A 63,589-nucleotide genomic window follows, 5' to 3' on the forward strand; every position below is an offset into this window, starting at 1 on the left:
GTGATTAAAATTTCAGTATAACAATGTAAGGTTGGTTTCTGTTACCATGTTTGGGACTAACAAAAGGACCCCTTCGAATTATCTTGGGCACTGCAAAAAGAAACTGACACACCAATGGAAATTATTTTAAAGGTCTCTGACATTATTATCCAAGATACAGTTATTACTAAACCTACAGGATGCACCCTTGTCCCAACTCAAAAAGTAATTTTCACCACTGCTGTGTGAGCTCCATTTTACGGTGATCCTAAGATAATGTCATAGTAGCGTATAACTGTAATGGTAATTATTTTGCCTCCTATTTTATAAGACAGAGATGGGACACGGAGAAGATCCTGGGATCCAGATTAGGTTTGGGTTTGGGTTGTTGTAGAATTAGATTTCTCTACAAACTTCCAAAAGCTTGAAAAATAAGAATAAACATGGTGAAAAAATACCTTGATGGTAACCTGTCAATCAAAGAGTGGACTATTAGAAATGGAAAATATGTTGCTTCTCATTATTGGAAGAACTTCCTTAAAATATATTTTTTCTAAACCTGATAGGTGGTAAAGAAATAGTTTCTTATGTTATTCCTATTCTACCTCAAAGCTTTACGGACAACAAGCAAATAGACCACAAGCACCTGCAAGGAATCCCCCCATAGGTCATCAGCACTGCATATTTCACCTTTCAGGAAGCAGGTTTCCTGCTCTACTAGGGTGAAGTTCCAATGAGTTCCTCTTTTAAAATGTCACTCCTTTGCTAGTGCTGCTTGTTCAGTACTTACAGGGACTGGTACAGCAATGGCCATACTCAGAACACAGGAGGAGAAATAGAAATCTCAGTCTGATGGAGAAACCTATGAAAATGGAGATTAGAAATAAACAAGTGTGACTCAGGAGTTTTGGAGAAAGGAGAAGAGAATGCTGTCCTGTGAGTAGGGCACCAGAGTATGGAATCAGGCAACGTGAGTTCTGCCATATTTCTGCCTGTGTCTTGCTGTGACACCTTTGGAAAGTCACTTAATCCCTGCCCCTTGGTTTCCCCATCTGTAAAGTGGGGCTAATATATGATGGTAAATGGTTTGCAATTTAAAAATGCAAAGAGCTATACGAGGGTTAAGCATTATTTTAAATTTGAGTAGAGTTGAGTAGTAGCCTCCCTATCCAGGCTACTACTTACAATGTTAAATTCCTTAGCACAGTTTATAAGCGCGAATAAGGTGGTGACAATTTTTAAGGCTTGCTTCTCTTGTGTAATTAAACTATATTCAGGCCCTGTCCCTGACTGACAATTTAATGCCTCCAGCAGGGCCCCTGGAAAATGTAGCATGAACACACAAACATCTGAAAAAGCACAGTGTGACTAGTAACACTTGGGAGTTCTCTGGGGATATTATTGCCACAGTAGTTGAGGGAAATTAATTGCAAGTCATTCACTGCAAGGCACTGAGTGCTGTCAACATTGCCTCAATTGAGACTTGAGCTCCCAGAGCCCCTTGTGTCTGGCACAAAGCATCTCACAGGACCAAGCCCTAAATTTAGACCTTTTAGATATTATTAATCATCACTAATTTAAGATCGGGTCCAGTGCTTTCTGAAAATTCACACATACACATCCCCTGAATTTCCCTCAGATATTGTGGACGTAATACCTTCAAAGAACTCCAGTGTGTAAGTTAATCAAACTGCGTTGTTGCAGATGTTCTCTAACTTTTCTCCACAAATGGCCCTGAATCTAGTTAAACTCTCTGACCTATGATTCCTTTGTTTATATTGGTTCCTATCCAGAATATTGGAGTTATGGATAATTGCCAGTTTCCAGCATTTTGGAATATCTCCCAAAAGGACTGGCTGCTTTTCTTGCTTACTTCCTTCATACTCCTAGATTAATGTTACATAGATCTTTCTTTCCCTACATTTAGAGTGACAGAGATGTGATGTGTATGGCTAATAATGCCACAGTTTTATCACTGCCCTGAACAATTGGAAACGAGCAAGAAACAGGAGCCAAAGTTTTCAAAAGTGACTAGTGATTTTGGATGCCCAGCTTGAGCCCCCGGTGAGTTCTTAGCACTTTTTGAAAATCAGGCCCCTTTAAGGCATCTCAACACATAAATTAATGTACTCAAAATTACTAGTCAGTTTTGAAAACATTGGCTGAGTTCATGAGGTAAAAGCTCCTGTTTGTAAGCTTGCTGACATGTCGGCTTCACTACAGGATACTTGTATTTAATTTGTGGGATGGCTGTCTCCCTTATGCTACTGTAAATGTGCTAAGGCCTCATCCAGAGATTCTGAACCTCCTCACCTTGTTCACCAGAAGCGGGTCATTCTTTCTCTATTGCATCATCTATATTTTGGAAAAAAATGCTTAATTTTCATTGAGATTTTCTGCAATTTGCTTCTCATTATTTCTGTTCCTTCTTTTTACTTCTGAAGCTTTTTCTAACATTACCATCCTTCCCTTCTCCCATCTAATGCCCAGTGAGATCCTATATATAAAATTAATGTCTAATGATTATTTAAACTCATCCCAAGTTATTTAAATGCTGTTTCTAATGCCTTGGCTTTAATCAAAAAACCACAGTCCACTATGAATCACAAATTCTTAATACCTGTTGGAGAATTAGCAGTTGACAAGAAATTAAACTAAGATTACAGTAATCCCAGAGACTCGTACTGGAGCATGTTAAAGGGCTAGCAAAGGGAATGAATGCAGAGGTTATTGCATACACAGCATGTTTTATGTTCTCAGTATTGGTGCTGTTCTGACCTGTGGAAAAAGACTTCAGAAGCTGGTCTCGTTAGATCCCCAGTCTCCTCGTTATTGGGGCAGGAATAATAAAGGGTTGCTGTCCTTGTGTGAACCAAGGGCAGCAGAACTTACCTGGCATACCCCAATGGAGGAACTCACCCTCAACTGAACAGCACTCGCGAGGCAGAGTATATGGATTCCAAAGCCCAATGAGTTGAGAGCGGGTAGGGACAGGTACTTGTACCTGGTGGTGTGGGCCCTGTTTAAGGGTCCTAGGCACCATTTGACTCTTCCTCTCTCCATGGTATAATAAAAAAGCTAATTTAGAATCAATTGAGAGTCTTGTTACATACTGCAGAGCTGAAATCACTGATACCTAGGTCTAAGTATTAGACCTACTTTGGGACAGTTGACAGTAGATCAACCTCTGAATTCTGGGGCTGCACTGGCCAAGGGCAGCAACTGTGAGTGGGGTGCAGAGGAGGGACGGGCATGTTAAATGGACTTTTGGGTTGCTGGACTTAAGACCTTGAGGGGAAAAGGACACTGCCCAACTTATTTGGCGGTGGGTCTTTTGCTCATGGTTTGTGTTTGAGTTCTGGTTGTGGTGTTTTCCCAAATTAATGCTGAGTAAATTCCCTCTTTTTATTCAAAGTTTTTGCTACACTCAGACTCTGTGCTTGCGAGAGGGGAAATATTGCCTCTTAGAGGCGCCCAGGAGGTGGTGTGTAATTGTCCCAGGTCACTGGGTGGGGGCTCGAGCCGGTTTTGTGTTGTATTGTTGAAAAGGAATCCCTTGTTGCTGTTGGCTTCATCTGGCAGAAGGGTTACATATGAATGAACATATACTAAAAACAAAACAAAACCTCACAACCTTAGCATTTGCTTCGACTTGTATCTTTCTTGATAGATGAAGAGAAATTGTGTATTGGTTGAATTCACTAGTTAAAAGTAAGTAAATAATAAATGAACCAACCAAAAACTATTCTGAGGGGGAGAACTATCACTTGGGGTGGGATTTTCAAAAGCATTCAGCATTAGCATAACTTTGCTTCCCCCTCAAGCTGACTCAGTGCTTAATTGTAATGAAAGAGGTGCTGGGGCTCAAGCAATTTTTTACTTTCATAACTGCTGCGGCAAGGCCAGAGGTGCTGGAGCGATGAACTGCCAAGCCCAGAGTTTCCAGGGCTTAGCCCTGGCACAAATTAAGCGCTGGCCAACACACATTGACTTCAGTTGGAGTGGAGTGAGGTGATTGACATCAATAGGAACAGAGTTAGACCAATACTGAACTATTTGAAAATCCCACTCTCTTTCCAGTTTTTGATTAACTGGAATAGAATTTATACCTAACTCTGATAGGACAGGAAGTGAAATATATGCCAGAATATATTAAAAATATTATAATGAAAATTAATTATTATTGTGATATTAGGCATAGTGTAAAGATTGTAACTCTCAGGAGTTACCATATTGAAGTCAGCAGGGTTACACTGGGGTAAAAGTGGAGTGGAAACAGAATCAGATCCCATCTATTTAAAAATGTACTTCTAGTTGTATTTATAATGACGAGACATGTCTGTGAAGGACATAGAGCTTAATGGACTGCAAGTGATTTTGAAGCTTGTAATTGAGTAGACAGTTGAGAGTGGGGAATGTGGTAATTATACAAAGCCATTTTAGCAAGTTTTTATTAAAGATGACTTGGTAGGCTCAGTACAGACCAAAACGTTGGATTTTTGACCTCACTGCTTGTTAAGAATTAATGTTAAAATTATTATAATCAATCTGAAAGTCAAGTGTGCTGTGGATAAGCCTCTTTAATCTGTCTGTCTGTCTATCTTTGAGTTTTAAACTGCTGCCTATTACCAAAATATCTGAGCGTTTTTATCTACTTCCATGTAAAGTAGATAACAATAGCGTAGTCCCTCGTAGACTTCCTGGGGTATCTGGCTCTTCTCCCCTGTGGGCTAAAATCTCTGCATAGGGTAGAATTTTGTTTTTGACTTTTTTTAATTTCATTAATTTACTTTATCCCCCTTTAGGCCGATTTATTTCAGTTTGTTTTGTTTTTAATATTTATTTATCAGTTGGTAGGGTGTTTTGGGTCAAAAAGGGTGTCAAGTGTTGTAGCACAATCTCATCCCACTCATTTGGGAATCATGGGACCAGATCCTCTCAAGACTGGTCCATCTGCTCCCAGTGCAGTTTGGTCAGGGGATGAGCCAAGGGAAATTGCAAAGGTGGCATAATCAGGTGCTGGGCTGGTCCCACTGAGAACTTAGAATAGCCTCAGGGCTGTTCTATCATACACTGGTTTCAGTAACCCCAAAGGGGTTTGTACTAAATGTTTGGGCAATCCAGTAAAGTTGGTTATGTCATGACCGGAACAAGGGTGTTCAGACCTAGTGGTTGGAGCAGGAGTTGGGAGTCAGGTACCGGGAGGTCAGAGTCTCAGTCAGGCCAGAGGGCAAAGTGAGAGTCAGGGTTAGGTTACCAGGAGATCAGGGCCAGGCGCCAGGTTACAGATAGCAATCGAAGAGCAAAGCTGAGGACAAACTAGGGTCAGAAGCCGAACTATAAGGTCTGGAGTGGAGACAGACAGGCACACACAGCTTCCTATCATGGTTTCCTGATTTAAGTATCGGTACCAGCCAATCAGTGGGCTGCGAGAGGGTGCCACTCAGGTCCTGCTGGGCCATACTTCCTGCCAAGCCCAGCCTCACAGGGTCCTCCCATGGGAGCCCAACCTAAGCCTGCAGCGGCAATGCAGCGCCATCAGCAGCACAGAACCTCCCAGTTTTTACAAGTTAATTACCTTCACTGTTAAAAACGTACACCTTATATCCAGTCTGAATTTGTCTAGCTTCAACTTCCAGCCATTGGCGCGTGTTATACCTTTCTCTGAGCCCATTGTCAAATATTTGTTTCCCATGTAGCTACTTATAGATGGTAATCAAGTCACCCCGTAATCTTCTCTTTGTTAAGCTAAACAGATGGAGCTACATGAGGCTATCACTATAACCCTTTAATCATTCTTGTGGCTCGTCTCTGAGCCCTTTCCAATTTTTCAACATTCTTCTTGAGTTGTGGATACTAGAACTGGACACAGTGTTCCAGCAGTGGTTGCACCAGTGCCAAATACAGAAGTAAAATAACATTTCTATTCTTACTCGGGATTCCTCTTTCTATGCATCCAAGGATTGCATTAGCCCTTTTGGCTACAGTGTCACACTGGAAGCCCATGTTCAGCTGATTATCCACCACAACCCCCAAATCTTTTTTCAGTTTCCTGGGATAGACTCCTCCCTCCTGTAAGGGTAAGTCTACACTTACCTCTGGGTCCGGCAGTAAGCAATCGATCTTCTGGGATCGATTTATCGCGTCTTGTCTAGACGCAATAAATCGATCCCGGAAGTGCTCGCCGTCGACGCCGGTACTCCAGCTCAGCGAGAGGAGTACGCGGCATTGACGGGGGAGCCTGCCTGCCACGTCTGGACCCGCAGTAAGTTGGAACTAAGGTACTTCGGATTCAGCTACGTTATTAACTGATTTAACCAATTTGCGTACCTTAGTTCAAAGTGGGGGGTTAGTGTGGACCAGGCCTAAGTATCACCTACATTCTGTTTCCCTAGATGTATACATTTAGCCATATTAAAACACATATTGTTTGCTTGCGCCCTGCTCACCAAGCGATCCAGCTCACTCTGTATCAGTGACCTGTTCTCTTCATTATTTACCACTCCCCCAATTTTTGTGTCACAATGCCCTCTTTCTGTTCTGCACCTTTGGGGCTATAGAGTGGCCATGAAGCTATTTGTGCTACCTCTCTGTGACCTGGAAGGTTACAGGAGGATTCCTTCCCCATAACCTCTATAAAACTCCCCCTTCCACCAGGTGTGGGTTATAGCGATTGGTGTGGGATGGAGTGGTGGTGGTAGGAGGATTTAGCTGCTATAGAGAGCAGGATAGATCCTTTATGTATAATTATTTCATAAAAGTGTCAACAAACTATGCCTCTAATTCATTGAAGCTGGTTAGGTGACTCATAGCAGTGGAAAGAGCAGACAAGTAATGGTGTACTGTGGTCAGACAGAAACAAAAATGCAGACAGAAAATTATATCCTCTATAAGAAATTTCAAGCTAAGAGTCCCATGGAAGGGATCCTTCTTCATGGGAATAGCATAGGCAAAGTGCTGTGTAAAAGTAATATACTTATAAGAAGCACACAGGATTTATTTTAGGGGAAAAGGGAATACGCCACATTTATTGAAGATACAACAATTAGCATATGTATTTAATTACACTCCGCCCACCCCCGCCCCCACACTGTTCCGCCAGTCGATGTTATAGTGACCAGTTTAGAGTCCAGATCAATCTAGTGGCCAGCTAGGTTGATCACGGGTAGGGAGGAGCCGGGTTCTGTTGGTTGTGACACGATGCTTTGAGGAAGTCTTGGCAGGACGAACCCAAAGTTTTATGGCAAGGCACCCTGTTTATATAGTGATTTTTTTTTTATTGGGACCAATGAGTTTTGCACCGTTATGCTGTAATTAATTGTTGTTTGACGTGTGCTTGTTTTTTTTAATTGTTTTTATTTTTTATTACAGATTTTTTTTTATTGATAGGTGCTTGTTTTATTTTTAGAGTTGTTAATTTGCCTTTTTTTGACATTTTAATAAGGGTGTGTTGCAGCCTTTTGGTGCCCTTGCATTTGTTTTTTTTGTATATTTGGCTTAGCAATAGCTTTTATACTTTTTTTTTTTACGCATATTTTTTTATGTATATAAAACAGAATTAATTTACACAGAACATTTTAAACAGGAACATTGTTGCATTGCACCAGAAAACAATTATGGCAGCTTTTTATTTATTTTAAAATGCTAAATCTACAATAAAATAGTGACCTTAAAACGTTTGTTACTGCCTTGAATCAGCCCAGACACAGATTCCGGCTGATGCATTTTTACCAAATGGCCCACTAGGCCATTCCTTTTTGCTATTTAAAAAGGGTGGCTGGCAGGATATGATTAAATTATACACCAATACATTTAATACAGGCTACATTATTATTTTATTATAAATTATACAAAATACAAATATAATTTTATTACTATATGTCCCACTTTTGACCCTCAATAACAATTTTTGAGTGGGTCATATTTTATACAATTATTTTATCGCAATGTATTGAGAGACAATTTGAGCTTGTGGTTGTAATTTAACAAACTTTTTTTGTTTAATAGCACATACAACACATTTTTAGCAAGCCAACACAGGACAATATTAACACAATTAGTAATGGATGGAACATAATAGACAATATGCTTTTAAAGGTTGGGGACCAGCCTGTAAAAACGTACAAGTGATAGGCTGTTAGTTTTTTTTAGAGTTAGCAATCTTAGCATGTTTTTATTTGCATGTAATATTTGAATGACACGCTTTTTAATATTTTTTTGTTTGTTGTAAAAATTGAGTTGTTTTTTTTTTTTTATAACAAGTGATTAGTTAGATTGTGCTAATTTAGGCTAAGGGTAACAGAGAAATTAACCAGGGCAGTGGTTATAGTGCTTTGTGCTTTTTTTATTTTTGGTAAATAGTACATGTGATTGCTAGTATATATAATACGTGGGCATTACATTTACATTTATTTATTGGGGGTTGGCTGATATTTGTATTTTTTTAAAATACTGTTTTTTAGGATGTAACACACATACATTGTTTGTATAAAACATGTGTTACATTTTTTAGTTTGTTTTACACGTGTTTTTAATGAGGTATTTTTGCTACATGGTTTTGTGGTGACAGATAGGGACAAGCACACCCATTTTTGAGGTCTTTATTTTGTACATTTTTGGGTATTTAATAATTTTTTTTTAGTTTATTAATTTATAACCATGGGTAGCCAAAAGGATTTTATGGCTAATTTTGGGAGCAGGCTTACTTTTTAATATTTTTCTTTTTATAGCATGTTGGTGAGTAATTATTATTAAAAATTTTACCTAATAATAAATAAGGCTTATTTATGCTGGAAACATACTGCATTTATTTATATTTGTAGGTGTTAAATAAGGATTGTTTTTATTGTTTTAAAAGATGCGTTAATACCGGAACATTTTTAGATATTACCCAAAACATTTTGTGTTTAAAGTGATGCTAAATTAAGAATTTGCATTTTAGTACATTTTATGGCTAAGGCAGTTTTATTTTTTAATTTAATTTTTTGTTTCTATAGCAGCTAGGAGGTGGTGTTTAGCCACTGCCACATATTTTATGTTGCTTTTAGGTTTTTTAGATTTATTTGTATTAAGTTTATAGTAGTATTTGCCTGCTTGTGCATGAGACTAGTTTGCAGTAGTGACAAGGAACTTAATTTATTTTTAATTACCTTTAGGTTTATAGTATTTATAATTTTTGCTTTAAAACCAATTTTTTTTAATATGGTGTTTGCTACATGAGGATTTTTTTTGTTAACAGATTGGCATGTTTGATTTTTGCCTTTTTGCAATATTGTAAATTTTTGTAAATATAGTTAAAATGCTTATTAATTTTTTTTTTGCTTAATGCAGTAGGATTTTTTTTGTAATATAATATATAACAATGCTAGCAATAAGACAAACACAAGACAAAACACAATTTTTGTTGCGATGTAGGTTTATGGTATTTTGGGTTGCTTTTTAGCTGGTACCAGCTTTTTTTGAATTTTTGAAAGACAAAGAACTTTTTTTTTTTTTTTACCCCTTTTTGGGTGGCAGATTATTTCTTAATTTATTTTTATAAATATTTTTGCTGGTTGCAGGCAAAACAGAGGAATTACCCCCATACTTTGTTGTGTTTTTGTTTTATAGGCAGGCCATGTTTTAATGGCTTTTATAGTTATTAAATTTATGAGGGAGGATAAAAAACCCTGTAAGGGTTGCTACTTTATTAACCTTGGTCAAAGAAAAATATATCATGAGTTAATGTACAGTACAGACACAAACTGGCAGGTCACCTATGGGGGTGCTGAACTTCTAAGGATGGAAGTTAAAGTGATGGTGACGACGTTTTTAAAGTGGTCACTTGAAACATCATGCATGCTATATTTTGTCTTCTCACCTTATGATTAGTTTAAAATAATACGTACATTAAACATTTGTGCTGATGCCTATTCTTTTAAACAAGGTTTTAAAAAAATAATGAATTCAAATACACTTTTATTTCATGCTTTCTTTATTAGAATATTAAGAAACTAGCAATACAGTACACAGACAATAAAATAAAATTGTCCTATTTCTAGTTTTCTGCAGTATACAACACAATCCACACTATGTGTCAACGTGAAGAACAGTATTCTGAACAATTCTATCATGTGCACAATTCTTTCTATTGTGTACAGAGAGATATTATGGATTGTTAAACTCCAGGCAGGAAACAAATGTTTAGATATGTCATGCGAGAAGTTCTTAGATTCTGCTACTGTTAATTGATTTAGAATTTTTATTTTTTTGTTTTCTTTTGGAGTAACCCTGTCAATCTTCAAAAATCTTTATGTAAACTCTCTGTTCAAAAGTGTTAATCGATCACTGTCTTGGAAATACAATGGCTTCACAGATTTGACTGGTATGCAGACAGGATGCTGGAACTCTATCCTGCTAGGTTTAGAACAGGAGGTTTTCATCTGTGTCTTCTGTGAAATAGAAAAGAAGGGAAAAAATGTTACCATCATGATTGAACCTTTAATATGAAAGACCCATGACTGTATCATGAATGGTTTATGAGCTAGTCAGCACTTTAGAAAGAAAGTTTTAGAGGGCTCAGATGCTGGCCTATTTTATTCACACCTCTATGCAAACACAGATGCTCATATCAAATTGAGGTGCCACCCATCCTATATCTTCTCTAGTCAAGCGGCTTTCTCATTATGTAATATATTCCCAATGTGTTTGTTGTTCAGTAATCATCTCCTGCCTTTTCAAAATCACTAAGAACACCCCAACCCACAAAGGACAAACAGAACCATTAGTAACAGCACATGCCATTGACTATTACTCCTTTTAGTAATAGTACCTTCATCCCCACCCTTCTCCCTCAGTCCTAGGGCTGATGTGGGACCGAAATGGTCCCTGCATAACTTACAGCACTCTCAGGGCTACAGTAAATTACACCTGCAGGACTGAGACCATTCCACCATTTGGGGATTGCCAGAGTACAAGGCACCCAGTCGTTCCCCTCACCATTCCAGGATATAGACAGGAATGTCCCTTGCATAGAAAGGGGGATAGTATAGAACCATCTACGGTGGCTTTATTTCACATGGGGAGTCCCCTATGTCAGAGGAACCTCCAGCTTTCTAGAGCAGCACGAAGTACATTGAACAGGAACTGAGAACCTGGCCCAAAGAGTTTGGGGACCTGTCTGTGACAAGTTTTAAAAGATGACTATGATTCTCCTATGCAAAATCAAGTTCTATTGCTGAAAAGAGGTTTGGGGTTTTTTTTACATCTGCATCTCTCTGCTACTTTTAGTATTTTTTTAAAAAATGACCCTCCATATTTTGAGGGGGAGGCAGGAGGTGGCAAAGTTTCCAGTTTCTTTTTATTTCTTATCTTTGCATCCTGCTGCCTATCTCTGTCTAATGTGGAATCTGGCCAAAAAGATCTTTGAGTTTCATCTGCTGTCGGTATTTTAATACTGACGCTTAGGTGGCTCAGTCTCTGAACACTTCTAAATGGAAAACACATTTATTCATAACTCAGCTGAACCCCTTATTCTTATTTAGAAAGAAACAACACCATAGTGTTTTGGAAAACTCTTCTATAAAAAAAGATGAGTGAGACCAAACTGTAGGTAAGGGACATGAAACAGTAACCATACTGTCAATGGTTTCAAAAGGATGGGGTGCAATACCATTGCAGGAGGAAATAGGCAGGGTCCAAAAAAAGGAGGTTTTTTGATTGAACACTGATAGATTTCCTAGAGAGTTATACGGGGATGAAGAAGATACCAACAAGACATTATATGCAAAGTGAGCTGTGCTGTAAATGTGGGTGTTATAAATAGGATATCTCCATTTATTTATTTTATCTCCTAGAACTGGAAGGGACCTTGAAAGGTCATCGAGTCCAGCCCCCTGCCTTCACTAGCAGGACCAAGTACTGATTTTTGCCCCAGATCCCTAAGTGGCCCCCTCAAGGATTGAACTCACAACCCTGGGTTTAGCAGGCCAGTTATGGAGCACCAGATTCTGATTCTAGGTCTGATTCTCCTCTCACTTAAATCAGTGTGAATCAGGAGGTTAATGGACCAGTGTAAAACAGGAGAGGAATTACGATTGGAGAATCAGGCCATGAGCATCCAATATTTAGCCTGACTGCGACCAACTGCAGATACCCAAAATACAGATGCCAAAGCAAGAGTTCCTCCGCAGGTCTCTGCTATTGGACTGGAATCTAAAGAGTGGGGCACGGGGTTGAACAGCACCATTAAAGGCCAAATTCTCTTGTTTATATAGTTACAAACTGGAAATCAATAAGATTTTGACCTATAGTCTATATATAGACCTATAGAGCTCCTGCTCTGATCTTGCATGCATGGCTCAAGCTAGGTTGCTGTGTATATGATTAGATATTTCACCCACTGCAAAATAAATTGGAAATTATTCCTAATGTAAAACTTAAGCATGATTTTGGAACCAACCCAGAATGCTGCACCTTCTGAGGTTCTGTCATCCCTACAGCCATTTAATTCACCTCAGAACACTGCTAACTTGATGTTCAGGCCAGAGTGTCTTACCTTCTGTGTATGAACGGAGATACTCTCTGCCTAGTCTGGAAGGAAGCAATTCTCCCTACCCACCTGCCTCTCAACCTTATGACTTTACCTTCTTTAATTCCAAAACAGTGGCACCACTCCTTCAAAGAGACATGCTTATTCCTGTCAGCATCACACTCCTGGAAAAAACGAGTTATGCAGTGTTCCATGGGAACTAGAGAAGCTCGCAAAGGAGCAAGCTCTGAGTGCGTCAATAACCTGAAATGAAATAAAGGTAGCATATGATCTCTGTTTCTGGGGGTAAGACATCGGGGTCAGTGAAGAATGTCAAGGTTACAAGGAGATAATAAGAAACATGTCCAATATTAACGCTCTTAAGGATTTTGTATATCTTTAATATTGTGAAAATTCAGTTCATATAAGCTTTAAAACTACAAATAAGCCAATAATACATCACTGGTGACTAACCACTATGGATTACTCCCTTGTTCTCATGGTCTCACTAACACCCAACCCAGGTGAGTTTGGTGCTTTTTTTCCAGGATTAGGCCCTTAATATTTTCTGTGAAATCCTATAATTAAAGGTGCTATATATATATAGTATGAAATTTGTGCAGGTAGTTGCAGCTAAATCCCATGTCCTTGTAAAACCAGATAAGTATCATACAGAGGAAGTCTGTGAGGTGAAGGATCCCATTTACAAGTTCCACAGAAGTTACTATAGAGTGGCCAATTTACATTAGCAGAGGATCTGGCCCAGTATTTATGCCATTGAGAATAGTTGCACTTTTTGAAAGACATAGTAAAGTAGAACAATCATGATCTAAAAAATGAATCAGAACTGAGCAGAGAAACAGTTTCTACCTGTCGCCAGGGTGCCGATCAAGCTGGCTAAACTGCCAGTGCACTGGGTACACATACATATGATAGTTCTTCTCAAAGTCATGTAACAGAAGCTCAACTGGATGATCTCCAGCCATCAGACGTTTTTCATTCTGGTAGATTTTCTTGACCTACACCAATAAAGGAGTGGATTGTTGTTTCGTGACAGAAGGACTAGTCTAAATACCGTTCACGCATCCTCATTCACACACACACCACACCCCCTCTATCTTCACTGAAATATCACCAGAAAGTTGTCTTTTGCAGTATTTGTGGCTGGAAGTTGAGCTGCTGGAAATTGCACTAAACAGTCTGTCCTTATATGTTTACCAGCACATATCTTCAGACCTAAGCAATATGGGTATTTCAGATAAGCTTTGGATACTTATCTGAGCTGCACCTGAAATCCTAGCACCTGATCTTCAGGTCTAGCTATGATGTGTACTCAATGCAGGATACAGGTGTTTGTGGGAAGTAAAGTGGCTGTATGTCACTTTACTGTCACCCTGATGCTGGGACTGCTGGGTGTTGGTTCAGTCTCTGGCATAAGATTCCCCTGTACTAGAACATCTTTGACCACTCATTTATGGCAGCTTTACAGTCTGTCTGTTTGTGATAGGTGGGTGGAGAGGGAAAAGAGAGAAAGGACCAGGTTGTGCCTCCTCAATCCTGCACTAGTCTGCCCCAACTGGGGGCTTGATCTAACTTCTCTCCTGTATAAAATCTGTAACTTAGTGGTGAATAGGCATAGCAGAGCTCGGCAATGCTAAAACCCGACTACTCACTTTCCTCTCATGACAAATCCACTATGCTGGGGAAAGGGGCAGCTGGCACAGGAGAGGGCTCTGCCAGTCTTGTCAGTTGTATGCCAATTAAGTTGTATCCCCTATGCAACAGGAATCCTCCATTGACTAGCTAAGGCCAGAGTCTGTCCACTTTGCACCTTCTGAGCAACACCAAGTGGCAGTAGCGCGTTTGAGAATCTGGCCACCGTCTCCATGGTTTTAGAGCTGAATCCTACAAGGTGCGGAGTATCTCCCATTTGCTCAGCAGCACCTTGCAAGAGATGTTCAGCATCTTGCAGGAGCAAACACTTAGAAAGTAGCTCAGTGTTCACGCCAGCTCAGTCCTTGGCTTCTCTGTTCAGCCTGCCAGCAAGATTGCCAATTATGGTGGCACTTCTAATGATGATCACCCCTATTCATGAGGAACTAGACTCTGGCCACCAACTCTTGTCGCATAAATCGCTGACCTGCCAGAAGATGGTGCAAAGATATTATTAATAGAACTGGAATAGACCCACTGGGATAACATCCTTACCCCATACTAATCCTCTGTAACCTCCAGTGATATGAGAATGCCACAATAATAGTAATACAATTATACAGGATAGTTGAAATCGCTCTCTCCCTCTCTAACGAACAATGAATATCAACCACACCTTGCAGTTTCAGAGCTCTCAAACATATCATTAATGAGTACTGGTTTTGTTTAATTGTAGATTATTAGTGTATAGATCTGGATGAGTTCCGCAAACAATTTCCCATGATTATTCAATCCAATTTTAAATTAACTTTTGCATTGATTGTGTTTGCCCACTCTTTTGTGTTCACTTTCTCTGAGTATCATGGCAGGCATTTCTTTGGAAAGAGCAAATTGAGGCAAATATTGGGGATTATTCATGGAAAGCAGATTTTGAACTTGTAAAAGTGAGAATTTGCACCAAAAATCAGTTTAGAAGAGTTACAGTTATTTAGGTGGGGAAGAGAAATGTATCATGTAACCTGGGTATCTAATGAAAACATACAGCTCACATTCTAAATTTCATATACTAAATAGTCACAAAGAACTTCGCACAACCAATCCACAGACTAAGAATTATTCACAAAAAATCCCAAACTGTTCGCGGACATTTCACTAACAGAAAAAAGGGGCAATGTTTATTAAGTAAATTACGTGTCACACATGATTTGCCCAGCTCAAGTGACATGGCTGCAGCTGTGTTTTATTTGATAAGAACAGATACTCACTTTACTCCTCTGTTTGTCAGACAGAAATCCAGACCTGTCCAGATCACGCTCATAGAGCTGCATGAGGATGTTCTTGAGCCAGTCTCTCATCCGGAGAGGGAACTGATCCACTTCATAGTCCGTGCAAGGAGGAATGTCTGTTTCAAACCACAAAGGATTCTAGTCGCATTATCAAGAGGTGCATTAAGTCCCCAGATTCAAGCATCTCCAAGCAAAATCTGAGTCTTACAAACCAAATGTTCAGCTCAGCCTTAAATTGGCATCTGCTTTTGTGATGTAAAATTGGGAATGCCATTGTAATTTTGTGCTGCAGCTATTTACAATCACACTTTAGGTTACTTGGATGCCCAGTTCCCTGATTATCTATGTAAGACAGTTGCTTAGTTGTCTGTGTGAATTAAACTCCCATCAGAAATAATTATGAGCACAGAATTGCACCAAAAAGTATTTTTACTTGCAAAAATGTGCCCCTTACCGTCTTTGGCCCTAATTCTGCAAATGCTTAAACATAATGCTTAATTTTAAGCATATGAGAAGTCCCATTGACTTCATAGGACCTATTCAGAGGACTACTCCTATGTCTAAAATTGAGCATATACATAGTGTTTACATGATTGGGGTCATAGGGTATGTCTACACTGCAGTTGAAGGTGTGATTGCAGCTTGGGTAGGCACACCAGCACTAGTTTTAATCTAGCTAAATTAGCAATGGCTAAAAATAGCAATGGGAATGACTGTGTACCTGGTGGTTAGAGCCCTCACATGGTAGATCCAGGATCCAGTCCCCCTGCTCCAAACTGGAACAGCTTCCACAGGAGAGATGAGGGTGCCCCCCATCAGAGTATCCCAGAGCCCAGTGGCTGGGGCACTCACCTGAGCGGTGGCAGATCCCAGATAAAATTCCTTCTCCCCCTCTGATGGATGGGGAGCATACACCAGTAGTTGCCCACCCCTTGGTGAGTATCCTAACCCCAGGCTACAAGCTAAGAGGGGGGGCTTCCCCCTCACTAAAGCAGCATAGATGCCTTGCACCAAGAGACGGTTTACAGCTGAGAATCCCAAGCAGATGGAGGCACCTCCCTGAAGCCCAAATGTGGATGCCTATCTCTGAGAGAGGGGCGGAGCTTAGCAAACTTCCTTTGACTTGGCACCTCCCATTGGCTAGCTTAGGCATGGAGTTGACTAGTGTTCTGGCTTTTATGAATCCCATTCTAAGGCACCAATCTCTCTCCTTTCATTGTATAGGTGCCTGATTTAGGCTTTGTGAATCCAGTGCTTTTCTAGGCACTTAGAAGATTGGCGGGGTGATGTTCAGCCTGCCCATGCCTGCGTTCCTTTGTGAATCTAGTCCTTAGTCTCTTTGTGCCTTAGGTTCCCATCTGTAAAATGGGAATGATAATTCTTCTCTACCACACAGGGGTAGTTGTGAGGATAAATACATTAATGACTGTGAGGTGCTCAGATATTATAGTAATGAAGGCCATGTAAGCACCTTAGATAGACAGAAAGAGAGCCAGAGATGGTAACTGGAATGGAGGAGGGCCCAAGGCATATTGCAGGTAGAAAAGTGCTTGAACCACAAAGGTAGCCAACAGGGCCGGTGCAAGGATGTTTTGCACCCTAGGCAAAACTTCCACCTTGCGCCCTCCCTCCTCCCCGAGCCCTGCGGCAGCTCCCCCCCCGCCCTGAAGTGCCCCTCCCGTGGCAGCTCCCCCCCCCTGGCCTGGGGAGCCGTGCGGCAGCTCGCCACCCCAACTCACCTCTGCTCTGCCCCCTCCCCGAGCCCTGCGGCAGCTCCCCATCCCCCCCCACCCTGAGGCGCTCCCCCCATGGCAACTCCCCTCCCCACCCCAGCTCCCCTCTGCTCCGCCTCCTCCCCGAGCATGCCGTTGCTGCTCCACTTCTCCCGTCTCCCAGGCTTGTGGCGCCAATCAGGTGTTTGGCGCTGCAAGCCTGGGAGGGAGAGAAGCAAAGCGGGGCGGCGTGCTCAGGGGAGGAGGCGGAGCAGAGGTGAGCCGGGGCGGGGAGTTCCCCTGCGTGCCCCCCCCTTACTTTCTGCAGACGGCCCTCCCTGCCCCAGCTCCCTCCGCCTAAATGCCGGCGATGACTAGGGTGGCCAAAGATCCGGCTGCCGCGGTCGCTGCCGAAGAAAATGCCACTCCCCAAATCCTAGTGCCCTAGGTCGCCTAATAGGTTGCACTGGCCCTGGTTGCCAGGGCTTTTGTGCAGCTTATTATAGAAAATGGACCTGTCTAGGGTTCTGAGCTTATTTCTAACTGGTCACTGATACAAAAGAAGGATGTAGGACAAGAGCCTATGTCCAATGTCTAGATACTAAGATGATGGGCCCTGTATATATAGGTAAATTATATACTTAAATAGAGCCTTACATTTGCAGTATCCCATATAGTCCAAATGCAGCTGGTGTCCCATTTTTGTCCCTTCAAGTTTACACTTAGTACCAAAGAGCTGACATGTGCCATCGTAGGTTTTATTATCAGTGCCACAAACCTAGATAGCAAAAAAAAATCTCGTCAATAACACTGTCAGATCATATGAATATTAATGACCAGCAAATAAAACACATGGCCATTGATGTGTGAGTGCTCAAAGGAAAAGGGTGCTGGGAACTTCTGAAAACCATCCCTTTTATTTAGGCATCAAAATATGGATTTGGGTGCCTAACTTTAGGCATCCATGTAGGAACCCCATAGCAACTCTGTTGGAAACATAACTAAATAGTGTCCAAAATACATAACCCTGTGTATGTGTTTGCACATGCTAAAACCTCACAGAGGCAAATGTAACTTTTAATTTTATTCTTGGAGTAGCTGTAGAGTTATTGCTGAGCAATTGTAATTTATTTTTTATTCAAGTAGTGTATTGATAGTTCTAAATCCCATCAAATAGCAATCAAGAATATTTTGGGTGAATTCTGCCCTTTGGATATATGATTATTAAAATAATTGGGAACTATTCACAAGCTCCCTAGAATTGCACTAATTAATGTCAGAGGAATGGGGTATCAGGCAAGTGCTGCAGTTAGTTCTTTCTGTGCTTGTGTACTCCATGGAATACTTACATGCTCATGATCATTAGTTGGAGGGCAAGCAGCCGGATCTTGGCAAACACAACTAAGTTTTTCTTGTTCATCTGCTTGGCAGACCTTGCCTCTTTTACAGTGGAAGTTCCTACAAGGATCTAGAAAAATATCAGACCAGCCTATTAGAAGAAAAGGACATTAGGGCTGAACTGAGTATTTGAGCCAAATGTAACTGACAACCGTATTTAAACCAAAGTTGAGCAAATTTCAAAATATACCAAAGCTCAGTTCCGATAAGCACCCAAATGTTTGAGTGTTTATCGAAAGTTTATCAAAACACAGTTGAATCTCTTTAATCAAGAAATCTCATTAGAACAAGATTTTTAGTACTTACTGGTTGCAGTTGGACTGGAAGTATCTCCTCCTGTCATTCCCGCCTCATCCACCCCCCCCCCCAAAAAAAAAACCCCAAACCCATTCTCAGTAGTTTTATATTTATACTTCCCAGCCCAGGTCAAGCAGTGGAAAAACGTGAAAAAGAACGAAACAAAAAAAGTTTAGACTCAGTTTCAGTATTTGTTTATGGTGAAATTTAATATCTGTTCTTGTTGAATCCAAATCATGTTGCCATTTCATGATTTAAATCAAACTAAGATCACATCCTCCCCCAAGGTGATATGTTTCAGTGGAAAATAACTCCAACTTTTATACAGATGTCGCAAAAAGCAAGGGTTCTGTCTGCGACTTTTTTTTTACCGTTTTTACAATTCTTTCAACATTTAAATAAATAAATCCAAGGGCATGCAGAACAGATTCTTCCTTGTACACAACTCAGTAATATACAGGATCAAGTGCAAACAAAATTCAGTCATGTGAAATCACATCATGAATACAGCAGAAAAAAATCCACACAGCAAATTCCACAGCTTGATAGTGTTAGTAGTATTCTAATTGCTTTGCAGATAGATTACTCACTGAGAAGAACCTTCAAACGGCTATCACTGGAACTTCCATCCTCATTATATGAACTGCCTGTCATCTTAACCTTTACAATCACAAAAACAAAAGTAGAAGTTATAATAGATCTCTTGAAGGGAAAACACATTCAGCCAACATTTGCCTCCAGCTACAAATGTGCGACTTCATTGACTTAATTTAAGGTAAAATCTGTTCCAGTGCTGAAAAAAATACAATCAATATTTCCTTTTTCCTAAATACACCGCTACCTCGATATAACGCGACCCGATATAACACGAATTCGGATATAACGCGGTAAAGCAGTGCTCCAAGGGGGCAGGGCTGCGCACTCCGGTGGATCAAAGCAAGTTCAATATAACGCGGTTTCACCTATAATGCGGTAAGATTTTTTGGCTCCTGAGGACAACGTTATATCGAGGTAGAGGTGTATATGAAAGGACAATACCCCCATAGTAGGAGGTAGCCCTGTTTTCAGAAAAAGATACGGTATAAAAACACTAAAGCCCCAGTTCAGCAAAGTGTTTAGGCATGTGCTTAAGTCCAACCTATCTACAAAACACAAATACATACTTAACTGCTTTGCTTAGTAGAGATGAATGGCTGAATTGGGACCTAAGTCCCTATGCATGCACATTACTGAGGCCAAATTCTATTCTGATTTACACCTGGCATAAACACACAAAGTCAATGGTACTCCACTAGCTATAAGTCAGTGAAAAATCTGTCTCAAAGAGTCTATACCAGAGGTGCCCAACCTCTGTGACACCAAGGGCCCTAATGCAACTTGTCAGGAGCTGAGGGCTATATCTAATTTACATACAAGTATAATACTTAAAAATGAAAAGTAAACTTGTGCAACTATTGTATAATATTTGCTTGTGCTTAGACTGTATCTTCCTTTATAGATTAATACAAATGTATCAAGAATTAACCAATAATAAAAACTTGAAGTGGATCAGCTATGCTCTTATGCTGCAGACACCAGGGAAAATGAAGGATTGTTACCTATAATATGAGGACAGTCTAATCTTAAAATACATTGTAAACAACAAAAACTGCAAGGCATTCACAGAGCAATTAGAGAAGGACAGTAGATGCCTTTTAGAATCATTATCTCTCTGAGCCACATTTACATGTAGGAAACAGCAGTGGTTTATTTTTTAGGACATTGATTTAATCCTCACTCACAGAGCAGACATTTGTTAGATTGGTATCCTGGTTGAAATTCACTATCTGTGTTCACAATGAAGACCTGACTCTCAAAAAACACTGGAAATACACAAATGTATAGTGTTCTGGTACTACTAGTCCAATCAGATCATTGAAGTAAATAGTTACATTGAAGATTGCTTTGTGTGATGAATAAACTAGGATGAAATATATCCCATTGATGTGAAAAGGAAGATTTGGATAAAGAACCCTGTTTATATAATTTATGAACTCTCTTGGACTTAAGTTTGGCTACAGCTTTACTTTTTTATCACCCATATTTTTTAAGACACTTACATTATCTTCAGGTTCCATTGTGTTCACACTCCTTTGCACAAGGCTGGTTATTTTCTCATGTTCCTCATGGTCAGAAATGGTTGGCTCATGACTATAATAGTCTTGTTCAAAGTGAATGAGGTGTTTAATGTTGATATTTTGGTCATCCTCTGTCTCATTCATCACCATACTTTCATCTTCATCCTTTCCTTCCCCCTGCTCCTCAGAACTGATGCTTCTGTGATCATTACTTTGAATTTGTTCACCCTTGTGGTAGGCTGCTTCCTTTTGGCTTTTGTTGAAATCATCTTCTTCACTGTCAGCATCATTATTAGAATCATCATCATTGTTATCATGACTGTTGTCCTCAACATTGCTGGCCTCCATATATGCAGCAGCTTTTTTTAGATTCTGTCTTTTCACCACTTCCTCGTGGTCACTAATGATCTGGGTATTGTCTTGGAACCTATCTTCATCCTCCTGGCTTTGCCACTCAGCATTCTGATCTTGTTCAGTACTTTTTGGTGAGATAGTCACCTCTTCTCCTTTATGTGACTGTGTTGGGGTATTATTCTCCTCCTCCTCATCTTCTTCTTTTTGGTCAGCCTCTTCAAATTCCGCATCCTGCCTCTTAATTATCTGGAGAGGCTGATTGGCATCTCTCAGCATTTCATCCGATTGGCTGCTATCTTCATTCTGCTCACTCCTGTAGAGATCCTCTTGAATTTTCACATGGGCTTTTTGCCTCTTGTCTCTGTAGCCAGTTTCATCCCATTCCTCTGTCTTCTCCTCCTTCTCTTCCTCCTCCTCTTCTTCATCACCTTCACTGTTGTTTTCAAATAATACAACAGGATTTTTATTGTATTTCCATGTGTCCTGTTCCTGACTAACAGTGAGACCCTGCCCTGGGTTTTCCTGATCATCCTGATCGTCACTAGCCATATTGCTTTTCTTAATGTCATTCTTGAACTGATGCTCACGATTAGATTGATGGCTGCTGCTTCTCTCAAAGACACTCTCCTGCTTGTCAGAAGCCAGCATTACACCCATGTTCTGAGCAAGGAAGTTAATACGCCCTAAGCTTCTTTTCACTTGATGCTCACTACTGTTTCTTTCCTGACTGTTAGTGTTCCTATGCTCATCCTTGTCTTCATCATCCATCATCAATGCCTGCTCCTCCCTGTCACTGCTGCTCTGAACTGAGAGTAAATCATCATTGCTGTTCATATACTGCTCAGACTCTGTGTTTTTCTTCTTTGAAGATTCAGAAGAAGTATCTCGAACCTTCCAAAGAAAAATGAATGTTTATTGAACAGTATAATAGAGACTTCATTTTATAACTCTATTTCTAAGTCAATATTTAATATACTATTTTCACTTAATACATAGGATTAAATGTATCAGTGCATAGATTAGTGGGACTCCCTGTGACATCAGTGGATTTGTGGGTGCTCAGCAAGTTTGACAATCCATCCATTTTTTTTGGGGGGGAGGCTGTGATTTCCAATGGAGTTAGACACCTAAATCCTACTGAGACCTGATAGGAGTTGGATCTCTGACTTATTTAGGCTCCTTTGGAAATCTCAGCTTAGATGCCTAAATATTGACTAACATTAGATCCTGTATTTGCAAACATTGTCAGCAGTAATTATCAGTTATCCTAGAAGATAAATACTGTGCTAGCAGTAATAGCTTTGGACGAAATGCTCAACAGGCAGGTTGGGAGGAGAGGAGATTAAAATACTTGACTAGGTATCTTCCTGGGTAGTGAACTGTGCCTTATCATTTCAGGATCACCATATCTATCCTGTATGATGGTGATACAGCTCTGCTTCCTTGCTGAGTTAAGCAGGAGTCCCATTTGATTTGATGGCACCAGCAATACCTTCCCAAAACCAGCTGTGAGCATCAATGTGTGCATTGAGGGGATGATCCTACAACCAATGAAGATAATGGCAAAACTGGAGGATCAAGCCTAATGTAAGTGTGGGACCCAAGGGTGTAAAGTGGGAGTGGGAGGAATGATTGAATATCAGAACTGACCCAAAGCTTTTTACTCTACATTGACCTGAACCAACATTGGACCTTTTTAAGATGAAAAAAGTATGGTTTAAGGATCCCATCCATCTCCTTTCATTTACCTACCAGCCAGGGAAAGGAAGGAGCTGAGAGAAGGTCATGAGGGAAGTTTAAGATGTTGGTCACTCTCAATTATCTTCCCTACAGCCCTGCAATAGGGAAGTCTCTTCTGTTGGCAGGGTCTGCTAAAGAATTACAAGTAAAGGAGTTTGCAGACCATTCACATTAACATGTAGAACTCTTTATGTTTTTGTGAACCAAGTCTCCAGACCTTCAGAGGTTTGCTTATCACTAAGCAAAACCATAGAGCTTGACCCTGATCCTATTTAAAGCCCAGACTTCATTGCTCTCAATGGATTACTCATGTGCATGGGATTACTGTATTTACAAATGCCTAAGCTACTGGCAAAACACTCCCATTGACTTCTGTGGGTACAGGATTGGAACCATTTTATAATGAACACTTAATGCTATAGGACTTTGTGTGACTCAACTGCATTCTATTTTGTAAAGCCAAGCTGGTATCAAAAGTATTTCATTAGTATTTCATTTCCTCTAACCCAATGCACCTTCTGATACAGTTGGGACTGTATGAAATATTCAAAATGAAATTCACAATTCTATTTTTTAAATGGGGAATAAGTACATCTTTCCTCAAACATACTATTTTTGAGTCAAAATCTTTTGGCATTAAACTACAAAAATTTGCATATGCATTTTTGCATATTTTGACTGTAAACTGGTTATCTTGCAACAGTTGAATAAAAAGCAAAATTTCTATGTTGCAAAATGGTCAAGACAAAATTAGTGCAATGTTTCATGAATGTCATTGACATCTTTTCACCTTTTTCTACAACATTAGTTACAACACACTCTCTATATGTTTTGAGCTAGGCAATTTTTAAAGGAACCATATGGGAACTTTTCTGGTTATGTGAAAACAAATAGCTGATTTAGGAAATGTACCTGCAATTGACTACCATTATAGGGAAACTGGTCTGCTATAAATGTTGTGTATTTGCTTGCAACTAGTGAATCACCCAGTATTGGTACTGCAATAATTTGTCGTGCTGCAAATGTCTTCTCTGTATCTTGTTTCTCAGAGACAGTTGCAGCCTGGAAATTGTCTGGCATGAACCTGAAATTTATCTGAAAAAAAAAAAAATTAACTGTACTGTAAATTGTTCTGATGGATACATTATGAAATACTAAAAGTCATTTCCCCCCCCCCCCATAACCTGTAAAACAATCCAGAACACCACGTGTAATGGTAGGTAACTTACCTGGAAACACGTTAGGAGCAAGACATAACTCATGATAACAAAAGATAGGTGGAGGGAGGCTGGATTTTGCATTTGGTTCTACAAAAATTTGGTTGGGTTTTGTTTTTACAAAACATAACAGTTAGTTTGGCACCAGACTTCATTTTTTCTGAACCACCAAAGTTCAGAGGGTGGGGGAGTAAGAGACAGAGGTCTGGTTTGGGCCCATCTCTAAATATAAAAGCATGAGACAGAACTTCAATTGGTGTAAATTTACACCAGAGAATAGTCTAGCTCAACAGCAGCATTCTGCCCATCTTGGATGAGACTCACCTGTTTCAAATCTGAACAATCAGCAATAAAAGCTACGTTCGATCAAAATGACATTTTCATGTACAGTAACTGTTACGATACCTTTGAGAGTCTCCACTCTATGATTGTTCATATAATACTTTCTCAGTAGGGCCCAAATCCTGCTAGCTTTCCCAGGGGTGTGTGGGTAAGGCAACCAGGATTTGACCCTGGGTTTGATCCACTATTTCCTACAATAAATACACAGATATAATGTTTAAATGTATTAATGGGTTGTGGGAATTTCTCCAAATGCTATGAAAACAGCTCTTAGGATGCATAAGAGACCTTGTCAGGATCTTTGAGCATGCTTCTCTGCCATTGGCTAACTGACATGTGAAGGGTGAGGAGTTTCATAGTAATTCACATGAGAGAACAACTTTACCTAAATGAATCTGTGAACAAATACATATACAGAAATGTGTTTCATGTATTGGAACTCAGTATTATATTGTGGTCTGGTACTTAAAGAAGAAGAAACAAATACCTTTTCTGAATTTTTCTGCCCACGGATTCCAAGTTTGTACATTAAAGGATAGGTCTAGAATAGAAAATGGGATTAAAACCTGCATATAAACAAAATCTTCAACAGGTCACTGGGAGACACAATGATCTCAATACATGAAAATTCAAATGCATGGTAAATGATAGATTGAAGAGAACTTACCGGAATAGCAAAAGCTGATCCCATGAGGCAAATGAAGAAAGTCACAGTCTTCATGTTTTCCAGGTCTCTAAAAGGACAATAATAAACACTAGAATGGTGGAATTTGGAGGTTTTCTTTCAGAAAAAGTGTGTCAAGGTTCGGTTATAACTATTTGAAGCTGTCTGATGCAAACCATTTAGTGGACATTTGGGTGGGGGGGCAGTTGGGGGAGGGGAACACAAATCAAAAGTCACAAAGTTCCCCCACAGAGTCTAGTAGTGTGTGATTTCAATGGAGTTGTGCCTGCTTATGCCAGTAGTTACTTTGGCCCAGTTCTTTTACAGTACGGTGTGTGACGGAATACAGGGTTGGGTCCTGGGGGGGCTCATGCGCTGTATTGTGAGACCAGCTCTTCTGAGTGCCCAGATTTTTGCCAAGTGGCCCCTCTGTCCAGTTCCTGGACCCTGTTCTGTGTCTGACACACTAACTGACTATATTTCAGAGTATAGTAACTGACTATAGACTCTTTTACAGCCACTGCTTCCTCCATTCCACGGATCAGCTTCTGGAAGGCCCCAGCTCTGTCCCTGCTCTGCTTGATTCAGACCTTTCCGACCCGGGACTTGAACATCAGTCTCCTACATCCCAAGTGAGTGCCTGGAACATCACGTGACTGGTTATTTGGATTGGGGTCTCTCTCTTTCTCATATATATATAGTTCATGAAAAACTGTGAAAGATCTTGGTTTTGTCCAGGTGCAGAATATATATATTTTTTAAATCTCAAAAAGTTCTATGGGATGGGAGAACCATTTCCTGCCCGGCTCTCGTGCTGACATCATGGGAAGCTTTCCTTGCTTTATTTATGCTAATGTCAACCTGTAAGCGAAACAGCTCATTTATTTTGCTTGCTGAGGTAACCTGCACAACTAGAACTTAAATCTTATACCTGTGTAGTGTATCTGTAGTGGCAGTTTGTGTGTGTGTAGCTACATCTGTGCAAAAAACCCCACAACCCTCTGGGGACTCAGTATTTTCTATTTCTTTTCTATTATCTTATATTTATTTCCCTTCTCTTATTCTGGTTCTTTTATTTTTTTATATGCTCTTCTTAGGCTTTCTCTCCACTTTCTCACCTTTTTTCTTTCCTCTGCTGCTTTTCTTCATATCTCAGCTTTCACTTCACATTTCTCTGCCCTGTTTTTCTCCCCCGTCAATCTTTCTCCAGACCTCACTTCTTTGATCCTTCCCACACCTTTTCCCATTATCTGTATAAATGGAGCATGTATTGCCCTATTTTTAATTAAATGAAACAGCGTCTCAATTTGCTGGTTGAACTCACTGGCACATGAATAAATTGGCTGTACCCTCAGTCAGTAAGGTTGGGAATGTCAACTACAATAAGCTTCTGAGACTCAGTGCATGGTATAAGAATATTATTTATCCAGGCAGTTGTTTGCCAGTGCTTGGAAAAAAACATCAAAGACCATAAGGAAGAGTTCCAGGCAAGTCTCTGTTCTGGGAGCTAGTTCATACAGTGAGGAAACAATGGCTTACATTGATTATTGTATTTAGTTTGGTAGGAGAGCATCCTAGCCACTACACCCCCCACCCCCGCACAGAAGGAATATCTGTTGGAAGTTGCTTTTGTGTTGATGTTTTTAATTCCTTAATATCTACATTTTCCTCATAGTTTATACAGAACAAAACACTTCCTGAATATGTGCCACTAATGATGCAAACCTCCCCTCTCAAACCGCACAATTAGCCTCCGGTTGTAGTGCAGCATACTAAAGAGCTTCAATTGTCTGCCTAGTTTGCAGGGTTTCGCTTTTTCAGGTGCACTCAGTAGAGACAAATAGAATACAACAGACAGCACAAGGGAAAGCGTGTGAGATTCCTAACACATATCTGCATGGAAGCAAGTGATTCAGATCAGTGCTGTCCAAAGTCTTTTGTATTGAGGGTCACTTTGGCAGCATGCCAGAAACACAAGGGCAGAAACTAATTTACATGTGAATTTCCATACATTTTTTTTTTACATGACAGAGCCCTAGTATTTGTTTGCATTTCAGTATTTCTTGGTACAAGAATCAAGGAAGGATCAAGTGTTATCTAAATAACACTTCCTTCCTTGATTCTTGTACCAAGAAATACTGAAATGCTAACTAGCTGTTAGAGCACAGGACTGGGCTTCAAGCAATTTGAGTTCTATTCCCATCTGACCTGCAGTGTGGCTTTGTGTCTAAGTTTTCCCATTTCTAAAATGAAATTAATGACATGGACCTTCTTCTGTCAAGGGCTCTGAGATCTACAGAGGAACAGCACTAGATAAGAGATGTATTATTATGTCTAGCTCCACCATGGACTTTGACTTTTCTGGGGTTTGATTCTGCCACCTTTACTCAAATTAAGCCGTTGTTACTGGAATGAATGGGACACAGGGAAATTGTGACTCATTATCAGTAAAATGGGGATAATAGCACTTACCAACTCACAGAGGCCTTTGTGAGGCTTAAATCTTTATCATTTGAGGCATTTTGAGAGTCTTTGATGGAACATAGGAATTGCCAAGCTGAATCAGACCTGAGGTCCATCCAGTCCAGAAGCCTGTCTGTGACAGAGGCCAATGCCAGATGCTTCAGAGGAAATGTAAGAACCCTGCAGTAGGCAGATGTGGGATAATCTGACTCCCCCGCCCGATGTCAGGTCATCCTGATCTCTAATAGTTGGAGATTGGCTTAAACCCTGAAACATGAGGTTTAATATCCCTTCCAAAATAAAGATAGTGTAGAAGTGCAAGTATTATTATTATTTGCCTTTGCAAATTCATCAACAATAAAAATCTCCAGTTGATCAAGTTGTGTTTCCTCAATAGTTACAGAGAAAGATGGCCTGGGCTGAATTAGATCCCCACCCGTGCATTTTGAACCTCCCTGCTCACTGGGCACTCATATGCCTTGGGTCCCATCATTTATAGCTTTACCTTTTGGAAGCAGTTCTTATTTAGCGCCCAATTCAAAGTGCATTGAAATAAAGGGGAGCCATACCTCTTACTTTAGTGGGCCCTTAGTTTCTGCATCAATAGTAAACTTTTCAGAAGTGGCTCAGGCACTTAGGAGAATAAGGCCAGGTGTACACTAAGAGCGCTTTGGCTGTATAGCTAAATGGGTATACTGAGCCAGCAAAGCATTCTTAATGTGGACGCAACTTACATTTGCAAAACTGGGCTTTTGCTGGCATAGGTTATTCTGGCTTCCTACAAGTGAAATAAACTATACCAGCAAAAGTGCAGTTTTGCTGGTATAACCACGTTTCTGCTCTGGAGGGATCACACCTCATCACCCCCCCTGACTGACCTAGGTATGCCAGAAAAAGTTTGTAGCGCAGACCAGATCTTAAGTATCATAGAAAGTCAATGGGTGTTAGGAGCCTAAGTTCCTTGAGCTACTTTTGAAAATGGGAAAATTGGCTTCTAAGTGCTTCTGAATTTTTGCTCCAGGCTTTTTGGATCTCTAGCACCATGGTACAAATCAATATGGCTCTGTGGACAACAATGGAGCAACCCTGAGTTACGCCAGCTGAAAGGACTGGCCTTTTATGTGGACTTAGCGGAATGGGTTCCATAGTAATAACTACAATGTTACCTTTGTAGCTGAACAGAGTGTGATAGGCTCTATTTTTCCATTGGCATATTGGGATTATTTCTGTGGCGCAGCTGTAATTTTGACAGCTATTTTCATTGTAATGCAGCACTGACATCAGCCCTTTTTAGCACATACAGACATTCTAGGAGAGGTATACACACTACTGAATTCCAATATCTGATTGATATTTGTGGGACGGAAAAACTTGTTAATGAAAATCTACCTGGGCATGAAAAGAGGTAAGACAGTAAACAGAAACAGGCCAATAGGACTGGATTTTACCAACTGATAATTTATTGCATTGACTTTACTGCATACAGAAACAAGTTATACTTTCCTCTACTTGCTGTAATTATTTATTTTATATGAGATGTGTAACATACGTTCATGTTCCTACAAATTATAAGAACAATGGGAAAACAGATCCCTGTTGTGATATTTGGGGATTAACTGACTACATCAGAGACTGGTATATTACCCTTAACAGGCACAAAACAGACAGGCTTAAGAACATAGGGTGAGAAAATCAATGGGACTTGAGTGCGATCGGCGGCAGCTCTAGCGCTGCTTCATTCTATGGCGGCAATTCAGCGGGAGGTCCTTTGCTCCCAGAGGGAGTGATGGCCCCGTTGTCGAATTGCCGCCGAACTGCCGGACATGTCGCCCCCCTCTTCATTGGCTGCCCCAGGCACCTGCTTGCTATCCTAGAGTCTGGAGCCGGTCCTGCCACCTGCTTGTTGGTCAATATTTATCCTTACAGAGTTATTCCATTAAAATCCATTCAGAAAGCGTTAGGAATTTAGGACTAAATCCTCACTGCCTGCCTGTGAATATGACGCATGATTTTTTTTTCTTTTAAAGGAGATATCCTATCTCCTAGAACTGGAAGGGACCTTGAAAGGTCATTGAGTCCAGCCCGCTACCTTCACTAGCAGGACCAAGCACTGATTTTGTCTCAGATCCCCAAGTGCAGGGCTGGCTCCAGGAACCAGCCTGGCAAGCAGGTGCTTGGGGCGGCCGCTCCGGAGAGGGGCGGCACGTCCAGGTATTCGGCGGACGGTCCCTCACGCCTGCTGGGAGCAAGGGAGCAAAGGACCTCCTGCCAAATTGCCGCCGCAAATCGCGATCGCGGCTTTTTTTTGTTTTTTTTGGCTGCTTGGGGCGGCCAAAACCCTGGAGCCGGCCCTGCCTAAGTGGCCCCCTCAAGGATTGAGCTCACAACCCTGGGTTTAGCAGGCCAATGCTCAAACCACTGAGCTATCCCTCCCCCCATCTTTGGTGGCTATGTGTCCCGTGTATTAGCTTCAGCAGCCATTACATGGGAGACATAGCCAATGGACTTCTGCAGCTTGCAGATCTGTGGCCTGTCCTGTCCTATCCCAGAAGTCCTTTCTGCACTACCGCAGATAGAGCCCACAAGGAGCATGGCTCTGTGACATGTAGGTGGGTGAACATTACTATTCCGCTGATTCTCTGTGGTTTGGGACTCCTGTGCCGTGAATGCACATCATTCCTGCTGCTCTTCAGCCCCAAGAGGGAAAGAAGATTTGTGCCTTGAAAAAATATGTGGGAACTGGAATGCTCATCCTAGTGTAGGAAAAACAAATCATCAGCTGATTTAAAAAAAAATCAGGCTTCTCATTGCAGCAAACTCTTACACAATTTTGGTTACACTGAGATGAAGGTACCGTAGGGTTCAGTGGTATCTTCCTGCTCAAACAACTCCACTGAAACCATTGGGGCTGCAGAGTACGGTACTATGCACATGAGAATCTTGCCTGATATTAACTGTGCACTAAAGCTCCATCAGCCAAACTTTTAATTGTAAGCATGTGCATAAGTGCTTTGAATTGGGGACTATAATTCTCTGAATTACACCACATTGATTTTGTGATGACTTCAGTGTACATTAAATAAATAATTGACATGCATTTGCTGATCAATCTGTTGTTATAATGTTCTAAACGAAAGACTTCCAGATTCCTGCACGGTGTGAGAGCACTTCCAAATGACTTTCCCCTGATGAGAGAAAAGGGTCACTGTCATTTCAAATTTGGCCCGCGGTTTAGACTTTCTAAAAACAGGCCGATGTAAACCGTAAAACCAATATAAATATTTCCATCAAAAATATTCCAGGGGGAACAAGTTGAAAAACAAACATTCTCTTGCAGTCTTTGCAACCCAAATGTTGCAGCATTGCACTAGTGCAGGAGACTTTATAAGTGCAATTGACAAAAGGCTGCCTATAAATAAAAGGCATGGGGGCAACAAAAGGGGAAGCTGACATTTTCATTGTCCAAGCTGAGAGGAATACAATGAGCATAAACACTCAGAATTAAATTATATATTAAAAATTAATTCACAAGATCTTTCCTTCTCTCAGTGCAAATGGGTCAGCTTTATTTCTCCAGTTTATCTTTAGAGCCCTCTTAAAAAAATAGTACTTCTTAATTCTACTAAACTTTCCATTTTGCACGATAAATGATCTTTTAAATGCCGCTGAGATTTTACTGGGAATGATAATCAGGTAAGTATTTTTGTATCAACTTTTCTCCCTTAAGAATTAATTGTCTCATGCCCTTTGGTACTGTGCAGTGTGCACAGGGACTTGCACAATGGTAGAAAAATGGGCAAGGACAACACTGTAGGGTTTATCTCCTAAAGCAAGTTTTAATATAAGAGTCACTTTCCTAAGCTGTCATGGGACTCTCTTTCTCTACTCTTTCATTGCCATGACTACAGTGAGCCCCTGCTACGCACAGCAGAGTAAACAGCTAACATTTTTGGACTAGCAACATGAAATAGTAACAATACCTCCGCTTGTGGGGTAGAGAAAGAAACACCAATAAAAAATCCTTTTTTTTGTCTCTGAAAAGGGAAGACATTTGGGGCTTTCCTCCTTAAATCTAAAGCAGGCACTGCTTGTCTGGATTATATAACACTGGGCTCTTGTGGTATTCATACAGCTTTGTTTAAAATGGAAAAATCCTTTTTGGCTTCTTTTGACATTGCTATTATGGTGCTGCTAATTAATTAATCAATCCGTAATGGCCATTTCTCAGTAGTCTTCCACATAGAGGAGTTAAAGAGCTGAGATGAAGCCAAAGATGCTTTCATGCACTTAATCCAGTCAGAACCGGGTACATTGGGCAACATGAAACTATGCTGAAGCTGAATCCTGCAATCCTTCCCTAGCTGAGTAGTCCTGACTCTCATGAATACTCATAGTGAGGTCAGTGGGACTGCTTGCATGAATAAAGATGGCTGGTGTGAGTGAGGGATGCAGCATAAGGTGGGAGAGCACGTGATACCGAACCCTGAGTTAGTGTCCACCGTGGCCTGTGATCGGCCATTCGTCTTTATGTGGAGAAAGTGGGTGAAAGAATGTGTGAAATCACCCACTGATCAATAGTTTTTAAACCACTCGTTGGTTGGATGTTTACAGCCCATTTTGGTTGGCCAATGTGCAAGCAATAAAATTTTTTATCCTGTAATGCAGGGGAGGGCAAACTACGGCCTGCGGGCCAGATTCGGCCTGTCAGGGCTTTGGACCCGGCCCGCGGGATTGCTATCTCCGTGGTGCTGCGGGCCCAGCGCCACTCCCAGAAGCGGCTGGCACCACGTCCCTGCAGCCCCCTGGGGGGGGGGTAGGGTCAGAGGGCTCCGCACGCTGCCCTCACCTGCAGGCACTGCCCTCCGCCGCTGCCATTGGCTGGGAACAGGGAACCACAGCCAATGGGAGCTTCGGGGGAGGTACCTGCACGTGAAGGCAGCGCACAGAGCCCTCTGCCCCCTCCTCCCACAGAGGCTGCAGGAATGTGATGCCGGACACTTCTGGGAGCGGTGCGGGGCCAGGGCAGGCAGGGAGCCTGTCTTAGCCCTGCTGCGTGCCGCTGCCACCCTGGAGCCACTCCAGGTAAGCGGCACTGGGCTGGAGCCCAAACCCTGAACTCCTCCTGCACCCAGCACCCCAGCCCTGAGCCCCCTGCTGTACCCTGCACCCCAACCCCCTGCCTGAGCCCCCAACCCCCTGCCCTGAGCCCCCTCCTGCCCTCCGCACCCCCACCCGCGAGCCCCCTCGTACATCCCGCACCCCTCCTCCCCCAACCCCTTGCCCTGAGCCCCGTCCTGCACCCTGCACCCCCTCCTGCACTCCGCACCCCCTGCCCTGAGCCCCCTTGTACAGCCTGCATCCCTTCTCCCCCCTTGCCCTGAGCCCCTTCCTGCACACCGCACCCCCTCCCACACCTCGCACTCCCTCCCGCATCCCAACCCTTTGCCCCAGCCCTTACTACATTCATGGCCCTGCATGCAATTTCCCCACCAAGATGTGGCCCTCGGGCCAGAAAGTTTGCTCACCCCTGCTGTAATGCATATTAGCTAACTGGTTTGCCATCCAGGGGCCAGACCATGAATGGCTTTTCCTTGGCCTCTCAGTGCAGAGGCAGACAAGAAGACTCCTCTCCACTCTTGCACAGCTGTGCAAGAGTTTCCAACAATAGCAGATTCTGTGGAGCTGATTCTGGCCTTGCAACAGCTCCTATGGATTTTTCCCGTAGTGTATAGGGGCTGCGAGAAAATTACCCTGGCACAGAACAGGTTAGGTACTGTTGACATTAGCAACTCTGTTATTTCTTCTTGCAATCTTCAGTGTAGGAGGTATGCCTAGGCAGGGTTGGAGGGGACAGATCAGGGCAAGATGGGGCATATATGCACCACTTTGCATTACATGGGATTCTGGGATGCAGAGCAGCCATTAGGCAGCCCAGGCAAGACTGCCATAGGTTAGAGCAGCCAGTGGGGCTACTCTACATCACCCTGGGCGTGGTCACACAGCACAGAATCTGTCCCTATACTTTCTATATGCTTGGGGCACCATCTGCCTGCTTGAGGTCCAATCTACGTGGTTCTTTGTTCCTTGGTGATATAGAGCCAGAGCGTCCCCTACTGTGGGCTGTGGCATAAATGATACAGTCTCTCCTCAAGAGGTTGATAGAGACTCAAGATTGGCCAAAACCCTGAATTAACACACACGCACACACACACACACATTCATGCTCACACACCCTACACTTCAAATTCTGCATTTGTTCCCTATCCCTAAAATGGGCTGAACCAAAAGTGCTTTGGGATAGTTCATATCTCAACTATGTAGCTTGAGCTCTTTCCTAATGTGTACAAACCATGTATATGTCCAATGTAACTCTCACCTTGGCCATGATATCTACAAAATACACGTCAATGACTAGACAGCTGGTGTGCTGTGACCAGTGCTGATTACGGTAATAATTCTGACTGCACTGCTACCTTGTGCTACCCTATCTGTTTGCTATATCCCTCTGTTGTCTCTCTCATCAGACACTTAGTCCCACACCTGCATTAAAGTCAGTGGGTGCAGCGGTCTGCCTGCGCAGATGACATTGCAGGACTGGGGCCTTAGGAAGCTTTTTGGGGGTAGGGACAACGTTTCCATTATATACATGTCCAGTGCCTAGCAAAATGGGTTTCTGATCCTGACTGGGGCCTTCAGGTGCTACAACAATACAAACAATCATAATGCAATGTTAATGGGAACACCACCAACAAAGCGAAAGCAGGCCAGGAAAGCATAGCATGTAGGCATGAGTTCATATAAATATGTATATAAAAACAACCCCCCACGTGCCTACCAAACTGACTCATGGCGTGACCTTACTATCTGAATTCTTGTTCGACCTCACCTCTTTCCCATTTACCATCTGTCACCTCATCATTCCACCATTGCTAAAAATTAGGGCCTGATCCTGCAAACTATTATGCACACTAGTGACTTTACACATGTGAGTGGCCAATGGGATTATCCACATGAGTACATTCATGTGTGTAAGTGTTTTCAGGAGTGGGCCTTTAAGCCTTGATGCTGTAAAGTCTTACGCAGGGGCTTAATTTTACATACTGCGAGTAGTCTAATTGGGACTAATAATGCATATAAAGTTAAGCAAGTGCATAAGCCTTTGCAGGATCAGCACATTAAACTGTAAGGCCCATATCCTCATAGGTATTTTAGGTACCAAACAACCATCAATTTCAATGGGCTAAATACCTTTGAGGATTTTGGCCTATGGTCTTTGGGCAGGATTCTTGGCATTTAATATCTCTGTAAAGTGCCCACAACACTCTGGCAAATAAATATGGAAATAATAATAAAAATAATTAATAATAAGGTGCATCATATTCTGATACAGCATCACTCAGTTTGTACTTGACATTTCTGATGGTGTTTCAAGCCTCAAACTCTTTGCTGTGGCAGAACCCAAAAAACTGCCTTTTCCCCCCAGCTGAAAAAGTGTCTGAAGTTTGAGTCTGACCAACATGGTAGATTCTTCAGATTAGTGTCCTCCAAAATCAGTAAAGGAAAACAAAATATTCCTCAGCTCATGGGTCCTATCTTGAGGGAGGTAGTGCAGCTTGGGAGATCAAGATGAAATATCATTACACAGCCCTCTTATCTATGGTCAAAACTGAATCTTCAGGAGGGCCCCTGGAATGCTGTTGCTATTCAGCATAGTTTACAGAAGCAAGGGAAGGTGAATTACATAGTAACTTCATTCCATCTGCCCCCCACTGTAGGGCACTGTCACTGGCTGAATGGCCTTTTGAAACAACCTGGGTACAGCCTTGCCCATGATTTGGCAGCTGTCTCTCAGCCTAGCTGGTGAGCTGGCAACATGAGGCCAATTACACGCAGCTGAGTGACCTCAGCTGAGTGTAATGGGGCTTAATTAGACTGACCCCCAGCTGTGGTGGTGGAGTAAGGTGAGCACTGCTTAAATAGAGCTGGGCCCTTAGATGAGGGAGAAGTAGAATTTCTGGTCCTTGGGGAGGGTGTGGAGGAAGTAGTTTGGAGTTGGCTGTGGTTAGACAGTAGAGCTACAGATACAGGGTTAAAGCTGGGGGGCCTGGAGTGGAAAGGATCTCTGAGCTAGGGTCTGTGATGAGCAAAAAAAAATAAGGTGTGTGTGTGTAAGGCCAGCTTAAGTAATACTTGAACTCCTAACAGGAATAAGCCTGGGGGAATCAGCACCCTGATAAGGGGGAAGAATTGCAGTTGATCTCAGTGAGGTGAAGGACCCAGATGGGGTGAAGGAACCTGTTTTAGCTTACAGCTGAGTCCCACAAAGGGACTGAACTGTTGTGTGAGTTGGCTTGAGAGCTGAGTTACAAGGGAATCTGGGGAAGAGACCAGCTGGGAGTAGGCCACCAGAGGAAGATGTGAGAGGTGAAGTCTTAGGCAATGGTGTGCCTAATGAGTCCCATAGCATTTATAGGAGGCATGAGATTTGCTTGATGCATAGTAGAAATGACATAGGGCCTCAAGGTTAAAGGATCATAAGTGGGAATCTCAGGGCTCTAATAGTAAACTGGAGGATCACCTCAAATTATTAAGATCCAGTACTCTTTATTCAGTGGAACACAGTTATAAATATCAGTATCAGCCACAAATGTTGAGATTCTGGAACATTTTCACTTATCATTTGAACAGTCCATAAAGATTCCAAGCATTTCCCAAGATATGAAATGTTCAAAGGATCAGATGCAAGAGATATCAAGAAATCTGTAAATTAAACAAAGTAACTATACCAGCAGTGGAAGGGATCCTCCTGCTGGGTTAACAACCGATGAACTGGAAACTTTTGATACACATAGAAAGATGCTTCCATTTTTTGTGGTTTATCTTAATATATAATACGGCTCAACTCTGCATGACTAGGTGTTTTGCCATTGACTTCCATGGGAGTGGAATCAAGCCCTAATTATCTAAGCACAACTAAAGAAAATATCTCTAAATAGAGACCCATAGGAGGGGGAAGAGAATTAGTTTAATTCTGCTGAGTTGCATTGAATCAATATGACTATTCAGAGTTTGTGGGTTTGGGCCAGTGGAACTCAGCCACGATGCAGCACTAACGTATTTAGCCTTTTTGTGGGGAGTAGCAAGGATGCAATGTTTTCTGCAACACCCCTTGCTAACTGGCTGCAGAAAACTTGTCCTAAGAAATTATCACTGGTAATATCTCAGTGCAGGTTGGTCTTTGTCCTTAGAAGCGGGGGGGAGGGATAGCTCAGTGGTTTGAGCATTGGCCTGCTAAACCCAGGGTTGCAGGTTCAATCCTTGAGGGGGCCATTTAGGGAACTGGGGTAAAAAAATCTGTCTGGGGATTGGTCCTGCTTTGAGCAGGGGTTGGACTAGATGATCTCCTGAGGTCCCTTCCAACCCTGATATTCTATGATAAGAAATAAAATGTGGAGCATTCTAGATGCCAGCACATCAAACCAGGGTTGATAGTTGTACAGAGAGCAATAAACATTAAACCTTGACCTCTCTCTCTCTCTCTCTCTTTCCTTCCTAACTTTCTCGGTGTTCTGTGAGTGCAGTGGGAATAGGGTATGTGTGTCTACGAATAGGTAGGAAAGTGGAGAGAATGGAAAGGAGAGAGAGAGCATTTGGATCTATATAAAAAAGATGAAAAAAATCAACTGGAGAGTCTCATATAAATCTGGAGGAGCAAAGAGTGTTCACTAGTTTCTAAGTCATTGCCATGGCTGCATTGTCTCTGTGATAGGATTGTATAACAGAACAGAACAAGCTGTTAATGCATGGAAACTTTACAGACAAGATCTACATGGATCATCCTCTGTAACGGTTGGTTCCTGTAATGATTCAGCTGTAATTTGTTAATCCCTTTTTATTTCTGTTCCACGAATCACATCATATATTTCAAGCCTCCCCAAAAGTTCTCAGTTCAGAACATAACTAATTATTGAGCTTGATTCTGATCTCACATGCAGCAATGTAAATCAGGAGCAATTCCAGTGAAATCATACCAGTGTAAATCCAAAGTAAATTGGATCAGAATCAGGCCTGGTATATTTAACCTGCTTCCAAAATACTGTAATCTTCTTACTAGACAGGGCATTTTAGACATTGTGCTGACAGAAGTGGAACAAAGATAAAAATGAAAAAAAAGTTGCGTTACCACTGTGTTCCCCCTGTGCAAACTCTGAAAAGAAATTTATTTAATTGTTTTTGACAAAGCAGCTATCCCACTAGTATCTGCCCTGAGTATACCCAAAGGCTACAGACCAATACACACAATCAGAGAAGATATAAGTAGTAAATGTAGTAAAATTTACCTTGACTTATGTAGCCAAGTCCAGAATTTATTCAGTAACAAGTTAGAAAATACCCGAGGTTGAAATTGCAGCTGAGCCCTTTCTCTCTGGACCAGCCAGGAGAAAAAACTTTGACAAAAACCCAGAGAAACTCTATAAATCCCTTCCCCTTTTATCTCTGCCTCTTTGCCTGGAAACTAATTCAAGCCTATTGGAGTTGAAATTCTGCTGCTCTGTCAACCAGTCAGTGTCTGAAGTGTGAGATGAGAATTCAGCGTGTTACATGAATTTCCCCCCCCCCCCCCAGCAATGAACCATAATAGTTCTTGTTATAAATTTTTGCAGTACTCAGGGGGAGGGGGGGAGACATCCTCATGTGCAATTAGTTTCAATAGAACAAGACAAGACTCCCCTCATATGTACTCCTATGGGTATGATCATGTCAAGTTTTCCAATATTGGGCCAGATCTCTAGTTAAATTGGTGTAGTTCCACTGAAGTTAACACAGCTATGCCAATCTACACTAGCTAAGAATCTGGCCAATTAACTCTAATTTTCAGGTTCATAGATTCTAAGGCCAGAAAGGACCACTGTGATCATCTAGGCTGACCACCTGCATAACACAGGCCATAGGACTTCCCTGAAACATTTTCTGTTTAACTAGAGAATGTCTTTTAGTAAAACATCCAATCTTGATTTTAAAATTGCCAGTGATGGACAATCCACCACACCCCTTGGCAAACTGTTCCAATGCTTAATTACCCTCACTAGTAAAAAAAAAAAAAAAAAAAAAAAAAAAAGTCTTATTTTCAGTCTGACTTTGTTGAGGTGTTTGGATCTTGACTGTAACCCTGGATTGACACTTGACTAACAAACGGCCAGATTTGACTCTCAGTTGTAGCAGTGGCACTATTCAGTAATACTGCTGCAGCCAATGGAGTTGCACTGAAATCCAGTAAGGTTCAAATTTTCATAAAAAGGACTTTTATTTCTTTATTTTATAAACATTTGAAAGTTTAAAATTGTAGCGATATTTGTTATCAGAATGTAGGAAAATAAGATATAGCAATTTTAGATGCATCATTGCATGAGTGTGTCTCTAAACAGATTTATTTAGGTTGATTGGATTGGCCAAAGTATTGGTAATGGTGCATGCAGCCTTTCATCTTTAGGGTCCTGATCCAAAGCCCATCGAATGTAATAGATGTCTTTCCATTGACTTCAGTGGGTTTTGGATCAAGCCCTAGTTCTTCATTTCCAATATAGTCCATAGAATTGGTGACTGAATCAATTGAAATTCAAGAACATAGGATGCATTTGTGTTCCCTGATTGGATGTGCATAACTCTGAGGATCAGGTTTTCAGTGCAAATATCCGTGGTTATGTCTTGTTTCCGATATTCTCTTAAAATCTACTCTTGCTGTGAATGTTCTGCTAGTAAACTCTTTGCTAGAATATTTGGGGAAAGCAAACATAAAAGGGGTGTGAACATGGTCAAAACAAGTTCTAATGAAAATTAAAAAATTCTAATGAATATTTACTTAAGTATTTGACCGCTCTGTTGAAAAATATTTCCTTTTCAGCAAGGTAGCAAAAGCAAGCTAAGAAAAGACCACCCCTTGGCTTCAGCGTAGCAAGTTCAGAGTTCTCTCTGATCAACATGATGTGCAACTCCTTCTACTCACAAGCTTCAAATGCAACTTCCCCCATCTCTGCACTTTTTCTGCTTGCCTCTTAATACACAAAGCCCTTTCCTCCTGGCCTGACCGCTAGGACAGCCTTTGCAGGGTGAGGCAGGATCTTTTTCCTTATCCCAGTGAAGAGATTCAGTGCCTACAGTCATTTTGAAGAGTAACTCGTTAAAGAGATTCTCCCCCATTTACCAGGATCATTGTGTTACTCATTCAGCAATAACTCCCTAACTCCTCCTGCACTTACTGATATCCATCCTAGGATCCTCTCTGTTGTCATTTAGGACAATTCAGAGTGTGACAAAAACTCTGGCCAAAGTCTTTGGCATAACCACAACTTGCCTGTGAGTCATGCAGCAGCAGCAGTTTGAGCACAGCTTAGTTTACTGCTCCATACTTCTGAAATGCACTTGTATGGAATGGAAGTCATGCTTTCTGTGTATCTCTTGTTGCCGGGAGGGAAGTTTGTTTCCATGGTGAGGTAACCCTGACACAGTTGGCCAAAAATGGTCCTTTGAAAAAAGGACAAAAGTTCTTTGGCTATGGGCTGTCAGTCTCCAGGGCGTACCATGTAGCTATTTTAAAAGAAACAGCAAATGGTCCAATTCAGCAGATTTGTGCTAGGAATGGTAAGATAGACTGATGCATTCTCAGGGGCTGTTGTGAAGGAGAAGAAGGTTCTCCATCTTTACAGATGTGGAAAGAAAAAGGTTTAAAACAAAACATTATGTTAAATGAACCATGTTGGCATATATATAAGGTATATGTCAGTATGAACATGATTCATTTGACATATATGTAGAGGAAGAGTGGAGGATGAAAGGAGTAACAACAGCTCCTCCCATCTGATTAGTGCACTGGCATTTGTGCCTGTCAGAGGAACAGAGATCACATGTTGAAAGCAAGGGGTGATGTTATACAGGGATTTGAATACAAAGAGGTAAATGATGAATTAGGTTCTTTGGGGAAAAGGGTGTTAGTGGAGACCAGTGAGGCTAGAGCTGACATACACATGTTTGTGACAAAATAATAGCATTTTAATCAGTTTAGAGCGAACTGTCTTTAATGAACTCAGGACAAGGAAAGTGCCTTTGTCTGCACTAGTGTCCCATTTAACTGTGTCAGAATTTACCTTGGAATTACTTTGAGGTTCTACATTAATCACAAAGGGTGAAATTCATCCCTGTGCACAGAACCCGTGCACCAAATAAGTCCTGTTTCAGCTCTATTTCGAGGATTTATGTGGTGCTTGGGCCTTGCATGAGTCTTCAAAATGGGGCTGAAATGGGATTTATATGGTGCATGTGCCTTGTGCCAACCCTGTGCACAGGGGTGAAATTCACCCAAAGTCCTTAATCCTATGCCAGTCAAAACTATTGTTTTCCTTTAATATGTTAACAATTAAACAATCCCCTAATCCCAGGGCATGGCAGTGATCCAGGACAGTATGACATTATGTTAAGTGTGGTAGCAGGTCTTTGTTCAACGCAGGAAGATGCATGAATATACTGTCTCAGCAACTGTCCACCAAGACAGAAAGAAGTCTGAAGGTACTGGACTTTAGAGTTGGCCATGTCTTGGAAAATGGGTGGAGGAGATCAGCGCTGGCTGATAAATACCATACTCCGGGAGGCTTAGCTGACTCCTGACACTTAGGCTGCAGTGGGAGAAGAGAGATGGGGGCAGATGGAAGGAAGCAAAGAAACTAGACAGAGAAACAGTATGGAAATTATAGGAGCAAATCAAAATAGGAGATGGTAGGAAAGAAAGAGAAGGGAACAGAGAAATGAAAAATCCAATTTGTCCATAAGCATTGCTAAAACACATCTCACAATAGTATATAGACACTGAAAATAGAGGAAAAATGAGAAAAGGAACAGAAATGTTGATTAAATTGGTGGTTTTCATTTCATTGTGAAGGGATGTTTGTTTGTGAGGGGGATGAAGAATTTAGACTGAAGAAAACAATTTCATTTCCCAGCTGAGTTAGCTGTACATTTGCACTTATAGTACTGCTATGTTCATTCAGATCATGCACACACAAGTGAGTGGTAGTGAGCCAGTTCACTCAGACAGCCACACCCCAGAAATTTACTTCCAGTTTTATGAATGAAACATGTAATGTTTGTTATAACCCTACTCCTACTCACATTTGATTATGACTCAAATAGTCTGACACAATTAGAGTTTACAATTTTTTTTAGAACAGCTTAATCCAGACTGAATTGAAAAAAATAAATTAAATCATTTCTGAATTCATACTACAGAATAAAAATATATTTCTATATGATGCTCCAAAACCTTATGGAAAGTTAATAATTTTCTATTAATCCTATATAGGAATTTTCACAGGTGTTGCCATAACCTTCCTGTGTCTTATTTCCCTATCAGGATAATAGTACTTATCTGCCTCACAGCACAGGGGCTTTGTGAATCTTAGTTCATTAATGGCAATGTCAGTGTTCATGCGCGTTCATTCCCTCATGGTACTTCTGTCATTGTTATTCTGGAAGAGTATGTGGACGTTATTTCAGACTTTGCCCATCAGGCTTCTGTAGAAGTATATATACAGGTATAGGTAAATGTAAGCCATGTGGGCTTCATTACCTCTCCCACTTACTGAGAGCTTGAGGAGTGGAGGGTGAGGGTGTGGCCAAATTTTAACTGCTCAGCACCCACAGTTGGGGCAAGATTTTCAAAAAAGCTCAGCATTCAGCAGCTCCCACTAACAGAAATGGCGAATCCTGCCCTCTCTTCCCTATTTAAAAACAATTGCCTAGCTTGAGTAGGCCAGGATGAGGGAGGGTCAGAGAAGGATGTAGTAGAAGGTGATGGGCTATGTATTGTGGGCAGGGAGGCAGCACTGGAGAACAGAAGTAGTTGGTGCATCTGGCCAGTTGTGTCAGTTTCTCTTTGGAAAGTTCAGTTACATTACGAGGCATGAAAGGGATAAGTGTGGTTGTATACTTTATGTACCTTATCCCTGAGGAGTTATGAGAATGTCTTGTGTGCAGTTTGAAGTTTGTGGTTCTTTAGCCACTTGGACCTGAATTAATGAGAGAGACTTTCAAGAGGAAGTTCTCCAAAAGCTTCCCTTGCAAACATGAGTAAAGATTTTACCAAAAATAAACAAATGAGAAACTCCATTGTCCTCTGAAGAGTTAGTGTGGTAAACAGGCATTAACCATTGAAGTACGAGAGAGATGTTTTAATGTGGCTTTAATTGCAAACACTCACTCCAGTCTTAACCATTGATTGGAATGGGCACCTCCATAATACTGTGCACATGTATGGATAATCTAATAGAGATGCGTTGGATTTTCAAAAGCACCAAAGTGATTTAGGAGCTTTTAAAAATACTACAAATACAAATACTACTCACAGACACACTGTATGGTGGAGAAAATGCTGAGGGGGGAGACTTTCATAGTCAAAGCATTATTAAGAGTCCAACTCCCACTGAAAGTCAATGAGATTTAGGTCCCTAATTCCTATTTATGCATTTAGAAACCTTCCCCTGGACTCTTAGCTGACAGTGATTTGGGTTTATTATACACAATGGCTGACTCCCACCACTCGGCACAAATTATGTTGAAGGAATAAAGAAGTATTTAAACAATTGGGGTTGTGGTAGAGGGAAAACTTGTTGGGAAAAGTGCTTTGTCTGAAACTAGCTAGAATGTATTTGATTGCCATGGTACTTTACTCAGCAAGTGCGCCTTAATTCTTGTAGACAAACTTACCCATTTAGAGGGAACTGTATTTAATAAATAGCAGCTGCACAGTCTGTGGGAGGAGAAACCCCCATAAATAGTATAGGAAGTTAATATAGCCCGCCCCCAGATCACTCTGGTAATTGTTATGTCTGAGTCACATCGTACACACACACACACACACACACACACACACACACACACACACACACACACACACACACACACACACACACACACACACACACACACACACACACACACACGTAAATGATCTGCTTAGCCTTTATTGGCAACATAAGACTAAGCTACACCACCAGCTACTGCTGCTGGACACCTCCTCACTCTAGCTGGTGACTCACACAGCTTGCTCAAAATGAATTTCAACAGAACACAAATCAAAAAGAGAGAAAACACATGAAACACTAAGTTTTGGTCAGGCAGATTAGGAAGTAAATATTATAGCTGGAAAACGTGTGGTTAGATCTTTCATAGAAGCAGTGGACTTTTAAGTAAATGTTGGGGAAAATTAATAGAAATGAATTTGAATTTATAAATGGGAATATTCGCACAAGGATCCCGTTTCTAAGAATTATGCTTACCAAATTAGGGAACAGAAATGTACAATATTATGGAATCTCCCTCTCTGGAGATATTTAAGAGTAGGTTAGATAAATGTCTATCAGGGATGGTCTAGACAGTATTTGGTCCTGCCATGAGGGCAGGGGACTGGACTCAATGAGGTACCTTCCAGTCCTAGAATCTATGAAAATATGATCTGTGTCCAATTAAAATTAAAGAGCACTTGAATCTGAATTTCAGATACTAACAATGAACTCAGTATGAATAATTGACCAGTCGAGTTACTTGCAGAAGTTAATCTGTGAATAATTTCAAATAATGAAAAAAGTGATATTTCCTTACAAAAAAAATTCACAAACCGAGAAAAAGAACTCCTCATATAAACTGTTTGCTACAAATTATTCATTCAGCTGTTTAGAACCTGGCATCTGAGATAAATTACAGCAAAATATAGACTAATCACATGCAAATTTTAGTATGATGCAGGTGTTCAGATGTGAGGGTTTAGTTCAGGCCCATCTCTACTGTGACTTGGAGCTAAACTTTTTCATGGTTCTAAAATTCATTTTCATGAATACATAGATTATAGGGCCAGACGGGACCATTGCAATCATGTAGTCTGACCTCCTGCATCCCCCAGGCCATAGTACCCCCCTGGATTAATTCCTGTTTGTACTAGAGCATCATTCAGGAAAAACATCCAATGTTGATTTAAAAACTTCCAATGATGCAGAATCCACTGCAGCCCTTAGTAGGTGGTTCCAATAGTTAACTGTCCTAATAAAAATTTCTAGTCTAAATTTGTCTAGTTTCAGCGTCCAACCAATCTTGTTGTCTGCTAGATTGAAGAGCCCTCTCAGTTTTCTGTGTCCCATGTAGATATTTGTCACCCCTTAACCTTTTCTTTGTTAAACTAAATAACTGAGCTCCTGGAGCCCTTCACTATAAGACATTTTCCAATCCTTTAGTCATTCTGATGGCTCTTATCTGGATCCCCTCTAACTCCAGCAATTGACACGTTTCCCAGTAGTGGTTGCTCCAGTGTCAAATCGAGGTAATATAGCCTCTCCACTCCTATTTGATAGTCTCATGTTTTTACAGCATCACACTGGGAGCTCATGTTCAGATGAGTATCCGCCATGATCCCCAATCTTTTTCAGAGTCACTGCTTCCCATAATAGTCACCCATGTACGTATGGCCTGCATTCTTTGTTCCTAGATGTATACATTTAGGACCATATTAGAATGCATATTATTTGCTTGTGCCCAGATTACCAAGCAATACAGATCCACTGACATGTTCTCTTCAGTACTAATCACTCCCCCAATCTTTGGGTCATCCGCCATCTTTATTAGCAATGAGTTTGTTTTCTTCCAGGTTGTAGCAGGATGGCCATTTACTGAGCACCTCCTCATGGCCAGCAGTCACTTTTCAGGCACTCATTTAGTTCAAAGGTAGTTCAACCAATCCCCTTCTGGGGGTCCAATTTATTGAGTCCTCTGGTACATACTGGCCCTCTAGATCCCAAGCCTAGTTCAGTCTCTCTCCTCATAGTCCAAAATAAGTCTTTCATATAAAAAACAGACACTCACAGTCATCATCCCAGTTTGAGTTGGGCACAGTCCTTCCTCCCTGAGGGATGATCTTTCTGTTTCTCAGCATTTCCTGCTTGGAGTCTGCCTTCCTCAGGATTTCTCAGCAGCTGCCTTTCCTCTGTTGACTTAGGGCCCTCCAGGAGCCTTCTTACTACTGTCTACGGGTATAACTGCAGTTTCCTAATCTTCCCCCCTTCACTGCAACTTCTGGCTCCTTCTGTACTGGAATCACCTGATTTCTCTCTGGTGGGGCTTATTTTGTAACCAGGGTTGGCTTAGCTCCAATACTCTGTAGCTGATGGGGCAAGCCGCCCTATAACTCAGGTCGTTGATAAAAGTGTTAAATAGCATAGGGCCAAAACCTCACTCGAAACACACCCCCTCGGTGATGATTCCCTGTTTATAATGCAACAGAGAGTCCTGTGGCACCTTTAAGCCTAACAGATGTATTGGAGCATAAGCTTTCATGGGTGAATACGCATGCGTCTGACGAAGTGGGTATTCACCCACGAAAGCGTATGCTCCAATACATCTGTTAGGCTTAAAGGTGCCACAGGACTCTCTGTTGCTTTTTACAGATGCAGACTAACACGGCTACCCCTCTGATACTAGAAACCTGTTTATAACCACATTTTCAGACCTATCAGTAAGCCAGTTTTTCATCTACTTAATGTGGGCCATGTTGACTTTGTATCGTTTTAGTTTCTTAATCAAAATGTCATGCAGCATCAGCTAAAATGCTTTATGGAAGTCTATACATCAACACCTTTATCTTTATCAACCAAATCTGTAATCACATCAAAAAAGCCATTGTTAGTTTGACAAGATTTATTTCCATAATCACATGTTGACTGGCATTAACTATGTTACCCTTCTTTAAATGTTTACTAATCATGCTTTATTAAATGCTTGAATAAATGTTATTTTTTTCATGTCCAGTTTTCAGACATGACTAGAAATAAAAGTTTTGGAGTTCAGACTTGGGCTCATTTCTAATAAAACTAGATAAGACATGCATCAATGCACTGACAGGCCGCTAGAAGGAAAGGACTGACAAAGTGGTAGAAGTCTTATTAATCTGCTTGTATATTTCTGCTGATTAGAATGAGGTATCACACAGTTAATGGATATACAGGATGTAACTACACCTTCTATATGCACTTGTAACCTTTCCAAGTACAGCTATACGAGCTGAGCTCCTTCACTTGGCTGGGTTGCTTTTGACCACGCCGCCTACTCAAGCCAAAATTAAACATTAAAAAACGAAAGAGAGAAATAAACATCGTTTACAGCTTGGAAACATTTTGACCTTGTTAGGGGGAAACTATTTTAAAGTTCAGACTCAGGAATGGCTATTTTTGCACTTCAGCCAGACAGACTTAACTAATGGACTGTAGTTATTGTTTTGTTGACCAGATCTTTAGAAAGCAAAAAAAGAGGGAATCGAGATAGATCAGTGCTGCAAAGTTCTTATCTGTATCTGAATCTTTCCAGGGTTCAGAGGTGCCAAGATAAAGCGCTTTGTCACATTATTATAGATATGGGAGCCAGCTACAAATTCAGATCCAGATCTGAAATTTTTCCAAAGTACTGGAATGTGCACGTTTTAGTTTGGGTTCATTTCATAAAAATTCCCCAGTATCCACCCCTAGCAAACTTGAAAATACGGATATAGTAATCTACTGATCTGTTTTAATGAATAGGAGCAAATAGTGGGGCAAATTCAGATAAGCAATGAGAGCAATGTCATTAACACTAGTGGAGTTGCATTATTTACACCATCTCTCAATTTGGCCCACTGGTTTTAGAATTATTGAACACACCCATCTGAGAGGAAGTCAGCAATTTTCTGACCGGCAAATGAAAAAAAGACACACAGCAGAAAGTTATCCAGCAGCAGTCCCCATATGTGTGCTGGTAGATCTTTAAATGCATTGGGTCTAAAGTATACTGTATACGGATGGTCCATTTCAATATTTATGAATGTAAGGCTTACTATGTACAGTGTTTTTCATCCTGACAGGCCATAAGGGGACTTCGCAATTTACATATGAGAGTCATTTCATCCAGCATTGAAATTCAGCTTCATGCAGGGTGAAATGCAACCACTGTTAGCAATGAATAGTGATACTTACAAAGTATAGGACAGGAAGTAAAGCAAAATACTAGATCTAATTGAAACTGCAGTGGCGATTTCTGTAAAAAGAGTGTCAATATTCAAATGGGTATTTGGCCAAGACACTGTGGTTAATATCTCAACTTTTGTGAAAAGTGTTTTGGGATCTTTAATGAGCACAAGCAGTCAGTCTTACTGCTTGTCTAATTGCAAAATCAGGCATAAAGAGAGAAAAATATTTCACTTTAGCTTAATCTATTCATTTTTCATTCATTGGGGGTGGGGGCAGAACAGTCTAGTATGTAGGGCTCTGGACTGGGAGTCGAGAGATCTGAGTTTGATTTCTGGATCTGTCTCTGACCTGCTCTGTGACCTCAGGCAAGTCACTTCATTTCTCTGTGACTCTGTTTCCCTTCTTTGCCTTGAGCTGATCTCCACACAGTTTTAGCACCGACTTAGCTAAACTGATTCTAAAACCAGGTCAGCTAAATTGGTGGAACTCCCCACCCTGGACGCACACATCAATTTAAGCTGACCTGATATAAACAATTTAAAATCGACGTTAGTGCACCCAAAACAAGGGAATTGTACTGATTTAACAAGATCAGTATTAGTTAAATCAGTGCAAAAACTGTGTGTAGATAAGCCCTTTGCTTGTCTTATGTATTTAGACTGCAAGTTCTTCAGAGCATAGACTATATAGAATAAAGGGCTCCGAGTCTCAGTTGGGGCCTCTAAGTACTACTGTGACACAAATAATACATACTAATAACCTAGAATAAACATCTTTAGTGTCTAGTGACTAAAATAAGGGCCAGATTCTGTCACCTTTAATCATCCTGAGTAGTACATGACACTTTACCAACTAGTTATTTCTTATGTAGTCCCATTAAATCTATGGGCTTTTTCATAGAGTAATGATCACAGAGTCCAATACTAGGGCTGAATTTATTCTATTACCAACATGTATGTAAGATAATCCTTGTGGTCCATCTTCATCATCTTCTGCAAACATGAGTCTCTCCTCTGAGGAACAGAACAATAGTTCCACATAAATGATGAACTACATGCATTTATTTAGGGCCATCTATTGTCGTAAATCAGACCACTCCCACTGATGATATAGGGGAAGATTTGAAAGGTACAAATGGCAGCTGGCCCAGCTCTGCTCCCAAGTCCCACTGCAGTCTGAGGGAGTTTTACCTTATATTTCAATAGGAAAAGAGTTAAGCTAATCCCGAGGGCTTTTGAAAACCCCTAGCATAGTGTAAGAGTCATTCGCTGCCCCAGATTTGCTTGTGCATTTCCCATTGATGTCAGTGGGAGTTAAACAGCTGGATCCAGGGTAGGTTTTATTACAGGTTTTGTACTGTTTATCAGCTCTGACTTATTCTCTATGTAACAGTGGTGGGCCAAACATGGTAGGAAAAATTAAGGTCTGCATGCTGACTTTTAGGGGTTTATGGAGAAGTTTTGCTGAAGTAGGAAGTCTTCAAGTCATTCTGATTGATTCCAAGCAGATAGTAGCTAGCATTTGGAATTAATCCATCCTCTGACCTGCCCCTTCCAAATGCAGCATTTTCAGAAAGTGCAGAGTAAATAATCCAAGTAAAGGGAAGTCAAAAACAAACTAACATAAGTACATCCCCTTTAATAAAGTCTCAGCGAAGGGGCAGTTGATGCTGGTTTAGAGCACCCCAACTAAGGGTGTGTCTACACAAGGAAGTTAGTGAGCAGCAAGCTAGGGTGTGAATTTTCAGCTCACTAGCTACTCCACACTAACTCCCTGTGTGGACACACTACTGCACACTAAGAATGCCCTCAGGTGGTTTAGCTTAGTATGCTTGAAAGTTTACTAAGTTGAAGTGCACAGGAAGTGTGTCCATGCTGGGAGTTGGTGTGGAGTAGCTCATGTGTGGTAAATTCACACCCTAGCTTGCTGCTTACTAACTTCCTCACGTAGACAAACCCTTAAAGTCTAATAAATTCTGTGGGCCAAGTCAGGCTAGTCCCCTGAGAGAAAGTGTCCCACACTCACAGCAGCCTTGGTGATTTCTTACCCCCCCCTACTCAGCTTCTGTTTCTGTTTCAACAGGCCAGCCCCAGACACAGCAGGGGCTCTGCTCTATTGATTGTTGATTGATCATATGCAATCCAATATGCAAAAGGCATATTATGGGGGGGTGGATGGCATGGAGATTGAAGCATAGGACTGGGAGTTAAAATAGGTTTATTTCCGAGCTCTGCAACAGACATCCTTCAAGTAACTTTTGTCAAGTCACGTAATTTCTCTCTGTACCTTTGTTTCTCTATCAGTAAATTGGGGATAATAATCTTTACATACCATATAGAGGGTATTGTGAGGCTGAATTCAATGTTCATAAAGTGATTTGACATTCAAGGATGTCATGTTATAGGGCATAGTATTTTTATAAATTATATTACAAACAGGTGATTGTAACTGGAAAATATCTTCCCCAGTAAACCTCTACTTGATTAATAGAATGGATAACAGTCTTTATAATTGCATTGTTGTGGATCCTGGAAACTAGAGAAACAGGAAACCAGTGTTGATCCATATCATGTCAAAAGCTCAGTATTAAAATGTGTACATGGTTTCACAGAGCTCAGTATGATGATTTCGGAGAAATTCCACTGAAAGCTTTGGAATATTCGGTAATTACTAATTACTATAGAATTCTACACAATGATGGCATAAAAAGGAGGCTTTGTACACTCTAACTATAGTATCTTTCAACAGTTGGATCAATTGTTTTTCTTCTTTTGCTGCAAACATACAGGATGCTGGGTTTTTTTAATCTCGTACAAACACAAACTAACCAAGACCTCTCTGAATAAAGCTTTAAATACCTCTCATGTCTGCCATGAGACAAAACAACTTCAGCTTTAATAGGCACAGGATACAAGATGACTCATGAGACATAAGATGACTCCATCTCCATGGACACCTGTGCCAGTTTTCCCAGCTGTGCCAGCTCATGAAAGCGCATTGCTCAGGATTCCAAACAAAAGGATTTCGCTGGGAGCTGCTATGGAAAAGCAAAATCCTCTACTAACTCTTTACATTTTAATACAAAAATGGCAAACATTTTATCCAGGGCCTTTTGGCCTGAATGATCCCAAAATGCTTCATAAGTGTAACAAACTGATGTATGAACTAAAGCCCAAATTAAGAACAACCATACTGGGTTAGACCAGTGGTCCATCTAGCCCAGTATCCTGTCTTCTGACAGTGGCCAGTGCCAGGTGCCCCAAGGGGAATGGATAGAACAGGGCAATTATCAAGTGATCCATCCCCTGTGATCCAGGCCCAGTTTCTAGCAGTCACAAGTTTAGGGACACCCAGAGCACGGGGTTGCATCCCTGACCATCTTGGCTAATAGCCACTGATGGACCTATCCTCTGAGAATGTGTCTAATTCTTTTTGGAACCCAGTTATACTTTTGGCCTTCACAATATGCCCTGGCATTCTGCTTTCATCACACCACATCCAGCTGAAACTGCAGAGGGTACACAGGGTGTAGAACGTAATGAACGGTGTTTGAATTTATCAGGGGTAAAATCATTGAGACTTAGGAGCTTAAGTCCCATTTACAAGCTTTTGAAAGTTTTATCCTGTCCCCTTGTTATAATATCCCTATTCATAGGAAAAGGCCGACTGAATCTTTAATGATTTTTTTTTCATGCCCAGAGAGCAGCAACCCTGTACTTTCAGTCTCATTGATTTTTATTGTAGATTGAGAGACAAAAGAAAAAGAGAGAACTGACACCTCCATGAGAGAGAGCACTGTGCAAATGCGTCTTTTCTATCACATGCTGCATCTTGAACTTAAACTACACTCTAGATCAGGGTGCCTCATAGCCACAAGTAGGCAGACTCCTTAGAATCTGGAAGGTGCCATACACAGGAACCGGTCATTACAATTACATCACTGCATACAGCACAGTGATCACAAGTGGTCAAGGCCTGTGTTATGTATCTCATCCTAACGTAGTTCAAGCAGTACAGTGCTCCCTAACTCTCTGCTTCTGTATCACTTCAATGCTGACTGAGAAGAAGCATCTATATGAGTTCTTGTCTCCCTCAAGTAGCTTCACAACTCCCTGGAACGGAGCTGAAGCAATTGGAACATTTTTTTGCTTTTCTGCAGAAGTCAGCCGTTCCTTGGATAAGTTGGCCCCTTGCGGTTTGCAGGGCCTAGAAGGCTGCAGATATCTTCTACAGGCAGGAGCGGCGCTAGGGTTTTTGGCGCTGTAGGCGGGGGTCCTTCCCCGCTCCCGGTCGTCATCAGCAATTCTGCGGCGGGGGGGTCCTTCTGTGTTCCCGGTCTTCTGGGTACTTCGGCGGCGGGTCCCGGAGTGAGTGAAGGACCCGCCGCAGAATTGCCGCCGAAGACCCGGAGCGAGGAAGGACCCCCTGCCGCCGAATTGCCGCCCCCCCAAATCCTGGTGCCCTAGGCGACTGCCTAGGTCGCCTAAATGGAAGCGCTGGCCCTGTCTACAGGACATATATTAATGTTCTTTCTTCATCTCATTCTTTTCTCTGCCACATGTACCTGGAGCTTTGGCTAGTTGTTTCTTTTTCACAGATAAGTGAATACTGCATGGCAATGGCCTCCTGAAAGTCTTGTTAAATTTTTTGCCTCTGTGAAGCATATTTCATGTAATTTATGATCTTCTCTCTCAAGACAAAGAGCGAGCACTCGTGTGGGAGGTATGATACTTGTCATTCATGAATCTGTGGGTTTAAAAATATGACTTATGAAATGCCTAATGAGAACAGTTTTAGAAGGCATTTTACGCCCAAAGTATTTCAGTTTCTTAAGAGAACAAAAATAATTTGGATGAAATTTCTATTTAAAAACACAATCAAGTAAACACAAACAGGAAGTGGTTGGAGCATATTGAGACATGACAAACATAATTCTGTGTCCAGTGATGTCTGAATTTCATCTGTGTTATCCTGGCTGATGCCTTACAAGCCAGTTAGGGTTACAGATAAGTGGACATAAGTTCATAAGTGTGATTCAGAAATGCACAGAAAACAATTGTTTTGTTTTATATTTTTGTGGCACAAGATTTGCAGGCATTAACGTTTTCTTTTCTGTATTCAGATCATTTCACTATTTTAGCTTCATTACAGGAGCTTTTTGATAAATTCTGGAGTATTTTCCATTATTCTATTCTTCTTTTCCTTCATCCTTATTTCACCTATGCAGACTGATTGCTGTTATGCCTTTCAGCTGTTTTCCTGGAGATTTTCTGCTTCCCATGCTCATGAGAGCTAATGCTGAGAATTGTACTTGTGATGTAAACTATATTTTAAAGATGAATGGAGAAAAACGTGTTTTGAAACCTATTCCTTTTATACAGACCCCACCACATTTTGAAGATTATCGGTAAACAGTCCTATTAAATTAAAAATAAGAGAGCCATTTCCACTTAATAGGGAAAAAATTGGATGTCTGTATTCCTTCATCCCATGCACCCTGCCACCAATCCATTTTCATCCTAAGACATGTTAACCATAGAATGTTCATGTGGCTTATAATTTTGGAAATTAAATTATATCTTGGATGGATACCTCCAAAACTAACAAGAACAAACAACCACCATAGAAGCGCCCACCAATTTGGAAATTGTTGGGTAGACAAAATTCCTGGGATCATTGAGTACCCTGGACTTGGCCTCAAAACCCTGTCATCTTCTGGGCTATCTGAAATTCAGTCCACTGCTTTGGCCTATCTGCTTCAAACAAACCTTATGTCTTTTTAATAGGCTTTTACTAAGTTATCAAAGTTGTAATATTTGTTTTTAAAAAAACCTACTAGTCCTGTGCCAAATGACTTATAGAAACTTCAGATTTTCTTTCAGTGCTGAAAACCCAAAAATAGCTGTAGGGAGAGGAAAGAACTTGGGTCAAATTATAGTTTTACTATGGAATGTGGTGGTGGGAAAAAGAACCGTATGATGGAAACACAGCTTTTCCCTGTGCAAGCAAAGTTTTATGCTTCTGTGTACTTTAGAAGGAAGTAAGAGCCAAAAAAAAATAAAGACATAACATTGCCGGAAGGTATGACTGCTACCATCCTTTTCCTGGAAATTAGATATTTAGGGTCTGCTGCCTAGAAAAGCCAACCTATCATCAAAACGTGCATTTACAGTCAAGATCTCGCTGAATCCTTCATGTTAGCAGTAGATCCGTGCAAAAATTGAAACCTAATAAGAAGCCATACAAAACTCACCTACTTGTTATTTGGTTTTGCTAACAGATCTAAATTTAGAGATGAGGTTTGTTGAAAATTCCATGAATGCTTGCAAATATTTTGAGGACACCTGGGCTAATTAATGATTTGGATTAAAATCATGCACAATGAGGGTTCTGTGGTTTGAATGTGTTAAGAGGTGAAACTTAACAGATTCAACTGAGGTTTGCTTTGAGTTCTTGGCTTCATACTAATCTGAAAATACAGACAGGCCAAAATCCCAAATTATTCAGTTTTGTGTGTATAGGGTGAGGGGTTGGGCAGGTTGATAGGGTCTGAATTTAAATCCCAGGATTGGAACACATATATAGATATGATCGATTTGATTGTGGGTTGAGTCCAAAACTGGAAGAGGCCTATTTTCAGGTAATGAGTTTGATGTGACTGAAATATGGAGAGAATGGTTGCTCTCCCGAGGTGTCCATTATTCAACCTGGTGGAAATCTCCTTTCACAAGATTTCCAACATTCAGGAATCTCAGGAGCCCCGATGAGATTCCGTGTTTTGGCTCTAACTCGTTCAGAACAGCTTGTCAGATTCCAGCATCAGTTAACTCAAACCTAATCTTATATTTTAGATGAGACTTGGTCTCAGACCCCCAGTTCCAACCCTTGGCTAAACCCAGGGCCGGCTCCAGGCACCAGCTTGTCAAGCAGGTGCTTGGGGCGGCCGCTCCGGAGAGGGGCGGCATGTCCAGGTATTTGGCGGCAATTCAGCGGACGGTCCCTCACTCCGCCTCGGAGTGAAGGACCTCCCGTCAAATTGCAGCCGCAGATCACGATTGCGGCTTTTTTTTTTTTTTTTTTTGGCTGCTTGGGGCGGCCAAAACCCTGGAGCCGGCCCTGGCTAAACCTAATCTGACCAATCTCATCGTAAAACTCAGGAGACTCATAACCATGAAAATGAAGTAAATGAATTCCTGCGAATCCAAACCACCGAGTTTCACATGGCTTTAGTTGCTGGCTGTGTACATTCTAGTCTAACCCATAGCATACACTTTATAACACCATGTATGATCTCATATAACTCTTTATGGCCAAGTAGCATAGATACACTGTGCATTCCTCTCCCAGCCCTAATTTTGCAACCATGCCTGGACCCCTATGACTCTATTTATACAACCAGTTCTAAAAGCACCACATGTACTTCCAGGATCCCAGAAAGCATGTAGTTTTTCACATTTGCATTCAAAGAACAAAATATGGAGGTTTCCAAGAAATTCAGTTATGCAAAGTGTATCTGACAATTCCCTGAACACAGTTTCTTCCCTCCATCCCTGTGTATTATCTTGATATCACCATTGACAGTGTCAGATACAAGTGTAATAATAATAATTTACCTTTTGTGTAGCACCTTTCATCTCAGGATCTCAAAGCATTTTACAAATGTTAACTGTGCCTTAAACACCCTTGTGAGACAGGTATTGCTATTAATCCTATCTTACAGATGGAGAAAATGGAGGGACAGAATGATGAAGATCACACCGTGAGTGAGCAGAGCCAAATGTAGATCCCAGGAGTCCCAACTCACAGTCCTTATGCTCTAACTATTAGGCCTTGCACCTTCCTCCCAGAAAGGGAACCCGATAGAGGTGCTGGAATCTATTTGGACTTTGACATATGTTCGAAGTAGCTAGGGCAAAGGCAAATCTTAGAGTGGTAAATATTATTAAGAGCCTCCAAAGTTTTTTGGCTTTCTGATTTTGGGGGGTCTTTTTCAGGGGAATTCAGGCTAGAGAAGGAAGTCCTTATATGGAATTTCACGTTGTTGTCTCTTGAGTGATGTCTTGCCGAAGAAACTGGTGTTTGCGCAATTTCCTTAAAGACGACCACAAAGTATACTGTATAATTACTAGCAGGAACAGCAAAGACAGCTCCAGTAGTTCCCAGACTTTAGTATAAACGTGCCTGGCTTGAAAAGGTGTGAGGTATTTGCTACGTGGAGGAGGAAGGCTCCAAAAAATGTATTTTCACTGGCCTAGAAATGTTTGAAAGGTGCATGTGGTGGAGACCCTTAGGAAAGATTCCTAAAATGGTTTGGGTTCCCAAGTTATTGTAAAAGCTGAAGCAGAAGAGATTCTTGTACAAGGCTGATACCCTCAAAAGGGAATTACAGTTTAAAAGAGCTGGTGGAAAACTGCAAGACTGTGGTCACAAACAATCATTTGAATACAGAACAGCTCTTCATGTTGGTGCTTCTTGTTGATTGCTATTTACAAATGCACAATTTCTTGGCAAATGGCTACCCTATGTAAGAAGAGGGAACTAGTGCATTAATAAGATTAGCTGTTATTCACTCATTATTTGTTGCTGTTTTGTTCAGCCATGCAGAAATAATAGTTGGTGAGGGGGTCCCATCATACCTATGAAAAGTAATTAGCAAATAATTGAAGTCAGCAGTTTGTGACTGATTCTGCAAACATTTACACGGGTGCATAACTTTATGTCGGTGAGGAGTCCCATATTGTTCAGTGGGTCTCCTTGTGGAAACAAACGGAAGTGTTTGTGGGATGGGTCTATAATACATCTTACTCTTAATTAATACTTTTAACTAGCTCTAGTCCTGAGCGAGAGTAAAGGAATGACAGAAAAGTCTCCCAGTATCAAACTCCCCCACTTTGTTTAGGTTATGGGCTTCATAGCTGGTGAGAATATTGTGGGTAATAATTGGCAGATATGGTTAATGACTAAGTGAGAAAAAGTGGGAAGTGGGAAGTTCGGGAAGTGGGAAACTTACAACCATTTATTCTGCCTCTGAGGCTACGTCTACACTTGGAGCGAGGGGTGTGATTCCCAGCATGAGCAGACCGATTCATGCTCGCTCTCTTTGCACTAGTGCACTCAAAGCAGCAGTGTAGCTGCAGTGGCACGGGGAGTGGTGAGCAGCAGCACGGGATAGCCACCCGCAGGGGGTCCAGGAGGGTTTGTACTGGGGACAGCTAGCCTGTGCCGCTGCTCGCCGCTGCTGTGCACGACTATTTTTAGCACTCTAGCTCGATGAGAGCTAGTGCCAGTATGGCTATGCGAGTTGGGAATCACCCCCCTAGCTCTGAATGGAAACGTAGCCACATTCCGCTGTTCTAAAGCCCAGTGAAATCAATGGGAGTCTCTCTCTATTGCTGAAATACCTTAAGGCGACATTTAAAAACATACATAAACACACACTCGTATCAAATTCTATAAATCACACCATAAATACAAATATTAAATATAAAACTGGGCTTTGAGTAGTTTTCTGATATCCTGTGTCTCATCCTGCTCACTTTATTCCCAGGAATGATCCCTCAAACTCACTGGTAGGCTGCTCATATTGAAACGGCAGGCGAGATTTGTTCCACTCTATTATTTTATGCAGGACGACATTGCAATGTGCGGTTATCGTGCAAGGTAACAATGTGACAAAGCAAGATGTAGCATAAAACAAAAATACGTCAGGTAGAATACCAACTACCCACTCTGAGTTTGGGCACATTTATTAAATGGTCAAACGTTTGATAACAGAGGAGTGGAATAGAATTATTTTTTTGCACATTTTTTGAGCAGATTAAATTTACAACAGACTTCCAGGTGTGTGGTGGGATTACACAACATTATAATGAGAGGATGCAATAACTATATTACATGGATATAGGACCAAACCCTGCAAAGACCTTTGCACCATGCAAGATGAGTAGTTTCATTGAAGTCAACAGGACTACTCAGTGCATAAAGTTAAAGCATACACATACCTCTTTTCAGGACTGGGATCACAGAATGCAGCTGGGAGAAAAACTACACCAGACATTCTATATAAGCAAATTCTTAAAGAAAAAGGACTAAAGTAAGAATTAAAAAATCTCAGAAGCTTTTGGTTTCATTGTGGTTGAGCTGTTATGTCTAAAATCCCAAGTGGCCTGCAGGACAAAGTTCTCTCATGTTTAATACACTCTAGTTTATATATTTAAAGATAGATTCACATGTAAACTCATCCCACAAGAAAACTGTTTCCCCAGACAGATAATGATCAGTTTTGCATTGTCCTTTGGACTAGACTCCCTCTTTGACCCTGGTGGGGAAGAGATGTCAGAAAGGTAATTTTGTAAACCAACCCCAAGCTTTTCTCCTCCCCCCTTCCATTAAAATTATGTTTCAAAAATAATTACAGCTTTCCTCAGCTGAAAGAAAAGTTGAACTACACACCTAATACATGACTTCATCCTAAATGAAAATTTGCAGCCCAGGCTTAAATTCAGCAGGAGCTGTCCGGAGTGGAGCTCCAGACAATATTTTCAAACCCGCGGGGCAGAGGCCTGGTGCTCCATGAAATACTCTGTGAGAATTCAAGCCCTGCTTGTACCAAACATTTTTCTAAGATCCTATAATCTTGTGGGTTTTTTTCAAGCTTTCAAGGTTGTGGTATTGCTTCCTGCCCAGTTACACACAACAGCCATAAATTTAAACAAAATGGAAACTTAATTATAATAATATACAAACCAAAAAGGATATAGATTTCTGTTTGACAGAGTATTTAGGTGTCCGGTATAGAATTCCCCTCCCCTCCACTAGACAACCAAATTTCTATCTTTACTAGCAACTCTAATTTGTCAGAGGCATTGATCTCGCTCTTTTTTTTTTTTTTTTAGTTCAGCTTTGCAGAAACATGAGCATCCAATACAGATTGTGAATCCATTTCTCCCACTGGTGAGCACTTCCTCAAACAACCAGTTGTGCTGATTTTAACAGTACTTCTTGTGTGAGGAATTGCTGACCGGTAGAATCAAATGATTCACCATTTGCCCCACAGTAAGCAGGTGCAAGGTAATTCTTCTCTAGCAGAATTATCCTGAGACTGTGGTTTCATTAAAAACATACACGTGCACAATTAGCATAGGATCCAAGCTGTTCTCCATATAGGATGGCCTTGGGAATGCATCCATCATCCATCCGGTGCAGATGACCAAGTCAACAAAGAGATCTGTGTTTTGAGAATAGTGATTAGACTTGGCAATTTTGCTTTTTCAAATACTTCTATGTCAGGTGCTTTGGTTTCCCACTTGTGATTTAGAATATGGTGAAGACAGCGGTTGTGGAAGGTGTTTGGCTTTCTCTGGTGCCTGCTGTTGGAGGTGCAGGTCTCACCACCACACAGCAGTGTACTCAGAAAGCAGATGTTGTAGTCCCGGTTGTTGGTGTTCAGTGTTAGTTTCCTGTTATTCCACACTCACCTGGTCAGTTGACTGAATGTGGTAGCTGCGTTTCCAATGGGAGAATAAAGCTCATGGATGGGGGGAATTAAGTACCATTATCCAGCTCTCTGAATTAACATTCTTAATCACAGCATTTCCCCCTCAATGGACAATCTAACAGAACCAAGCATAGAAAGTATTTGTCTAGGTATTACAGAACTGTCAAGGCAGCCTGGCTCAAACTGATTCTCAGTGCACAAAAGAAACAACCCAGTCACTCTCCTCAGAACATCTGCTTCCCAATTGCTAGTTGAGGTTAATTCAACTACAATTGTCACCAGTTATATTTCTCGCCACCTTCTAGTCTGTTCTTTATTTAGAAACATGCTTCGGCGCCCCTTTGAAATATCAGCCAACTAGCATCACACTACTGACTTGTCTGCTGTATACTGGGAGGTAAACAGGAACAATGCTGCTCTCTCTGAAATTAGTGGGAGTTTTGCCATTGACTTTAATGGGAGCAGGATAGGGCCCATACAAACCATCTGGTTGCAGAATGCAATGGCTAAAGTATACGGGCAATGCACCTTTCGTAAGGCAGCAGAGTAGTGTGATACTGGAGTCATGTCTAATCTGACACTTGGGAATTTGCAGCCAGTGCAGGGCTAATTTGGTGCTTTCTGAAAAAACTAATATGTTAAGAATGGTGGCTTTCCCGTCTGCTTCACATTTAACAGGCAGATTCAGATTTTAGCTCCCATTAGTAGCATATGTTCACCAAATGGATTTAAACCTGAAAACAACCCATGTGCCATTGTCATGAGGCTCAGTGCTGAGAAGCACTGGAGAAGCAAACAGATTCTGATTGATTTTGCCACCACTGACTGAAGTGATCAGAACAGAACTGCATTAGCAGGGTAAAGATTACAAGATAAAAATAAATGAGTGTTTCAAAAAATACTGGTGGCTGTAGGGAAAGAATTGTAGCCTTTTTTGAGAGAGAAGCGAGTTATTTGCTCTTTAATCCTTAGAATGCTAAATTGATGGAAGCAGATTTTAGTTGGCTTCTTCCTTCCCCTCCACCAGCATCCTCACCTCTTCTCCCAGTCCCTTCATCTTGCACATAACACCCTCCCACCCATTTCACCCTGTTCTCATGAACACCACGTGCCCCTTCCCAACAAGCAAAGGCCCCTGCACTTTATTTCTGCAGCTCCTGCACCGCTAGTTCTGTTAGCTACCTTTGCTCAAGCCCTGGATGCCTTATCCTTATGGCCTGGATGCCCTATCTTTGGTATGGCTATCCTCCCCTGCTAGTTCTCAGATTAGGATCCAGCAGCCTGGTAAGGCAGGACAAGTAATGAACTTGTAAGAAGAAGAGTTTTGCATCTGAGCCAGGTGGGATTGTGTTATTTACTGCGGATAAGAATTTCAACCCAACTCCACATCCCAGCAGCAAGAAACTCTTTCTGGCATAGCATCCGCTAGCAGACACTTATAAGTGGGGGCTGCCCAGGTCATAAGCACAGTCACCTGCATGGAAATTAGCCAGTGCCCAGGAGTGAAGGGGCCTTTCCCCCCTCAACATACTGAATAAAATAACTCCCATGAGCAGGAATTATCAATATATACCAAGAGAAAAAAGAACTAATCAACACCTACAGTGTTGCACTTTTGGGTTTGATTTTCAAATATGAGCCCATGCAGTGCAACTTACATTGTAATTCGTGATGGGCCCAAGCTGCCAAATTTAAATCTAGATCCAAATTTTCCTAAGCATAGTCTGGGATTTTCAAAGGATCTTAAGGGAATTAGGTGCACAACTCCGATTGAATTTCCCATGGAAAATCTCAGCCAGATCTGGGTCTTTGGCTTGGATTGATCTCTAATTGCAATGTGCAGGCAAATGAGTAAATATATGCCACATTTCTGCTACTGCACACAGGAATACAGACTGTTTGTGACAGTTTCCACAAATGGATGTGGAAAGTTTGAGGGTGCCATTTGAATATATAGATTTGAAAATATGATGCTTAAAAAGGAAATGGAAAAGCTGACCTGGAGGAAATTCACTCTATGAAGAGGCAGCAGCAGCTTGCTAGCCTTTGACTTGTTCATAGAGCTTGTGATCCTTGACTTAGCCTTGGTCTAGACTTGGGGGGGGGGAAACGATCTAAGTTACGCAACTTCAGCTACGTGAATAATGTAGCTGAAGTCGACATACTTAGATCGACTTACTGTGGTGTCTTCACCGCGGTGAGTCGACTGCTGCCACTCCCCCATCTACTCTGCTTGCGCCTCTCTCAGCACTGGAGTACAGGAGTCGACGGGAGAGCGCTCGGGGGGCGATTTATCGCGTCTAAACTAGATGTGATATATTGATCCCCGCTGGATCGATCGTTGCCCGCCGATCCAGCAGGTAGTGAAGATTAGGAGATAGACCTATTTTTCATTTTCTTGTTCACCATATTTAAGCTTTTACCTTGAAGAGTGCATTTCTTTGACAGGTGTTTACAAATAATTATTTCATGGGATCTATCTATCTATCTATCTATCTATCTATCTATCTATCTATCTATCTATCCTTTCTTTCATTTCCAATCATATAGGAGCCAGATAATGAAAGCACCAATGACAGCAACAGGAATGAAGTTACTGTGAACGGTGGCAACACTGGTGATGGGATAAGTAGTAAAGGTGGTGACACTGGAAGTGGAAATGGCAGCACTAAAGGTGGAATTAATCATGTGACTGGCAATCCAAATGCAAACAGCCAGAAGAGTGAACCCAGAGGTACCAGTGAGAAACCTGGCAACATCTGCAGCGAAGACGGTGATGAAATGCAAGATTCTTATGAACCCATGCAAGGGGATGGCCCCCCGAGAGCAATGAATCTGATGGCTCTGTCAGTACTGAGAGAGGATGATGATTCAAACCCTGATAGTGAGAACAAGTGCAGTAGCCAGCAAGATGATACCAGTGAGTCCAAGGAATCAGGCAGTGAGGACCATGAAAGCGCATCATTAAGAGATAACGAGGATACAAAGAGTGACAATGACCGCAACAAGTGTGACAGCGATAGCAACAGTGACACCAAATCAGACAGTAGCGAGTGATAGCATGCACCAGCATCAGAATGTATCAGTAAGTTATAATACTTGAAGATTTATAAGTTGTCCCTCTATCTAGGACAAACCACACATTGCAGGTAACATTATTATTGAACATGTATATTGCTAGTGTATAGAACACACACACACACACACACACACACACACACACACACACACACACACACACACACACACACACACACACACACAACTTGCCATGTGATATTCCTGTATGCTGCTGGTAAAACCACATTTGCCATTTAATGATCGTTGTATGCAACTTTCCCTCTTTTAATCCAATCATTTCAAAATTGTATTTTTAGAAGATGAAATATGTAATCTATAAAATAAAGATTTTTTAAAATGTAGTCTATTTGCCTTCTTATTGGGAAGAGGTCTTGGTCTTACTGGCTGTGTTAAAAGAATGGCATAGAAAGTTTGTGGTAAAATCCAACATTCTTGTTGTTTCATTAATATTAATCATTTTACAACACCTGAAAGTGCACTAGGCACCTCAGAATGCAGTTAAGAACACAGAGTCCCAGTGTAAAATCCTGATCCTGTAAAGATGTATATTTTTACAGAGCCCAAAGGCCTATGCCCCATTCTGTTGGGCACTGTACAAACACAGAAGATACAATCCCTGCCCTTAACATAAGCAGTCCCCTTAAACTCAATGCTATTACTATCCCACACTAATTCAGAGAATACAGTGGGCAGGATTTTGGCTGCCTTCCCCAAAAGCATCTGCCTCAATCTCATGCAACCCTAGAAGGGATTGGAATATCCAAACCAAATTAGTTTAAAAGATCATCTCATCCTTTGACTAGCCTTGCATTTAGGGTTTGTTCCTGCTCCTATTAAAATGTAGCCATTGACTTAAATGGGACCAGAAGAGGATCTTCAATGTATGGTTCTGTGAGGTGCTAACCACGCTCAACTCTTGTTGATCTCAGTGGAAGTTGATGGTGCTCAGTGAGTCACAAGGTCAAACTGTAGCCAATGGCTGATGTGAGCCATAATGCCTACAGCTAACCATGGTATGAAGATGTCCAGGGTTTGTTGGAATAAAAAGGAAGGCTTCAAGGAGTATTTTCAGGATGTGCAATGCTCATGTTTATCACTTACTCAGACAGCGACATTTTGACAGAAGACAACGTCAGGTGTTTGGAGCTTGAGTTAAATGCAGGTTCAACCTTAAACAACCCCCACCATAATTGTTCATGGCACCAAAAATGGTTTGTGACGTGAAGCCTAGGAGTGTAATTTTGTTTGAAG

At 41.3% G+C, this 63,589-nt stretch overlaps 1 protein-coding gene across 2 annotated transcripts; it reads right to left on the reverse strand.

The window, feature by feature from the left end:
- Nucleotides 1-10,003: 10,003 nt before the first annotated feature.
- SPARCL1 (SPARC like 1) lies at nt 10,004-38,189 on the reverse strand. Of its 2 annotated transcripts, none has more exons than XM_054031141.1 (12): nt 38,071-38,189; nt 25,271-25,337; nt 25,091-25,144; nt 23,957-24,139; nt 20,933-22,195; nt 19,424-19,493; nt 18,488-18,627; nt 17,796-17,916; nt 15,406-15,542; nt 13,358-13,506; nt 12,603-12,751; nt 10,004-10,409 (listed from the first exon to the last, which is right to left on the reverse strand). In XM_054031141.1, exons 2-12 carry the CDS (start codon nt 25,322-25,324, stop codon nt 10,381-10,383), a joined length of 2,349 nt encoding a protein of 782 aa, XP_053887116.1. In that variant the 5' UTR covers nt 25,325-25,337; nt 38,071-38,189; the 3' UTR covers nt 10,004-10,380. The 2 variants fall into 2 exon arrangements, with proteins under 2 accessions (XP_053887116.1, XP_053887117.1); XM_054031142.1 differs by having other exon boundaries at nt 18,488-18,606; nt 38,071-38,185.
- Between the last annotated feature and the right edge of the window lie 25,400 nt (nt 38,190-63,589).

The sequence above is a fragment of the Malaclemys terrapin genome, chromosome 5 (genome assembly GCF_027887155.1).
Source record: "Malaclemys terrapin pileata isolate rMalTer1 chromosome 5, rMalTer1.hap1, whole genome shotgun sequence".
NCBI lineage: Eukaryota > Metazoa > Chordata > Testudines > Emydidae > Malaclemys > Malaclemys terrapin.

Excerpts from the sequence above, each read along its gene's own strand:
- SPARCL1 (XM_054031141.1), bottom strand. The coding sequence starts at position 25,324 with ATGAAGACTGTGACTTTCTTCATTTGCCTCATGGGATCAGCTTTTGCT. Across the intron at positions 19,494-20,932 it reads CAATGGAACCTGAAGATAAT|GTTAAGATGACAGGCAGTTC; the intron begins GTAAGTGTCTTA and ends GTGATTGTAAAG. Across the intron at positions 10,410-12,602 it reads CTGTTTTGGAATTAAAGAAG|AAGACACAGATGAAAACCTC; the intron begins GTAAAGTCATAA and ends TCTATTTCACAG.